This window comes from Gorilla gorilla, chromosome 20, assembly GCF_029281585.2.
Source record: "Gorilla gorilla gorilla isolate KB3781 chromosome 20, NHGRI_mGorGor1-v2.1_pri, whole genome shotgun sequence".
Classification (NCBI taxonomy): Eukaryota; Metazoa; Chordata; class Mammalia; order Primates; family Hominidae; genus Gorilla; species Gorilla gorilla.
The window spans coordinates 64,214,507-64,285,768 of NC_073244.2; the positions used below are offsets into that span (position 1 = coordinate 64,214,507).

General features: G+C 44.4%; 2 protein-coding genes and 1 long non-coding RNA gene across 10 annotated transcripts in view; 2 read left to right on the top strand and 1 right to left on the bottom strand.

The window, feature by feature from the left end:
• Positions 1–218: 218 nt before the first annotated feature.
• Positions 219–21,720, bottom strand: LOC129528669 (uncharacterized). 2 transcript variants are annotated; one of them, XR_008673943.2, is made up of 3 exons: positions 21,250–21,720; positions 4,048–4,243; positions 219–518 (listed from the first exon to the last, which is right to left on the bottom strand). It is a non-coding gene; the product is annotated as an uncharacterized lncRNA (long non-coding RNA). The 2 variants fall into 2 exon arrangements; XR_008673942.2 differs by lacking the exon at positions 21,250–21,720 and adding an exon at positions 17,256–17,956.
• On the top strand, positions 16,844–41,576 carry ZNF766 (zinc finger protein 766). Of its 3 annotated transcripts, none has more exons than XM_019016226.4 (4): positions 16,844–16,953; positions 29,453–29,579; positions 30,625–30,753; positions 38,922–41,576. In XM_019016226.4, the coding sequence occupies exons 1-4, from the start codon at positions 16,936–16,938 to the stop codon at positions 40,052–40,054; spliced, it is 1,407 nt and encodes a 468-aa protein (XP_018871771.3). In that variant the 5' UTR covers positions 16,844–16,935; the 3' UTR covers positions 40,055–41,576. The 3 variants fall into 3 exon arrangements, with proteins under 3 accessions (XP_018871771.3, XP_055226314.1, XP_055226316.1); XM_055370339.1 differs by lacking the exon at positions 16,844–16,953 and adding an exon at positions 21,734–22,017; XM_055370341.1 differs by lacking the exon at positions 16,844–16,953 and adding an exon at positions 24,804–24,881.
• Positions 41,577–50,731: 9,155 nt separating this feature from the next.
• ZNF480 (zinc finger protein 480) overlaps positions 50,732–71,262 on the top strand; it is a 28,765-nt gene continuing 8,234 nt past the window's right edge. The window contains exons 1-6 of one of the 5 annotated variants that reach the window (XM_055370389.2): positions 50,748–50,801; positions 53,328–53,425; positions 53,836–53,896; positions 53,983–54,073; positions 67,731–67,857; positions 69,395–69,523. In XM_055370389.2, the coding sequence (XP_055226364.1) occupies positions 54,002–54,073; positions 67,731–67,857; positions 69,395–69,523 (328 nt within the window). In that variant the 5' untranslated portion in view covers positions 50,748–50,801; positions 53,328–53,425; positions 53,836–53,896; positions 53,983–54,001. The other 4 variants (XM_031004325.3, XM_019016224.4, XM_063701592.1 and 1 more) reach the window with 4 other exon arrangements.

Genomic DNA, 71,262 nt, shown 5'->3' on the forward strand with positions numbered 1-71,262 from the left:
TTTATGAAGACGCAGGCACAGATTAACAGCCACAGCAAGAAACATAAGAGAATAATACCAATGCTATATATGCTGATTCTTTGATTTTTGTCCTGAATACAGAAGAAAACTATCCTATCTTGTTTTGTTTGTAATGTTTCTGCTGCTATGTTTGGCAATCACACGCGTAGGGTAAAACCATATTTATCAGCATATTCAAGGTCCAGTAGAGGAAAATAGAAAGCTCCATATACTCAGGATAGTTTATTTTAAATTCTATACATCTGGAGTTCCTGGGGCTCATCATGATGGCTTGAAACACTGCAGGCACAGGTGGTGCCAACGGTCACACCCTACCAACTCTGTGAGGATAACAAATCAGAATCCAAAATCATGAAGGAAATTATTCAGTATAAAATCTGACATTGACTTGGTGCTGCATACAGAGGTGTGTCTTGGGGATACCCTTAAACAGAATGCGTAAGACGTGGCTATAATCAGGTGCTTCCAACTCAAATCTGTGGTCCTCAGCCTGCATCCTGTTAAGTAAAAGAAGACATAATGGTAAAGAAGACAGAAACTCTTCAGGATTCCAACAAAATTCTACGACAAGTAGATCATTCCTATTGCCAACTCCCTGGAGGCCATTCTGCGAGTTCCCCGTGACTGATATTCATCTTTAGAGCCAGAAGATCCTGCAGAGAACATGAAGTGTAGGTGAGGTGATATTATCCATTAATAATATCAATGGAAAAACCCGTATTCTACTGAGAAACATTTAAAGTTTTGTTTTGCAAAGAGGCTTTCTAGGGTTGAATGTATAACATTTAAAGAGCACTTACGATATGGGAATCACTGCTGTAATGTGATATGTATACCTTCTTTGATTTTTATAACTGTATGATGGATTCACTGGCATACTTTTCCTTGTAGAGACAAAAGGAACTTAAGATACAGAGAGGTGCAGTGATTTGTGGAAATTCACAAGCTGCTTAGGGGCTGAGAGGAGACTTGCACCTGACTAGAGTGTCTGCGAAGGTGATTGCTAAGGCCTGTGCTATGCTAACAGACCATTCAGCTGTGTTTTCAAAAAATCTGGACCTAGTTAGTTTTGTTTGTTTACCATGCCATTTTATTTTCCATCTCTTGTATTTTATTTTATAATTTTGTTCAAAACAAGTTTCCATTCCTGTGTAAAGAATTACTGCATAAGTCAATATCCAATGTCAGTAACCTTTGATATCCCAATACACTCTGTTGGTGCACTATTTAGAGTATAATCCTGAAGGAAACTTCCCCTGGTACAAGTTGGATTTACTGAATGCAAGAATGGCTCAATATTACTTTGGTAGCAGAAAAACTCATTAACTCATCCAATAGGAGGAGAAAATACTATGGCATTTATCAATGAAATTATTGAAGTATATTACTCTGTTTCTAGACTGTTAAACATGAAATACTAACAGGTAATAAAACAATATAGATAGAAACTCAATTATTGGTAATTTTTGATCAGTCAGAAATCAATATGTTAACGTACAAGTTATGTGAAACTATTAGCAGGGTAGTGTAATTTGTAAAATACATTAAAACAGAAGAAATATCTGCAAAATGGAATCTGGAGAACACAAAATCTTGAGCATTATGGATGTTGAAATCATAGTAAAGTGAACTTTTACAACTCAATAGCAAAAAATAACTCCTAAAACAAGAAAGTAATAGATCAATTTTAAAATGGGTTAAAGGCTTGAATAGCATTACTCCAAAGAAGACATTCAAATGCCCAACAGGTGTATAAAAACATGCTCCATGTCACTGATTCTGCAGAAAATACAAGTCAAAACCAGAGTGAAGCATCACTTCACACCTCTTACAATTACTATTAGCAAAAACCCAAAACAGCAAGTGTGGCAAAGAGGCAGAGAAATTGTAACTCTTATACACTGTGGCTGAAAATGCAAAATGGTGCCGCCTATGTGGAAAATGATACAGATGTTCCTCAGAAAAATTAAAATGAAGCCAGATGTGGTGCACGCCTGCAGACCTGCAGTTACTCAGGGAAACTCTGTCTCTAAAATAAAATAAAATAATAAAATAAAATAGTGACAATTACCATATGATCCAGCCTTCCCACTTCTGAGTATATAGCAAAATAACTGAAATCAGGGCCTCAGAGATATCAGAACTTCCATGGTCATTGCAGCACTGCTCACAATAGCTTGGATGTGGAAACGACCTAACTATCCATTGAATGATGAATGCACGAAAAAAATGGGATGTGTGAATATACAGTGGAACATTATTCAGCCTTTAGAAAGAAGGAAATTCTGCAAGAGATGACGACATGGATAAATCTTAAGGACGTTATGCTAAGCAAGTAAGGCAGTCAGTGAAGGACAAATACTAAATGATTCACTTGTGTGTGTAATCTGAAATAGCCTCATAGAATGAGAGAGTAGGATAGGCCAGGCACAGTGGCTCATGCCTGTAATCCCAGCACTTTGGGAGGTCAGGGTCGGTGGATCACCTGAGGTCAGGAGTTCGAAACCAGCCTGGCCAACGTGATGGAACCCTGTCTCTAATAAAAAAAAGTGCAAAAATTAGCCACGCATGGTGGCATACACCTGTAATCCTAGCTACTCGGGAGGCTGAGGCAGGAGAATAGCTTGAACCCGGGAGGCAGAGGTTGCAGTGAGCCAAAATCACACACTCCATCTGGGGCAAAAAGAGCAAAACTCTATCTCAAAAAAAAAAAAATTAGAGAGTTATGCAGAATATTTTTGACCAGGAAAAATAACACAAGATACAGTTGATCGTGACTACTGCTGTTTGCAACTCTTAATAGTAAAGTTACCCTTCCCTTAAATGCTACTTCCCTAACCTCAAGAGGGAAAGCAGCCTCACCATAATCCTAAGAGCACAGAGGTTTTCCGTGGAGGACAATCACTGTCTCCATTAAGCGCATCATTTATACAGAGTTAGATTTCTTAAAAAACAATTTTATTCTGGAAATGATTTCAGATATATGGTTTCTGCACAGGATAAGGTAATTTTTCTAGCTCTATCCTACTCTTCATTATAATCATGGAGGCAGTAAAAGCATATTATTAAAAATACTGTAAATGTACTGTGTGATTCTTATGAGGTGTGTGAACAACATATATATTTATTTACTACAGTCCTTGAGCACCATAAATCTTATTTAATTATTACTGGAATTATTCACCAACTCTCATCCTAAGTGAAGATTTTATTAAGTTACCTTCGTTTTGTTTGGTTTCTGAGGCGGAGTCTAGTTTTGTCACCCAGGCTGGACTGCAGAGGTGTGATCTCGGCTCACTGTAACCTCCGTCTCCCAGGTTCGAGTGATCCTATCTCAGCCTCCCAAGTAGCTGGGATTACAGGCGCCAGCCATCACACCCAGCTAATTTTTGTATTTTTAGTAGAGATGGGGTTTCGCCATGTTGGTCAGGCTGGTCTCAAACTCCTGAACTCAAGTGATCTGCCCGCCTCAGCCTCCCAAAGTGTTGGGATTACAGGTGTGAGCCACCGTGCTCGTCTGGATTTTATTATGATAGCTTTGTATCCATCAGGGATTGGTATAAGGTTTAGGCCTCTCATCTCTCTTTATTGACTCAGCCCATAAGAGAGGAATTATTCCTCCTCCCTGTCTGGCTTTACTACTGACTTTGTTTCTACAAAAGAGAAATCCCTTTCCAGACATGACCGCTTGGACTTCTTTTCTTGCAGATTCTGCCTGCCAGACTGAAACACAAAAATACTCACCTGATTCCTTCCCACTGCCAGGACAGCCCAGTTTGTGTGACGGTCATAACAGCACTGTGTGGGAAGGAGGCAGCCAGACCCTGAGATAAAGGTTTGTGAGTCTGTGACCTCATCTTCCCTCAGAAGTGCAACTATAATTTTACCTGTAGCAGCAATGACAGCCGACTTAGGGAGTTGATAACTTTTTGAAAAACTTTGCAGTTGCTAATTACCAGAGGCAATTACAACTTTCTCATAAATGTCTCCAAAGAGACCACTGAAGTATCCAAAAGAGGCTCTTACTTTTTCACAATCCCTGAAGACTGCAAGGAGCAGAAAATATTGAGGTTTGATCTGTGAGGCACTTGTAGAGAAGCATGTTTGTCTCACTGGATTTCCTAATTCTATGAGATACTCTTCTTCCTAAAATCAAGCTCATCCTTAATTTGCAGATCCATTATGTAAGTATTCAGCAGGTAACTGGAATCAGATAAAGGATCTAGAATGGATTAATAAAAAATGAGATAAATGTGAGAGAAAAGCATGGAGTAATTTGCATTAGAAATCGCTGGACTCATTTGTATAATTAAATGTAAATTAATTTAGAAATGATAATATGGACACGTTCTAGGAAATATACTTTACTATTGTGACCTCAGCAGTGACAGAAAAAGTCTGGACGTAAAAATATTCTAAAGAGAAAGATGTGAAAAAAAAAAAAGTCTCTCACAAATAAAACACAAGGATCACATGATTTAACAGCCAAATTCTACCATTCTTTTTTTTTTTTTGAGTTGAAGTCTTCCTCTGTTGCCCAAGCTGGAGTGCAATGGCACAATCTCGGCTCACTGCCACCTCCACCTCCCTGGTTCAAGCAATTCCCCTGCCTTAGCCTCTCAAGTAGCTAGGGTTACAGGTGCATGCCACCACACCTGGCTAATTTTTTTATATTTTTAGTACAGATGGGGTTTCACCATGTTGGCCAGACTGGTCTCGAACTCCTGACCTCAGGTGATCCGCCCACCTTGGCCTCCCAAAGTGCTGGGATTGCAGGCCTGAGCCACCATGCCCAGCCATTCTTTTAATTATTAGATAAACCTAGGCTATCTTCTCAATTGAACAGCAGTAGATAGGAAATTTCTCTACATTTACCATTCCTGAATTTTTAGTAAAAAGCAGTAACCAGTTATGCCATTAATTTGGAAGTTTAAAATAGAAGAGCCGAAAATGAAACTTTGGTTTCCCAACACACAAATCCACAATTTGACCTAGGTCCACTCTCCATTCTCCTAGGAGACATTTGAGGTAAACTGAGAAGTTACAGGAAACATAGTCCACATAAGACCACACTCACTTCAGATGCCCACTGCAATTTCAGGGCTTCCCCAAATCACCCTAAAGTTGGACAATTCACTGGAAGAACTCGTGGAACTCCCTGAAAGCTGCCATGCTCACGGTTACAGTTTATTACATGAAAAAGATCCAGGGTAGCATCAGCCAAGGGAAGAAGCAGATAGGGCAGAGTCCAGGATAAGCACCACATTTGGAGCTTCCATTTGTCTTCTCCCTGCAGAGTCATGGGTGAATTCCTTTCCAGGCACCAATACACGACAACACCTATGGGATATTGCCAACCAGGGAAGCTCATTCAAGCCCTGGTGCCCAGAGTTTTACTGAGGTGTGATCACATACTCTCCATGGCTGACCATTAGTTTCCAGCCCCTCCCAGTGTCCAGCCTTATATATAGATTTACAGTTCCTCCAGAGTTCAGAATTGATATGGTATATCCAAAGCCCTAATAAAAAATCATAATGTATGGCCAGGCGCGGTGGCTCACGCCTGTAACCCCAACACTTTGGGAGGCCGAGGCAGGTGGATCACGAGGTCAAGAGATCGAGACCATCCTGGCCAACATGGTGAAACCCCATCTCTCCTAAAAATACAAAAATTAGCTGGGCATGGTGGCGCATGCCTGTAGTCCCAGCTACTCAGGAGGCTGAAGCAAGAGAATCGCTTGAACCTGGAAGGCGGAGGTTGCAGTGAGCCGAAATTGCACCACTGCACTCTATCTCAAAAAAACAAACAAACAAACAAACACAAACTTAGTGTTCAGGAAACAAGTCTGAAAGTAAACAGAGATATTCCTGCTAGACACGGCATTTTAAGAGCATGGACACCACTCCCTAAGCACTTGGGGGTTAAAGGATGCAGTGTGTTTAAAGGGCACTGCTGGGTTTCAGTGTAGCATGAGACAGAGTGTGCAATGAAGTTAAGGGAACTGCACACGTTCTGCTCTGAGGGACTAAGGGGTGCAGTGGTTATGGGGATAAAAGGGATAATGGAGAGGGGACGCTAGGCAGAAATGAGGGATGGGCGGGGTGGGGGGGTGTAAAACAACCAAGAAGGTTTATGTCCATCAGGGTTAAAGACACAAGGAGAGAAAGCGTATATGTGGGATAAGATTTAAATATTTTTTTCAAAGAAAGACACAAGACACTGACACTTGGAAAGAAGAAAGGCAGAATTCTGTTAGTTACAGCTTCAAAGGACAGAAAAATGTCAAAAGAGCCATGCAGGGCATTGCAACAAGGGCTAAGTAACAGCACGCTGGAGCAGTAGGGGGGCTTATGATGGCAGTCGGAGCTGGAGGCTGAGCTGGTGTTACATGATGCCTTGTGAGTTGGCGATGTTGAATTATTTCATGGGCTCTGGGCCAAACAGCTGTCCCTGGTAAGCTGGTACATAGCTCAATGGGGATTAGGGTACATCGTGGCTTTAGGGTGTGGACACAATCAGCTGCTCAATAAGGGGAACTAGCCAACCCTAGCCAGTAACTCAAATCTGTGTCAAGACAGGATTACAAATAAAAGGAAAAAAATCTGCTTTAAAATCTAATAATGGGATATGGATGTCCTCAGAGTAGTTAATATTCCAAGACAGAGACAGAGGCCAGGAGGGGGAGCTCCAGCCTAGCAGGGGAGATAATTAACACGGTGATATGATGAATAAGATGCTAAGGGCTGGGCGCGGTGGCTCACACCTGTAATCCCTGCATTTTGGGAGGCGGAGGCAAGCAGATCACCTGAGGTCAGGAGTTCAAGACCAGCCTGACCAACATGGAGAAACCCTGTCTCTACTAAAAATACAAAATTAGCCGGGCGTGGTGGCGCATGCCTGTAATCCCAGCTACTCGGGAGTCTGAGGCAGGAAAATTGCATGAACCCGGGAGGCGGAGGTTGCAGTGAGCTGAGATCGTGCCACTGCACTCCAGCCTGGGCAACAAGAGTAAAATTCCGTCTCAAAATAATAATAATAATAATGATAATAATAATAAGGTGGTAAGGAGAGTGGAGTTGAGGAAAATGAAAAATGCAGTGTACGGATGGGGGACACAGGGAGCTGATGACCCACAATGTTTATTTTATTTATTTATTTATTTATTTTTTGAGATGGAGTCTTGCTCTGTTGCCCAGGCTGGAGTGCAGTGGCACGATCTTGGCTCACTACAACCTCCGCCTCCCTGGTTCAAGTGATTCTCCTGCCTCAGCCTCCTGAGTAGATGGGATTACAGGCACCCACTGCCATGCCTGGCTAATTTTTGTATTTTTAGTAGAAATGGGGTTTCACCATGTTGGCCAGTCTGGTCTCGAACTCCTGACCTCAGGTGATCCATCCACCTTGGCCTCCCAAAATGCTGGGATTACAGGCATGAGCCACCACGCCCGGCCGCCACACAATGTTTAAGGTCTTGGATTTCAAGGGTGAAACCATAGAAGATATGAGAATTAAGCTGAGATTACAAGAAGGGGAGAAAAAGAAAAAAGAAAACTGAAAAAAAAAATTCAAGAGGAAGAGTGTAAACATCATAAACTAGGAGGAGTGTTGGGCTGAGGTCCCTGGAATTGTGCAGAGCATAGCATGGACAGAGAAAGGAATCCAAAGTGGGTGTAGAATGGAGGTGGAATGAGAAAATGCAGAAGTTGCCGGGCGCGGTGGCTCACGCCTGTAATCCCAGCACTTTGGGAGGCCGAGGCAGGTGGATCATGTGGTCAGAAGTTTGAGACCAGCCTGGCCAATATGGTGAAACCCCATCTCCACTAAAACTACAAAAATTAGCAGGGCATGGGGTGGGCGCCTGTACTCCCAGCTACTCCAGAGGCTGAGGCAGGAGAATCGCTTGAACCCGGGAGGTGGAGGTTGCAGTGAGCAGAGATTGTGCCACTGCACTCCAGACTGGGCGATAGAGCGAGACTCGGTCTAAAAAAAAAAAAAAAAGAAAAAAGAAAGAAAAAAGAAAATGTAGAAGGTTTGGGTGGATGGGGGTGGGGCAGGTGTCAGTAAAGGGGTTATAGAAGCATGGGACAGAGACAAGATTAGGGGATGAATAAGCCCTAAACGGCAGTGGGATGATGGTCAAGGTACGGATAGTGGTGGATGGGATTACATCTTCAAAGTCTTTATTTCTGTAAAGGTCGTGTGCTGAGGTACTGGGGGTTAAGATTTCAACATGAATTGGGTGGGGGAACACAATTCAACCTATAGCAGAAAGTGCATGTTGATGCCATAAAAGGCATATTCTCAAAACGTAGATGAGATATTTCAAGATAATGAGAAAGGGGCTTAGAGGAGAAGAGAAGAAAATCCTTTCCCAGGCCAATGTGGAGTACCAGGTGAGGTGCTGTGTCCTCTCTTCCTCAAGAAATGCCATGTCTTTAGAATTTGAAGCTCTTTACTGATTTATGCTTCTGAGATACTGAGCCTAGAACAGAATATGTTAGTTGTGTGTATGATATTGAGCCTAGAACATTATATGTTAGTTGTGTGTGTGTGCGTGTGTGTGTGTGTGTATAGTAGAGTCTCCCTCTGTCACCCAGGCTGGAGTGCAGTGGCATGATCTTGGCTCATTGCAATCTCTGCCTCCCGGGTTCAAGGGATTCTCCTGCCTCAGCTTCCTGAGTAGCTGGTATTGCAGGCGCACCACCATGCCTGGCTAATTTTGGTTGTATTTTTAGTAGAGATGGGGTTTCACCATGTTGACCAGGCTGGTCTCGAACTCCTGACCTCAGGTGATCCACCTGCCTCAGCCTCCCAAAGTGCTGGGATAACAGGCATGAGCCACCGTGCCTGGCCTAGTACTATTTTTACATAGTATATACTATGTGTTATACGTAAATATCTTGAAGTTCATTAAGATAAGCATGCACATCGCATTCTTGATATTATATAATACATGTTATATTAATTCATTATGACGGTTCATTTTATGTGTCTGCTTGACTAGGCCAAGGAATGTGCAGATGGAACATCATTTCTGAGGGCGTCTGTGAGGATGTTTCCAGATGAGATAAGCATTCAAATCGATGTTCTCAGCTGAGAGGACTGCCCTCCCTAGTGTCCCCAGGCATCATCCAATCAGTTGAAGGCCTGGATAGAACAAAAGGTAGAGGAAAGAAGAATTTACCTCTTTTTCCTCCTGCCTTCCTGCTTGAGTTGGGACATTGATCTTTTCCTCCTTTGGTCTAGGACTGGCACCACGGACTTTCTGGTTCCCAGGCCTTTGGGCTCAAACTGGAATTACAGCACTGGCTTTTGTGGGTCTCCACCTTGCAGATGGCAGATTGTGAGACTTCTCCATAATCTCATGAGCCAATTCCTCATAATAATATTTTTCATATATCTATGTACATACATACACACACACACACAACTACTGTATCTGTTTCTCTGGAGAACCCTATGGGTGCAATTATGCACACATTTTTTTGTCTCCTATGCATATTCTTTATTTTTCTTTAAGAGATGAGGTCTTACTTTGTCACCCCAGGCTGAAGCACAAAAGTGTGATCATAGCCCACTGCAGCCTCCACCTCCTGGGCTCAAGTGATTCTCCTGCCTCAACCTCCTGAGTAGCTGGGGCTACAGGTGCATGCCACTGTGCCTTACTGATTTAAATTTTTTTTTTTCTTGTAGAGAGGGGTCTCCCTGTGTTGCCCAGGCTGGTCTTGAACTCCTGGGCTCAAGTGATCCACCCCCTTCAGCCTCCCAAAGTGCTGGGATTACAGGCTTGAGCCACAGCACCCAGCCTCTTATGAATAGTCTTTTTTTTTTTAACTTTTATTTTAGGTTCGGGGGTAAATATGGAGGTTTGTTACACAGGTAAACTTGTATAATGGGGGTTTGTTGTACAGATTATTTCATCACTTAGGTACTAAGCATAGTACCTGATCGGTATTTTTTTCTGGTCCTCTCCCTCCTCCCATCCTCCATCCTCAAGTAAGCTCCGGTGTCTGTTGTTCATTCCACTCCATCTGTCCGTGTGTTCTCATCATTTAGCTCCCACTTATAAGTGAGAATATGTGGTATTTGATTTTCTCTGCCTGCATTAGTTTGCTAAAGATAATGGCCTCCAGCTCCATCCATGTCCCTGCAAAGGACATGATCCCATTCTTTTTTATGGCTGCATAGTATTCCATGATGTATATGTACCACATTTTCTTTATCCAGTACCATTGATGGGCATTTAGGTTGATTCCATGTCTGTTATTGTGAGTAGTGCTGCAATGAGTATATAGGTGTGTGTGTCTTTATGGGAGAATGATTTATATTTCTTTGGGTAGATACTCAGTTACGGGGTTGCTAGGTCAAATGGTAGTTCTGTTTTTAGCTCTTTGAGGAATTGCCACACTGTTTGCACAATGGCTGGACTAATTTACACTCTCACTAAGTGTATAAGTGCTCCCTTTTCTCCACAACCTCATCAGCATCTGTTATTTTTTTGACTTTTTAGTAAGAGCCATCTGACTGGTGTGATGATTGTGGCTTTGATTTGCATTTCTCTAATGATCAGTGATATTGAGCTTTTTTTCATATGACCATTGGCTGTATGTATGTCTGCTTTTACATGTATGTCATCTTTTACAGCTAATTAATGAGTGCAGGAATGTTGCAAGGTGCAAAGTCAACATAAAAATTAGTTGCATTTGTACATACTAACAATACACTGTCTGCAAAGGAAATAAACAATCTCATTACAGTAGCACCAAAAATACTTGAAAATGAATTTAAACACGTGGGTGAAATATCTGCACCCTTAAAACTATAAGACATTGATGGAAGGAATTGGAGAAGACATAAGTAAATGAAAATACATCCCATGTTAATGGATTTGCAGATTCAGTATTTCTAAAAGGTCTATAGTATAATGAGTGATCTACAGATTCAGTTCAATTCCTATAAAAATATCGATCGTATTTATCACACTAATGAATAACCAATCCTAAGATTCATATGGCAACAGAAAAAGAACTTTCTACTGAGAAATCACAAGACCTACAAATTCAGATGGGAGAAATCATTTCTTATAAAGGGTTACAGCCTACAAGGTGGCCATTCTGACAGACTGGGAAGTGTAAATTCCAGTAGAGCTCCCAGTGGAAAAGAAATTTATGCTGAACGAGTTGGCCAAGTATACATATTCAACAGGTAACAGGATGAGCTATGACTATTCATGCAGGGGGCCCCAACGCATGCATTTTGAACAAACATGCATGCTACCTGTGTCTCATGCTAACCTTGAGATGGAGGTTGAACACTTAAATGCATTGCAATTAGGCCCTACAAGTCAAAAGGTGAAGGTGCTCTGTGTGCAGCCTCTGTAAAACCCGCCAGAAGCAGTCCATGGTTGGTGGTCTCTTATCAGGAGAATGTTACCAAAATCAGTCTCTTGTCCAATCAAAGCTATAGTTACGGCTTGTGGAACACAGGGCTTTGGGTCAGTATCCGGTGGTGGATATGCTGCAATTGTTTTAATATTGCCTGTTTTGAGGCCAATGCACTTTATTTTTGCTGCTAGAGAAAAAGAACAACCGTATGGCAGTTAGAACATAGTTTATTCTTTAAGTGTAGGGGTGTGTGACTTAACCCTTGCCTGGTGTGGCTTTAGGTCTTGTTCATAATTTGGTATCTCATTGCCCCAAAGAATCCATTCTGTTGGTCTTGTGATCTCGATTTATTTATTTATTTTATTTATTTATTTTTGAGATGGAGTCTTGCTCTGTTGCCCAGGCTGGAGTGTAGTGGCTTGATCTCGGCTCACTGCAACCTCTGCCTCCCGGGTTCAAGCGATTCTCCTACTTCAGCCTCCTAAGTAGCTGGGACTACAGGCGTGCGCCACCATGCCTGACTAATTTTTGTATTTTTAGTAGAGACGGGGGTTTCACTATGTTGGCCAGGCTGGTCTCAAATTCCTGACCTTGTGATCCACCCGCCTCGGCCCCCCAAAGTGCTGGGATTACAGGTGTGAGCCACTGCGCCTAGCCATGATTTCTATTTTAACGTTAATGTTGGTTAGTTGTTGTGTTTATGCCACAAAAGGAGGGTATAACGAAATATCTAACCTCCCATCCTGTCTTGGCCTGAACTCAGTTTTTTTTGTTGTTGTTGTTGTTTTCTGTTTTTCTCGAGACGGAGTCTTGCTCTGTCACCAGGCTGGAATGCAGGGGTGCGATCTCGGCTCACTGCAACCTCTGCCTCCCGGGTTCAAGTGATTCTCCTACTTCAGCCTCCTGAGTTAGCTGGGATTATAGGCGTGCACCACCACGCCTGGCTAATTTTTTGTATTTTTAGTAGAGATAGGGTTTCACCGTGTTGGTCAGGCTGGTCTCGAACTCCTGACCTCGTGATCCAACTTCCCAAAGTGCTGGGATTACAGGCGTGAGCCACTGTGCCCAGCCTAGAACTCAGTTTTTAAGGTTCCTCTGGGGTCCCCTTGGCCACAGGTGGTTGGAGCGCTTAGGATTTTATTTTTAGCTCTCAGAACCCAAATAGCCAAAGCAATCTTGATCAAGAAGAACAAGGCTGGACAACAATCCCACCAAGGCTCAGGAAAGCAGCCAGGGCAGATGGACTCTAAGTGAGTTTCACTTGCACTGAAGGCTTAAGGAAGGACCTAGAGAGCAAGCTACCCTGGGTTTCATACCCTGGGGTCACATGAACAACGGGCTAAAGCATTGAAGGACATCCAGTGTCTAGCAAAGACTGAAACAGAACCCAGGCTGTTCCAGCCAGCCCCTCCCTATCTCAGGAAGCTCCATTTCCAGAACACTCTACAGTTATTCTTGAGAACTATAGCAAGAAAGGGAGGAGAACCGGGTCAGTCCATGATCACTTGAAGAACTATCCATTGGTTACTTCTGTGATTATGTTATGTTACATGGTAAAAGGGATTTTGCGACTGCAATGAAGGTTACTGCCCAGCTATTTATTTATTTATTTATTTATTGATTGATTGATTGATTGATTGATTGAGACGGAGTCTTGCTCTGTTGCCAGGCTGGAGTGTTATGGCGCCATCTCGGCTCACTGCAACCTCTGACTCCCTGGTTCAAGCAATTCTCCTGCCTCAGCCTCCTGAGTAGCTGGGATTACAGGCACATCCCACTATGCCTGGCTAATTTTTGTATTTTTAGTAGATCTGGAGTTTCACCATGTTGGCCAGGATGGTCTCAATCTCCTGACCTCGTGATCTGCCTGCCTCGGCCTCCCAAAGTGCTGGGATTACAGGGGTGAGCCACCACGCCTGGCTAATTTTTGTATTTTTTGTAGAGATGGGGTTTCACCATGGTGGTCTCGAACTCCTGACCTCAGGTGATCCACCTGCCTTGGCCTCCCAAAGTACGGGATTACAGGCGTGAGCCACAGCGCCCTGCCTAATTTTTTGAATTAGCTGAAATTTTCTTTTGGCCAATATTAAGGTCACTGCTGAATATTCTGTGCATGCATTATAGGGATAAATATGAAATAAAAATGAGAGCCTGCATTCCTCCTTTGAAAATATGGGAAGGCATTTCTCTTCCTCCTCTTTTTGTCAGAATATTTACCTTAGAAAACTTGTAAGTGTGAGTACTTTCTCCTGAAGTGTTTATTTTTAGAAACTAAATAAACCTTTTGTCAGCATAATGACCTAGGGATATCTTTCTCAAGGACTTGGGAGACATCTCTTTCAAATGTCAACATCACTAGAGATAGCACCTGTATCTCTCTGTTTCTGTGGGATAGTAGGAGCCTATCTACAGTGGGTACCTGGCTCCATTTTGTAAAACTACCACCTGTTGTAAACATATAAGTTAGGGTTTTCCCCCCCGCTTCTGAATAAAGCTAATTGGCTAACATAGATGGTCTCCCCAATTACCATGTAAGGTCAGGATGAACAATGTATAAGCAATAGTGCAATCAAGTTTTTGAGGCTAATCAGTGCTTATCTCAAAAACCAGTCTATAATGGGTTGTATAGAAATTATTCTTTTTCCTATCTCCTAACGGATTGCCTCTATTGTGTATGATACTCCTGTTAAATGTTTATTCATCAATAAAACTGTTGGCCAGGTGCAGTGGTTCACTCCTGTAATCCCAGCACTTTGGGAGGCAGAGGTAGGAGAATCACTTGAGGTCAGGAGTTTGAGACCAGCCTGGTCAACATGGTGAAACCCTATTTCTGCTAAAAATACAAAAACTTAGTTGAGTGTGGTGGCACACGCCTGTAATCCCAGCTACTCAGAAGGCTGAGGCAGGAGAATCACTTGAACCTGGGAGGCGGAGGTTGCAGTGAGCCGAGATTGTGCCACTGCACTCCAGCCTGGGTGACAGAGCGAGACCCTGTCAAAAAAACAAAAAACAAAAATGTCCATGCTGATCCGTTGAAAATTTTAGAAGCAACAAACTCCCCATCTACATAATGGATTTATAACTTTAAGCTATAATCAGCTTATCCTCTACTTTTTAGTTTCATGGAAAGCTCTGCAATCAACTCATTTCTTTGCTTCAGATCATAAAAGTCAATGCTAAAAGTTGTTTCGTGGCAACATAGCTATTTAGCAATATTGCGTAATATAGACATCTATCTTGTACAGATCCCAAAATCTATCCCAGATACTGCATCTTCAAAAAATAATGCTGACCTAGGCCACTGTGGAGTGTGCCTGGAGTCCCAGCTACTTAAGTGGCTGAGGCAAGAGGATTTCTTGAGCCCAGGAATGCATATGCAGCCTGTAAAACACAGTTAGACCCTGTCTCTAAAAAATAATAATAATAATCAAAGTAAAATATGCTGATATGGGCCGGGTGCGGTGGCTCGCACCTGTAATCCCAGTGCTTTGGGAGGCCAACGCGGGTGGATCACGAAGTCAGGAGTTCGAGACCAGCCTGGCCAACATGGTGAAACCCTGTCTCTACTAAAAATACACAAAATTAGCTGGGCATGGTGGCAGGCTCCTGTAATCTCAGCTACTTGGGAGGCTGAGGCAGGAGAATCACTTGTACCCAGGAGGCAGAGGTTGCAGTGAGTGGAGGCCATGCCACAGCACACCAGCTTGGGCAACAGAGCGAGACTCCAACTGAAAAAAATTAAAAAAAAAATGCTGATATGTCATCTCGTATCCATCTTTGTGACATATCACTATATCCTTCTCATTTTAACCTGCTAATATTTTAAATATGTTCATTTTCATATCTAAACATGATCATACTTCAAGATGGATGAAGGGATCCAAACATAGGGATATAAGGCCGGGTGCGGTGGCTCACACCTATAATCCCAGCACTCTGCAGGCCAAGGCAGGCAGATGATCACCTGAGGTCAGGAGTTCGAGATCCGCCTGGCCAACATGGCGAAACCCCATCTCTACTAAAAATACAAAAATTAGCCAGGCGTGGTGGCACGCGCCTGTAATCCCAGCTACTCGAGAGGCTGAGGCAGGAGAATTGCTTGAACCCAGGAGGTGGAGGTTGCAGTGAGCTGAGATCATGCCACTGCACTCCAGCTTGGATGACAGAGTTAGACTCTGTCTTAAGAAAAAAAAAGTTGGGGGGGGTGAGATATGAGAGAAAAACATACTTATTAGTACCTGTTAATTCAAAAATATTGCCATAAAATTATTGCTGGCAGACGTAAGGCTATTTAAAATTTGATAATCTAGTTTTACTTCTATCAGGGTTCTATAAAAGAATAATCTGCCTACCAAATACACTTAGAATTACTGCAGAGTTATTCTTTAGATCAATAAATACAATTGTCTTCTGAAGACTATTTTAAGGGCTTTGTTATCTACAGGTGCCAGTACATTGAAGAAGAGAAAACAAACAAGATTTAAGAGATTATAATTGTTAAAATAAAAAGTATGTTTACTTATTACTTTCAGAATGCACCTAAAGTGAATCTGAAATTACAGTATTTTTAGAAAATATTGACCTAAGCATATTTCAAAGTTGTTTAAAATAACTCAAGTGTGGAATAGAACAAGTGAAAGGAAGAAGTAATTTACATGTATTTTTGAAAAGCTGTTGCTTATTTATTTATTTAGACGGAGTTTTGCTTTTGTCGCCCAGGCTGGAGTGCAATGGCGATCTCGGCTCACTGCAACCTCCACCTCCTGGGTTCAAGCAATTCTCCTGCCTCAGCCTCCCAAGTAGCTGGGATTATAGGCGTGTGCCATCACGCCCGGCTAATTTTTGTATTTTTAGTAGAGACGGGGTTTCTCCATTTTGGTCAGGCTGGTGTCGAACTCCTGACCTCCAGTGATACGACCGCCTCGGCCTCCCAAAGTGCTGGGATTACCGGCGTGAGCAACCGTGCCCGGCCTCTATTGCTTTTTTAAAAGCGATAGCTGGTGACCTGACTTCTCACCGGCCTTAGCACTCCACGCCCCAGATGTGGCCCAGGAAACTCTTTGGAACTCTCTACTCCAGAGTGAATGGGGAATAGAAATGGAGAGGATTTATATGCTATTCTGTGGGGCGTCAGCGTGAAATTACACAGTCTGCACAGGTTGAGTTTGCATATTGTATTTTAGTTTGCATTCCTTTCACAGACAATTTAAGGGCTTTTCAATTAAATTTCTAAATTTTAATTGAATTCCTTAATTTTAATTGTGGGAACTTTCCTGGATCCAAACAACAGACGTTGACCCTCCTAGTGAGATCCCAAGTCACAAACCGTGGAGCGGCTCCAGCCTGACTGGCAAGTGTGGCTTGCAAAACGCGGAAAACCGAGACACGCCCAGAGATAGGAGGAGGGAAGCGCAGGCCCCGTCCCATCAGCATTCAGGCCCCGCCCACCACGTCGCTGGCCACGCCCCGGCCCGGCCTCTCCGTTCGCGCGCAGCCGCCTGCAGACCCGGAAGTGGATGGCGTGGAGATATGGCGCAACTGCGGCGCGTGAGTTTTCCTTTGTTTAGATTAAGTGTTCGCTTAGCGGTGCCCTCACGCTTCTGTACCCGGGATGTGGGGGGCGGCACAGACCTTGAAATCTCCGCACCGCTCTCTCCACCCCGAGTAAATTCATGCGTCCCGTCAGAATACTGGGGGTCGCTTCCCTGTGTGTTAAAATCGCCCTAGGGCTGGTTCTGTCCCCGGTCGTTCTGCCGTAGGGCCGTGTAGGCAGCTGCTTTCGCGCCGTTTTCCGGCTTAAAACCCTTCAGTGACCCCTCCGCCAGCCCCGCGCCACGTAAAGTCCCCACCTGCGAGGCGGATCCACGCCCTCCGGGTCCCAAGCCTCGTCCTTGTCGGCCCCTGGGGCGCAGCGCCGCAGCCGCCATTCGGGAAGGGCCCCGTCCTCTGCCTGGCCTGGGGATTCTGCAGACCCCACCCCTGATCTGCTTGCCGCCCTAGTCCTCCTTGGGCCGTGCCCTTCTGTCCCCAGGCCTTTTCGCAGTCACGGCTTCTCCGGATCCTGTGTTGGGGGAGGTGGCCGGGACCTATCTCAGGGCACCCAGTGTTCTTCCGTCCCAAATTCCTCCCATTGGAAACTGTGCTCTTGAGGAGGTGGGTATTTTATTCCAGTCCCCTCCCTGTGAATATGAAGTGAAAGAGAGATGGAGAGCGAGGTAGAGGAAACGGAAAAATTTAGAGAGAAAATAATGAGGAAGATCCATAACAAGACGGCAACACAGAGGGAGGGTGAGAGATTTGCAAAGTGAAAGAAGCACCCCAGGAAGTAGCAGGGAGAGAAAAGCAACTGGAGAAATGTAGAGAAAAGTTCTATTTCTAGACAGATGAAGGACAGCAAGGTAGGGAGAGGGGCAGCAAAGCGGGAGGCTCCTCAGACAAAGTTGGGGAGAGGAGGAGGGATTTGGAGCCAGGGCAGACCGAGCAGCGTGGTGCTGGCACAGCAAGAGGGGGCAGCCGGTGACAAGGAGAGCAAAGGGAGAACCACCCCAGAGATCTGGGGTTGCCAGACAGTAGGGACAAGGGGGAGTAACAGAGAAGAGGGAATTTAACAGGAGGAGCACAGATGGGAGAAGAAAGAGGCAGAAATATGTGGAGATTGGAGACAATCAAAAGATTGGAGAGAAAGAGCAACAAGAGGAAAAAAATTGCAAGATGGAGCAGATCAAGTGGAAAAGAAGGAATAGAGGGAAGAAGGGGAGAAACTGCGGGAGAGGAGAGGGGCTCAAAATCTCGGCTCACTGCAACCTTAGCCTCCTGAGTTCAAGCGATTCTCCTGCCTCAGCCACCCGAGTAGCTGCGATTACAGGCGCCCGCCAGCACGCCTGGCTAATTTTGTATTTTTAGTAGAGACAGGGTTTCACCGTGTTGGCCTGACTGGTCGTGAACTCCTGAGACCTCAGGTGATCTGCCCACCTCGGCCTCCCATAGTGCTGGGATAACAGGCTTGAGCCACCTTGCCCGGCCTCCTCACATTTTATTAATTTGCTGGAATGGTTCCCAGAACTCAGAGAAAATTTTACTTAGGTTTACTATCAGTTATAAAGGTTATTACAAAGGATACAGATGGAAGAGCCATCCTAGCAAATCAAAACAGAGGAGTGTGTTTTGGAAACCGTTAATTTTATCCATATCTGAGGTGAGGGGCAGTCTTGTGGGACTGAGTCCTTAACTGGGATCTGATTCTATCTCCAGGTAGATACTATCAAAATTGAGTTAAATTGTGGGTCATCCAGCTGGGAGTGTGCCAGAGAACTGGTCAGTATGCGGAAAAACACGTGCACATTTCCATCTCAACCAGTAAAGGGAAGAGATCTCCAACCGGCCCACCCACCTGTCTCAGGGCCTGTGATCTCTACTCAGTAGTAACTGGGAATGGTCTGTCCCTCCCCCTGGCTGTTGCTGACCCTGCGATAGTGCACCAGGTGCCAGCCCTACTCACAGTCTCAGGACAGTGTGACATCCTTCCTCTGGCATCACCAATATTTACTTCAAGGGATTACTTTTGTTAGTGCACCCACATGGAGGTATTGTCCATTAAAACACACACAGACACACTGGCTGGGTGCGGTGGCTCACGCCTGTAATCCCAGCACTTTGGGAGGCCAAGGCGGGTGGATCATTTATGGCCAGGAGTTCCAGACCAGCCTGGCCAGCACGGTGAAACCCCATGTCTACTAAAAATACAAAAATTAGCTGGGTGTGGTGACACGTACCTGTATTCCCAGTTACTCCGGAGGCTGAGGCAGGAGAATCACTTGAACCCAGGAGGTGGAGGTTGCAGTGAGCTGAGATGGAGGTTGTAGTGAGCTGAGATGACGCCACCACACTCCAGCCTGGGTAACAAGAGTGAGACTCTGTCTCAAAAAAAAAAAAAAAAAAAAAAAGCACAGATGAAGCCTTTATTTTCTTGCCACTCCTCCATGATTAAAACAAAAAATATTCTATGAATTACATCTCTCCCTGTAGTGAGTACCCCTCTTAAACGCTCCATTTGAGAACACAGTACACTAACATCTTGTTTATATTTCTGTCTTCAGTCTTGCCTCCAGTTCTTGATTTACCCCCTTCCAATTAAGCTTTCACCTCCACCATTCCTTTGATCCTTTTTTCCCAGAGGTACCAGTGATCTCTGTGTTTCGAAGTCCAATTTTGAATTTCCTATCCTCATCTTTTCGTCTTAGCAACATGTTGCACAGCTGATCATTCCTTGTTCTTTTTTCTTAGCTTTGAAGACATCTCTAAGTTTAATTACTTTGTTTCAGATTTTTGTGTTACCAGTTTCCTCTGCTGGTGTCTCCTGAAGCTGTCTTCTCTGAATGTGGGAGTGTCCCATGATTTAGGTCTTTTTCATTTTTGTTTTTGTTTTTAAGACACGGTCTCAGTCTGTCACTCAGACTGGAGTGCAGTGGTGCAATCATAGCTCCCTGCAGCCTTGAACTCCTGGGCTCAGGAGGTCCTCCTGCCTCAGCCTCCCAAGTAGCTGGGACTCTAGGTGCATACCACCACACCTCAGTAATTTTTTTATTTTTTAGTACAGACTAGGTTTCCCTATGTTGAATAGGCTTGGATCTCAAAACTCTTCTCATCTCTTTTCACACACACTACCCTTCTTTATCATCTCATCTCATGGCTTTGAACCCCATCTACCTGTCTCCATGTGCCCTGCAGACCTCTGCCCTGAGGTCTAGAAACCTGTGTTCAGTTGTCCCCTCACTTCTCTGCTGGGACATCTAACAGGCATCTCCACCTTTGTATGTGCCACTTTCTGAACTCCCCCAAATGCATTCCCCTGCAGTCCTGCACATCTCAGATGAGGGTGACCCTGTACTTCCTGGGGCTTAGCTGAACTTGTCATATGTTCAAAATATGTAAGATGTTACATTGTAAATACATTAATATATATTTTTTTCGAGACGGAGTCTTGCTGTGTCACCAGGCTGGAGTGCAGTGGTGCGATCTTGGCTCACCATAACCTCCGCCTCCCGGGTTCAAGCAATTCTCCTGTCTCAGCCTCCCAAGTAGCTGGGACTACAGGCGTACACCACCACGCCCAACTAATTGTTTGCATTTTTAGTAGAGATGGGGTTTCATCATGCTGGCCAGGATGGTCTCGATCTCTTGACCTTGTGATCTGCCCGCCTTGGCCTCCCAAAGTGCTGGGATTACAGGCATGAGCCACCATGCCCAGCCTGTAAGTACATTAATTTATAACATAAATAATTACATATTTACTAAAACAGATGAGGAAATTTGTTGTTTCTGAAATTCTTTGGAGGTATGGGAGAGAAATGTTGGTGGCCTCATCCCTGTGTGATCTGCGTCCCAGGACCTCTCTGAGCTCATCTCCTCCCTGTGTCCCCCTCGTTCCCTCTGCTGCAGCCACACAGACCTCTTTCCTGGGGCCAGGGTTGCTCCTGCCTCAGGGCTTCCACCTGGGCTGTCCCTCTGCCTGGACATCTCTAGCCTGTCAGCTGCAGGTGCAAACACCTTTTCTTCCCCAGGTCTTTGTTCTGATATTGCCTTCTTCATGGAGGGTTCTGTGTTCCTCTCTACCCTACATTTAACACTCTAGCTACACCCTTACCCCTACTGTGGTCCACATTGCCTGCTCTGGATGTTTCTTTCTGCTCTTTTGCTGCCCACTACGTAAATCCTGGTAACAAGACCCAAGGGTAGAGCAGAGCCAGAAGGTGGGGGTGTGCTGGGCTTGCCCCGTCTGAGTGGAGCTCACCCCTGGTTTCACATTGGAGTGCAGATACACGTCTTGTGCCCCCAGCCTCTTACCTGAGATTCCTATTCACATACTCAGGTTGGGCCCAGCCTTAATATTTGAAGTTGATTCTACAGTAGTTTCTCCTTATCTGCCAGTGTACTTTTTGGGGTTCCAGTTACTCATGGTCAACCACAGTCCAAGGTATTACGTGGAAAGTTCCAGAAATGAAGAATTCACAAGTTTTCAATTTCTCACCCTTCTGAGTAGGATGATACAATCTCTCACTGTCCCACTCTGTTTTGTCCAGGACTTGAATCATCTCTTTGTCCTGTATGTCCCCCTGTATAGTCATCCCTCGGTATCACATAGGATTTGCTTCCAAGATCCCCCCAAGACTACCCAAATCAGATGATCTTCAAGACCCTTATATAAAATTGCATAATACAGTCACATGCCACATAAGGACATTTCGGTCAACAGCAGCCCACACCTATGATGGTGGTTCCATAAGATTACACTGGAGCTGAAAAATTCCTGTTGCCTAGCTACCTCAGAGCAGTCATGACATCATAGTGCAGTGCATTCCTTGTATTTGTGGTGATGCTGGCGGAAACGAACCTAGTGCGTTACCAAACAGCTTTAACCTGGATGTGGAGGAGGATGACATTGAGAATCTCTTAGAGGTGGTTCATGAGGAGTGGGTTAATGAGGAGTCATTGGAACTGATACAGGAACATGTAGCTGAAGAAGAGGCAAGAGAATAGGGAACTGGCTGGGCACGGTGGCTCACATCTATAATCCCTGCACTTTGGGAGGCCGAGGCAGGTGGATCACTTGAGGTCAGTAGTGTCAGGAGTGGTGGCACATGCCTGTGGTCCCAGCTACTTGGGAAGCTAAGGTAGGAGAATCACTTGAACCCAGGAGGTGGAGGTTGCAGTGAGCCAAGATCACGCCACTGCACTCCAGCCTGAGCGACAGAGTGAGACTCCATCTCAAAAAAAAAAAAAGAATGAGCCAATAGGAAACTGAAGGAGAAAAAGAAAGTACTCTCAAGGCAATTCACAGTTAAAGATATAGCAGAAGCTTTTGCAGACCTTGACAAGCTCCTTAAAAGGTTTGAAAACATAGGCACCAACACCTAAAGATTTTCATTAATAGAAAGGAGCGTCCATGATGCATTATCTGCTCATAAGAACATTTAGGAAGACAAAAGAAACAAAGCAAGCAAACCACCATGGACGTATTTCTGAAAGGAGTGACGCCTCTAGAAGAGCCTCAGGCAGGTCCTTCAGGAGGCGTCTGGGAGAAACCATTGTTACCATAGGAGGACTTTCTGGTGGGAGAAGATGTGGCACTGGAAGACAGTGACACTGATGGTCCTGACCCTGTGCAGGCCTAGGCTGATGTGTGTGTTTGTGTCTTAGTTGTTGACAAAAATGTTTAAAAAGGTTAAAAAAAAATTAAAAACAAGAAAAAGTTTAGAGAATTAAGGTAAAAAGATAAAATATTTTTGTATAGCTCTACAACATGTTTGTGTTTTAAGCTGTTATTGCAAAAGAATCAAAAAGTTAAATTTAAAAGTTTATACAGTAAAACAGTTGCAATAAGTAAGCTTAGTTTATTACGGAAGAAAAAAGTATTTTTTGTGAAGTTAGTGCAGCCTAAATGTGCAGTGTTTATAAAGCCTGTAGTAGTCTACAGTCATGTCCTAGACCTTCACATTCATTCATCACTCACTCACTCACCCACAGCAATTTCCAGTCCTCCAAGCTCCATTCATGGTAAGTGCCCTAGACAAGTGTACCATTTTTAAAACTCTTATACCATATGACTACTGTATTTTTTTTTCTTTTTTCTTTTTTTGGAGACAGAATCTCACTCTGTCACCCAGGCTGGAGTGCAGTGCAGTGGTGTAATCCTGGCTCACTGCAACCTCCGCCTCCTGGGTTCAAGTGATTCTCCTGCCTCAGCCTCCTGAGTAGCTGGGATTACAGGCACCCACTATCATGCCTGGCTAATTTTTGTGTTTTTAGTAGAGATGGGGTTTCCCCATGTTAGCCAGGCTGGTCTCGAACTCCCGACCTCAGATGATCCACCTGCCTTGGTCTCCCAAAGTGTTGGGATTAGAGGCATGAGCCGCCGTGCCTGGCCTTACTGTACCTTTTCTATATTTAGATATGTTTTGACTTACGAGTACTTACCATTGTTACAGTTGACTATAGTATTCAGGACATAGCATGCCCTACAGGTTTTTAGCAGTAGGCTGTATTATATATACGAGATGTGTAGTAGGCTATGCTATCTTGGTTTGTGTAAGTTCCCTCTGTAATGAAATGGTCTGAAAATGCGTTTCTCAGAACATGTCCCTGTTATTAAGCAATGCGTGACTGTATTTGCATATAACCTATGCACATCCTCTGCATCCTCCCATATACTGTAAACATCTGATTACTTGTAATACCTAATTAAATATAAATGCTATGTAAATACTTGTTATACTGGGTTGTTTTCTTGTATTATTTTTATTATATTGCTGTTTTAGATTGGTATATTGCTTTCTTTTGTCTTTTTTAAATTATTTAAGTCTGTAATTGGTTGAATCCGTGGATACAGACCCCACGCACTGTATACTCTGCCCATCAATCTGTTAATAGTCTTCTTTTTTGTTTTGTTTTGAATAGTAGTCTTTTTGATCAGATCCAATTTTGTGGTATCTCATTGGTTTTGTTTAAGTGATCCTTATTTTACTTAACATGCCCCCCAAGCACATGAGCATTGATGTTGGCAATTTGGATATGTCAGTGAGAATCTGTCACAGGCATCCTTTAAGTGGAGTAAATAGGGTTCAGTACTGTTCCAAGTTTCATTCACTCAGGGTTTTGCAACGTATCCCCTTGGATAAAGGGATTTTACTGTATTCTGTATCCAGCATTGAGCACCTGAAGCCGTGTCCTCATTTCTGAGGGCTGAGTTCAGCCTCTGATTCACAAAGAGGTGAGGGGGGTCTGTGCTCTGCATGGGGTTTGGTCAGAGCCAGGTCTGCGCCCTGAAGGGGAGCTTAGTCCAGCCCAGCTCCCCACTGCTGCAGCGTGTGTGTGGGCTTCTCCAGGAGGGGAGTGGGTTCTGAAGAAAGGGACCAAAAACTCACTTGTTCTTCCTGTAGGAGTTTATTGTCCCGGCATCAACTCTGATGCAGTGGGCAGCAGAGGACCGTATTTCCACAGGGTGAGGTCTTCCCTGCGTGTGTGGTTGTGGCACAGGAAGAAAGTATGTTGATTCTAAACCCTAAACAGCATATTTTTGACGTTCAGGATTGACTTCTAAAGAGTCATGTTGGCCGGGTGCGGTGGCTCACGCCTGTAATCCCAGCACTTTGGGAGGCCGAGACGGGCGGATCACGAGGTCAGGAGATCGAGACCATCCTGGCTAACATGGTGAAACCCTGTCTCTACTAAAAATACAAAAAATTACCTGGGCGTGTTGGCGGGCGCCTGTAGTCCCAGCTACTCAGGAGGCTGAGGCAGGAGAATGGCGTGAACCCGGGAGGCGGAGGTTGCAGTGAGCTGAGATCGGGCCATGGCACTCCAGCCTGGGTGACAGAGTGAGACTCCGTCTCAAAAAAAAAAAAAAAAAAAAAGTCATGTTATGTGAAGGAGAAGCCCAGAAGAGAAATGCAGAGGAGTCAGGGATTCCACTTACTCAGGTAAAGTGATATTCTCAGTAGATTGTTCTGTTTCTTATTTCTTCCTGAAATGCCAGGTGCTAAAGTTGAGAATCTTCTCTGAGTCTGAAGCATCCTGCCTGACAGGTTTGCTCTCACTCACCCAATGCCTTCCTTCAGTCCCTCTCATCTCGCTTAGATTCCATCTCTTGTGACCCAGTGACATGAACTTGGAAAGAGGCTGCACTGGGCGTGGTCCTGGGAAGGGCTCACACCCAGACATGGATGGAGACGGGGTGAGGGCCCCGTGGTGTCAGTGCTGTTGGGCAGCAGGGATTGTTCAGGGGCCACATTTGGATGCACTGTCAGCTCTCTGTGGACTAGGATTAGAGAAGCTGCCCACAGAAATCACGTATTAATGTGCACGAGTACCTGGTAAATTCTGCAATAAAAATTCAGGAAATCTTTTTCTTTTTTTTTGGAGACAAGAGTCTCGCTCTGTCGTCCAGGCTGGCATACAGTGGTGTAGTCTTGGCTCACTGCAACCTCTACCTCCCAGGCTCAAGCAATCCTCCCACCTCAGCCTCTTGAGTAGCTGGGACCACAAACGTGTACCACCACGCCCGGCAATTTTTTGAATTTTTGGTAGAGATGGGGTTTCACCATCTCCACCCACCTCAGCCTCCCAAAGTGTTGGGATTACAGGCGTGAGCCATCATGCCGGGCCTTTTCTGACTTTTAGTAATAGCCATTCTGACTAATGAGATGGTATCTCATTGTGGTTTTGATTTGCATTTCTCTAATGATCAGTGATACTGAGCTTTTTTTCCATATGCTTGTTGGCTACATGTATGTCTACTTTTGAGAGGTGTCTGTTCATGTCCCTTGCCCACTTTTTTCGTTTGTTTGAGATGGAATTTCGCTGTTGTCGCCCAGGCTGGAGTGCAATGGTGTGATCTCAGTTCACTGCAACCTCTGCCTCCCGGGTTCAAGCGATTCTCCTGCCTCAGCCTCCCGAGTAGCTGGGACTACAGGCCCCTGCCAGCACACTCAGCTAATTGTTGTATTTTCAGTAGAGACGGAGCTTCACCGCGGTGGCCAGGCTGGTCTCGGAACTTCTGACGTCAGGTGATCCAACTGCCTCAGCCTCCCAAAGTGCTGGGATTATAGGCATGAGCCACCGCACCTGGCCCTGTGCCCACTTTTTAATGGGGTTGTTTTTCTCTTGTAAATTTGTTTAAGTTCCTTGTGGATGCTGGATATTAGACCTTTGTTAGATGCATAGTTTGCAAAAATTTTCTCCCACTCTGTAGGTTGTCTGCTCACTCTGTTGATAGTTTCTTTTGCTGTGCAGAAGCTCTTAAAGTTAATTGGATATCACTTGTCAATTGTTGTTTTTGTTATGATTGCTTTTGGTGTCTTTGTCATGAAATCTTTGCCCATTCCTGTGTCCAGGATGGTATTGCCTAAGTTGTCTTCCAAGGTTTTTATAGTTTTGGGTTTTACACTGAAGTCTTTAATCCATCTTGAGTTGATTTTTGTATATGGTATAAGGAAGGGGTCCAGCTTCAGTCTTCTGCATGTGGCTAGCTAGTTATCCAGCACCGTTTATGAAATAGGGAGTCTTTTCCCCATTGCTTGTTTTTGTCAGCTTTGTCAAAGATTAGTTGGTTGTAGATGCACAGCCTTATTTCTGGGCTGACTATTCTGTTCCATTGGTCTTTGTGCCTGTTTTTGTACCAGTACCATGTTGTTTTGGTTACTGTAGCCTTGTGGTATAGTTTGAAGTTGGATAACTTGATGCCTCCAGCTTTGTTCTTTTTGCTTAGGATTGCCTTGGCTATTTAGGCTCTTTTTTGATTGCATATGAATTTTAAAATAGTTTTTTCTAGTTCTGCAAAGAATGTCATTAGGATTAGCCTTCAATCTAAATTCTTTGGGCAGTATGGTCATTTTAATTATATTGATTCTTCTTATCCTTGAGCATGGGATGTTTTTCTGTTTGTGTGTTTTCTGATTTCTTTGAGCAGTGGTTTGTAATTCTCACTAGAGAATAAATTTTAATGGACAAAGTAATGGGTTAGTGCAGTAGTATAAGCCTATAATTTGAGCTTCTTGGGAGGCTGAGATGGTAGGATCTCTTGAGTTTGAGACCACCCTGGGCAACATAGTGAGACCTCACATAAATTTTAAAACATATTATATTTATATATTTGAAAATAGGTATTTGTGACTGGAGTTCAAGTTTCTATGCTTTTTTTCATGATTTACCTTTTCTTTTTTCTTTTTTTTTTTTTTTTTTTGAGATGGAGTCTCACTCTTTTGCCTAGGCTGGAGTGCAGTGGTGTGATCTCGGCTCAGTGCAACCTGCGTCTCCTGGGTTCAAACAATTCTCCTACCTCAGCCTCCCGAGTAGCTTGGATTACAGGTGCCCGCCACCACGCCTAGTTAATTTTTGCATTTTTAGCAGAGACGGGGTTTCACCACGTTGGCCAGGCTGGTCTCAAGCTCCTGACCTCAGGTGATCTGCCCGCCTCAGCCTCCCAAAGTGTTGGGATTACAGGCGTGAGCCACCGCTCCCAGCTGGTCTACTTTTTTTAAATAGCTTAATATACAATAATGTTTATAAACTAAACTGAGTACTATTTATACATTTTTATTGTTGCAAACATGCTGAAATACACATTAGCAAAAATAATAATGACTGCCAGGCAGTATGTGCACCGTTAGCCCCAGTTTCTTGGGAGGCTGAGGAGGGAGGATCATTTGAGATCAGGAGTTCAAGGCTGTGCTGTGCTATGATTACTCACTGTACCCCAACCTGGACAACATAGCAAGACCCAGTCTCTAAGAATTTTTTTTAAAAAAGATGACAAATATCATCTAAAAAATAGGTCATTGAGAGACAACTCCTTATTTCATCTGATGTGTAAATTGTATATGTGTGTTACTTTATAAGCTAAGTGTGTGTAAGTGTGTACATGTGATGTGTTTGCATGCGTGCATGGATAAGCAAGCCTATAGTTAAGGTACAACATCATTATATAAGAATTTTTTTATTTTTATTTTTATTTTTCATTTTTTTGAAACTGAGTCTTGCTCTATCGCCCAGGCTGGAGTGCAGTGGCATGATTTCGGCTCACTGCAGCCTCCGCCTCCTGGGTTCAAGCGATTCTTCTGCCTCAGCCTCCCGAGTAGCTGGGACTACAGGCATGCACCGCCACACCCAGCTAATTATTATATTTTTAGTAGAGACAGGTTTCACCATGTCGGCCAGGATGGTCTTGGTCTCCTGACCCCGTGATCCACCTGCCTCGGCCTCCCAAAGTGCTGGGATTACAGGCGTGAGCCAACACTTTTGGCCGTGCGTGTTGGCTCACGCCTGTAATCCCAGCACTTTGGGAGGCCTAGGCGGGTGGATCACCTGAGGTCGGGAGTTTGAGACCAGCCTGACCAATGGAGAAAGGCCATTTGTACTAAAAATACAAAATTAGCTGGGCGTGGTGGCACATACCTGTAATCTCAGCTACTCGGGAGGCTGAGGCAGGAGAATCCCTTGAACCTGGGAGGCAGAGGTTGTGGTGAACCGAGATCGCACCATTGCACTTGAGCCTGGGCAACAAGAGCAAAACTCCGTCTCAAAAAAAAATTATATTTTGAACAGTTGAAATTACATCTGAAATACTTTCCATGACCTTATAAGTGTTCTACACTATTGGGCTGGGTGCGGTGGCTCACGCCTGTAATCCCAGCATTTTGGGAGGCCGAGGTAGGTGGCTCGCATGAGGTCAGGAGTTCAAGACCAGCCTAAGCAACATGGTGAAACCTTGTCTCTACTGAAAATACAAAAATTAGCCAGGTATGGTGGCGCGTGCCTGTAATGCTAGCTGCTCGGGAGGCTGAGGCAGGAGAATTACTTGAACCTAGGAGGCGGAGGTTGCAGTGAGCCGAGATTGCGCCACTGCACTCCAGCCTGGGTGACAGACTGAGACTCTGTCAATAAAAAAAAATGTGTTCTACACTATCACGTTAATGAGTTAATGGCAGTAAGAATAGTAATGTATTATGAGGAGGATACGTGTGTATGCATATAGAATGACCTTTTACGCAGATTCAGATTTTTGTCCATGAACTTAACTTTACTCAGTTAGGTAATTGTCAGTTTACTTTTGATGCTGATCTGTTACTTAACTGCTTGATTCTTTAGGTTTGATTCTAATGCCCAGACACAAAATTAACCCACAATTCTATAGAAGTGTTAGGTATTATGTTCGACACACCAAGTGATATTCATTGTCTACCTGAGCTAGAATACAAGTAGTTGGCGTCTTCAGAGACACTTGTATGCTAGCTCAGGTAGATATTGAATGAAAAATCTACACTAGTTTAAAGAATATCATAACTTTTTATGGAAAAGTATAATAAAACTCAATCACAGACACATAACTAGCTCAAAAATACCTTAATGTGGATATGTCAGAATGTTCACGTCAGCACTTCAGTTGAGTCAGTCTTCTGACGGTTGTAACTGACGGTTACAACCGTCTTCTCATTTCGTGTGAACATAATTACTCTCTCCATACCCTGTTGGTCAAATGCATCTTTTATTTTAGGGACACTTGACATTCAGGGACGTGGCCATAGAATTCTCTCAGGAGGAGTGGAAATGCCTGGACCCTGTGCAGAAGGCTTTATACAGGGATGTGATGTTGGAGAACTACAGGAACCTGGTCTCCCTGGGTAAGGATAATGCCCCTCCAGAAGTTGGGGTCTGCCCTTAGTATCTCTGCATTTTCCCTTGTGTGCCTCTTGGGAGCCCCTGCATTGCTTGACTGAGATTGAAACCCTGTTGACTTGGCTGGGCACGGTGGCTCATGCCTGTAATCCCAGCACTTTGGGAGGCTGAGGTGGGTGGATTGCTTGAGGTCAGGAGTTCGAGACCAACCTGACCAAAATGATAAAACCCCATCTGTACTAAAAATACAAAAATTAGCCAGGTGTCACGGTGCATGCCTGTAATCTCAGCTGCACGGGAGGCTGAGGCAAGAAGAATTGCTTGCACCCAGGAGGCAGAGGTTGCAGTGAGCTGAGATCATGCCACTGCACTCCAACCTGGTAACAGAGCAAGACTCTGTTTCAAAAAAAAAGAAACCCTGTTGACTCAGAAATGAAAAGCTCCTGTATGCTTTCTGGACTTGAAATGCCCCCTTTCTTCAGACATTCTATATCCTTCATGATACACCTTTGGGTGGTACCTAGGCTTAAGTGTGCATAAAACCTCATGACAAACTTTTAAAATATCCAGTTCCCTGTTTTCTACCCCTGTGCTTTTGATTCTATAGTTCTTGGAAGAGAGTTCGATGTCCAATTATTACACAGTTCCCTAAGCATTCAGAAGCAGACAGTCTGTGGGTGAATTTGTGAAATGTTTTTCTTGAATTCTTGATTAGTTTTTTTATTTATTTATAGTAGAATGACTTATAATCCTTTGAGTATATACCCAGTAATGGGATTGCTGGGTCAAATGGTATTTCTGGTTCTAGATCCTTGAGGAATCGCCGCACTGTCTTCCACATGGTTGAACTAGTTTACACTCCCACCAACAGTGTAAAAGTGTTCCTGTTTCTCCACATTGTCTCCAGCATCTGTTGCTTGCTCACTTTTTCATGATCGCCATTCTAACTGGCATAAAGGATTAATTTTTAATATCATCTCTCCTGCCTAAAGAGAGGGCTTGGATTTTGGAGACATCACAGCACATCTTGATTCTTTCTTTTATAAACAGGAATCTGTCTTCCTGACCTGAGTATTATCTCCATGATGAAGCAAAGGACAGAGCCCTGGACTGTGGAGAATGAAATGAAAGTAGCAAAAAATCCAGATAGATGGGAAGATATCAAAGATATCAACACAGGTAAGAGCTCAGATGGACGGAGTGAAAGCCACACTTTTTTTTTTTTTTTTTTTTGAGACAGTCTCTCTCCCCCACACTGGAGTGCAGTGGCCATCATAGCTCACTGCAGCCTTGAACTCCTGGGCTTCAACAGTCCTCCTGCTTTGGCCTCCCAAAGTGATGTGATTATAGGCATGTGCCCCTTGCCTAGCAGAGCCACACTATTAAATCGTCTTTATAAGTGGGAGAATTGTGTGGAGAAATAAGAATTTAAATCCTGTGAGTTCTTAAGAGAAATCTTTCTTTACCCCCACCTGTCACCATGTCCTTTATGTATGTATGTATTTATTTATTCATTTATTTATTTTGAGATGGAGTCTTGCTCTGTCTCCAGGCTGGAGTGCAATGGCGTGATCTCAGCTCACTGCAACCTCCGCCTCCCGGGTACAAGTGAGTTCCCTGCCTCTACCTCCCAAGTAGCTGGGATTACAGGCGTGCGCCACCACGCCCAGCTAATTTTTGTATTTTTAGTACAGACGAGGTTTCACCTTGTTAGCCAGGATGGTCTCAATCTCTTGACCTCGTGATCCGCCCGCCTCGGCCTCCGAAAGTGCTGGGATTATGGTGTCAGCCACTACGCCCAGCCCACGCTGTCGTTTAGATGTGTAATAGTTTTGTTTTTGCCCTGCAGTGTTACTGCAGTCCAAACAGAGGCAAAAGCAAAGGCTTTTATCATGATGGACAATACCCTGTCATGTGGCTTCTGTCAACTCTTTAGTCCTTGATTCTGAGGGTCACAGAGAGCGCTGTTTCAAAGGAGTCCCTTTCCCCTGTGGTCTCTTCCTGTATGGGATTTTATCTGATGCTCAGTTCTCTGTCCTTATACATCAGAGCTGAGGTCTGCATAGACCTGCCTCCTTGACCTATTCATGATCTGCCCATTTCCTGTACTGGGAAGACCTGATGGGGAGATGGGAAAACACAGGCTGCTGTCTTTTGCATCTGGGTCCTGGAAACTGCATGGAGCTGTTTCAAGCCCTCTTTGCCTGTTCAGGTCTGTTTGAGGTGGGAAAAAGTCAGTGATTTTCCTACTTTCACATGCCACTTGGCACAGAATGCTTCATTTCTGGTCACCAAAATGTGTGGAGATTTCTCCCCACCAACAACCAGTTTTGGGGTTTCCTGCAATTCATTGGTGACACTATCTACCTGAGTTAGAGTCGCGTCCCACAGGCTAAGGGTTGAGTTCCCAAGCCTGTCCCCCACCAATTGCCAGTAGCGGGTTGTCACCTTTCCATCTGACCAACCAGCCACAAGTCAGGGTTCCCTCGACCCCCTTCTTCTGTTTGGTTACTTTGCTAGGGTGGCTTACAGAACTCAGTGAAGCACTTGGTTATGTTCATTGGTTCATGAGGAAGGATGTTTCCAAGGATACAGATGGACAGCCAGATGAGGAGATTCACAAGGCGAGGCACGTGGGAAGATTCACTGGGTGTGCCGCCCTCCAGGCCCACCACGCGTGTTCAGCATGTGGAAGCTCTCAGGAACTTTTATGGAGGCTTCATTACTTAGGCATGATTGGTATTAACTCAGTCTCCAGCCCCTGTACCCTTCCTGGAGGATGGTGGTTGGTGCTGACAATCCTATGCTTCTAACCATGGCCTGGTCTTTCTGGGCTTTCTATACCTGCAGATATAGAAACCATGGATATGAAGGCCAATAGTAAGGGACTTGAGCATCACACATTTTGGTATCTCAGGGTTTTTTAGCACAAAACTCGCAAACCATGTTTTTCCTCTGCTCTCACACCACCACGACAATTATCAACACAGAAGAAGACTTCTCTCACCAAAGGTGTGGGGGTTTTTCCCCATACACCAAGCAGCAGACAGCAGCTGGGTGTCCTCCAACTCACTTCCAACACTGTATCTGGAGATAGGGCCAGGTCCCACAGGTTTAGGGCTCAGTCTCCAAGACTTGCCCCCCTTCCCACCAGTTGCAAGTCTGGGTCTCCAAACTTCTGACCAACTGGCTTCCAGTTGAGGTTTCCACAGTCCCATCTTTGGGCCCAATTAGTTTGCTGGAGCAGCTCACAGAAGTCACAGAAACACTCAGGTTTACCGGTTTATTATGAAGGATATTGCAAGGGTACAGATGAAGAGACGTGTGGGACAGGTATGGGGGAAGGACTGTGGAGCTTCCAAGCCCTCCCTGGGCGTGCCACTCTCCAGGAAGCCGCCATGTGTTCAGACATCCTGAAGCTCTTGGAACCCAGTCCTCTTGGGTTTTCATGGAAGCTTTGTGACATCAGCATTCCTTCCCCCAGGGTATACAGCAGGAACCTCTCTGGGGAGGTCTTAAGACCCGCAATCAGAAAGGTAGGGGGAAAGTTAGAGTCCTGCCTTAGGGCAGGTGAAAGAAGAGGAGGAGAAGGTTGGAGAGGTTATTTTTCTTTTTTTTTTTTATTTTTTTATTTTTTTATTGATCATTCTTGGGTGTTTCTCGCAGAGGGGGATTTGGCAGGGTCATAGGACAATAGTGGAGGGAAGGTCAGCAGATAAACAAGTGAACAAAGGTCTCTGGTTTTCCTAGGCAGAGGACCCTATGGCCTTCCGCAGTGTTTGTGTCCCTGGGTACTTAAGATTAGGGAGTGGTGATGACTCTTAACGAGCATGCTGCCTTCAAGCATCTGTTTAACAAAGCACATCTCGCACCGCCCTTAATCCATTTAACCCTGAGTGGACACAGCACATGTTTCAGAGAGCACAGGGTTGGGGGTAAGGTCACAGATCAACAGGATCCCAAGGCAGAAGAATTTTTCTTGGTACAGAACAAAATGAAAAGTCTCCCATGTCTACTTCTCTCCACACGGACCCGGCAACCATCCGATTTCTCAATCTTTTCCCCACCCTTCCCGCCTTTCTATTCCACAAAACCGCCATTGTCATCATGGCCCGTCTCCAGTGAGCCGCTGGGCACACCTCCCAGACGGGGTCGTGGCCGGGCAGAGGGGCTCCTCACTTCCCAGTAGGGGCGGCCGGGCAGAGGCGCCCCTCACCTCCCGGACGGGGTGGCTGGCCGGGCGGGGGGCTGACCCCCCCACCCCCATCCCGGACGGGGCGGCTGGCCGGGCGGGGGGCTGACCCCCCCACCCCCCTCCCGGACGGGGCGGCTGGCCGGGCGGGGGGCTGACCCCCCCACCTCCCTCCCAGACGGGGTGGCTGCTGGGCGGAGACGTTCCTCACTTCCCAGACGGGGTGGTTGCCGGACGGAGGGGCTCCTCACTTCTCAGACAGGGCGGCTGCCGGGCGGAGGGGCTCCTCACTTCTCAGATGGGGCGGTTGCCAGGCAGAGGGTCTCCTCACTTCTCAGACGGGGCGGCCGGGCAGAGACGCTCCTCACCTCCCAGACGGGGTTGCGGCCCAGCAGAGACGCTCCTCACATCCCAGACAGGGCGGCAGGGCAGAGGTGCTCCCCACATCTCAGACGATGGGCGGCCGGGCAGAGATGCGCCTCACTTCCTAGATGGGATGGCGGCCGGGCAGAGGCTGTAATCTCGGCTCTTTGGGAGGCCAAGGCAGGTGGCTGGGAGGTGGTTGTAGCGAGCCGAGATCACGCCACTGCACTCCAGCCTGGGCACCATTGAGCACTGAGTGAACGAGACTCCGTCTGCAATCCCGGCACCTCGGGAGGCCAAGGCTGGCGGATCACTCGCGGTTAGGAGCTGGAGACCAGCCCGGCCAACACAGCGAAACCCCGTCTCCACCAAAAAAATACGAAAACCAGTCAGGCATGGCGGCGCGCGCCTGCAATCGCAGGCACTCGGCAGGCTGAGGCAGGAGAATCAGGCAGGGAGGTTGCAGTGAGCCGAGATGGCAGCAGTACAGTCCAGCTTCGGCTCGGCATCAGAGGGAGACCGTGGAAAGGGGAGAGGGAGAGGGAGAGGGAGAGGGAGAGCTGGAGAGGTTATTTTTCTTAAGGTCTGCAGAGAAGGTCTAACCCAACGTTATACCCAAAGACTGTAGCAAGGGCTATGGGAGTTATGAGCCAGGAACTGTGGACAAAAACCAAGGTATATGTGTATCATAACACCACACAGAGGAGCCTGGAACGTGTCCTCCCTGGATACCAAGGGAGGGATTCTGAATAGAAATAATGGATGTGCACCCAGTCAGTAATCAATGAAAGAGAGCTAATAAGCACAAGTGGGTACCACTGCATTTAAATGATGTAAGACCAGAGAGTCAAGAAAGACCTGGATCCCGGAAGAGCTCAATTAAAAAAAAAAAAAAGAAAGAATCCAAGTGGGCTTTTTCCCCCCCTAATTATAAAGGAAAAGCCTTCATTCTTTCAATATTGAGTATGATGTTACCTTTCGGCTTTTTATATATGGACTCTATTATGTTAAGTAAGTTCCTCGTATTCCTAGTGTGTTGAGTGTTTTTTTTTTTTTTTTTTCTTTTGGGGGGGTGTCTCATGCTGTTGTGATCTTGACCTTGGCTCACTGCAGCCTCCACCTCCCAGGCTCAAACAATCCTCTCACCTCAACCACATGCCTGGCTGATTTTTATTTTTTGTAGAGGTGGAGTTTCACTGTGTTAGCCAGGCTGGTCTGGAATTCCTGAGCTCAAGGGATCCTCCCGCCTTGGCCTTCCAAAGTGTTAGGATTACAGGCATGAGCCACCGTGCCTGGCGAGTGTTTTTATCATAATTGCTGAGGTTTTTCAAATGTTTTTCTGCATCAGCTGAGATTATTGCATGGATTTCTTTTTCTTTATTCTGTTATTGTGGGGTATTACATAGACTAATGTTCCAAAGTTGCATCCTTCTTGCATTCCTGAAATAAATCTTGCTTGGTCATGAGGTGTGATCCATTTTAATATGCTGCTGAATTTATTTTGCTATCATTTTGTTGAGGATTTTTGCATTAGATTAATCAGGAATATTGCTCTGCAGTTTTGTTTTGTTTTGTTTTAAGATGGAGTCTCACTGTGGCCCAAGGTGGAGTGCAGTGGCGTGATCTCAGCCCACTGCAGCCTCTGCCTACTGGCCTCAAGTGCTTCTCCTCCCTCAGCCTCCCAAGTAGCTGGGACTACAGGCACCTGCCACCATGCCCGGATAACTTTTATATTTTAATAGAGACAGTGTTTCACTATGTTGGCCAAGCTGGTCTCGAACTCCTGACCTCAGGTGATCTGCCTGCCTCAGCCTCCCAAAGTGCTGGGATTACAGGTGTGAGCCACCGTGCCCAGCCTGCTCTGCAGTTTTCTTTTTTTTTTTGAGACGGAGTCTCGCCCTGTCGCCTGGCTGGAATGCAGTGGTGTGATCTCGGCTCACTGCAACCTCTGCCTCCCGGGTTCAAGCGATTCTCCTGCCCCAGCCTCCCAAGTAGCTGAGATTACAGGCGCGTGCCACTACGCCTAGCTAATTTTTGTATTTTTAGTAGAGACGGGGTTTCACTGTGTTGGTCAGGCTGGTCTTGAACTCTTGACCTCGTGATCTGCCCGCCTTGGCCTCCCAAAGTGCTGGGATTACAGGCATGAGCCACTGCGCCCAGCCTGCTCTGCTGTTTTCTTTAGGGCCTTTGCCTCTGCTTTCAAGGTAACACCGGCCTCATTGAATGAGTGTAGAAGTGGTTCACCTCCTCAACCTTACGGCAGATTTTGAGGATTGGTGTTAAATCTTTTTTCAGTATTTGATAGAATTTTACACTGAGGTCATCTGGTCCATTGCTGTTTTAGTTGGTAGGTATTTAATAACTGATTCAGTCTTCTTATTTGTTACTGGTGTGTTTAGATTTTCTACTTCATTGTTAAGTCTTGGTAAGTGGTGTCTATCTACAAATTTATCCATTTTTTTCTTGGTTAACATATTTTTTGTTATATAATTGTTGAGTCTCATTTAATTTCCATTTTTATTTGTGTAGACTTGTTTGTAATGTCCTCTTTTACCTTTCTAATTGTAGTTATTTCGGTCATATGCTTCATGTTTCTTTTTTCTAGTTTAGGTAAGGCTTTGTCAGTCTTACCCAAAGAGTGAACTCTTACTTTCCTGACTTTCTCTAGTGCTTCTCTGCTGTTTTCTTTGTTTTCTAACCTTTATTTTTTCTTTCTGCTATGTTAGTGTTCATTTTTTTCTTTTTCTTTTTTTTTTTGAGATGGAGTCCTGCTCTGTCGCCCAGGCTGGTTGGAGTACAGTGGTGTGATCTCGGCTCACTGCAACCTCCGCCTCCCGGGTTCAAGCAATTCTCCTGCCTCAGCCTCCCAAGTAGCTGGGACTGTGAGCACACGCCACCATGTCCAGCTAATTTTTTGAATTTTAGTAGAGACGGGGCTTCACCTTGTTGCCCAGGCTGGTCGCGAACTCCTGAGCTCAGGCAATCCACCCGCCTCGGCCTCCCAAAGTGCTGGGATTACAGGCGTAAGCCACCGTGCCTGGTCGTGTTCATTTTTTTCTTTATTGAGATATAAAGTTAGGTTGTTTATACGTTATTTCATTGTAGTTTAGTTATTTAGTTTTTAAGAGATAGGGTCTCACTGTGTCACTTAGGCTGGAGTGCAGCAGCATGATCATAGATCCTGGAATTCAGTGATGATCTCACTTTAGCCTCCTGCATAGTTGGGACTACAAGCACACGACACTGTGCCTCACTAATTAAAACAATAATTTATTTTATTTTATTTATTTATTTTGTTTAGAGATAGGGGGTCTCACTTTGTTGTCTAAGCTGGTCTGCAACTCCTGGCTTCAAGAGATCCTCCCACCTCAGCCTCCCAAAGTGCTGGGATTACAGGTGTAAGCCACCACACCCAGCCGTTTTTTTTTTCATGTATGCATACATCATTACAATATCCCTTCCAGCACTATTTTTATTGCATTTCATGAGTTTTGCTGTGTTATATTTACATTTTCCTTTATATCAAGATATTTTCTAATTTTCCTTTTATTTTATTTTTATTTATTTACTTTTATTTATTTATTTTGAGATAGAGCCTCGCTCTGTCACCCAGGCTGGAGTGCAGTGGCACGATCTCGGCTCACTGCAACCTCTGCCTCCCGGGTTCAAGTGATTCTTCTTCTGCCTCAGCCTCCTGAGTAGCTGGGATTACAGGCGCACGCCACCACACCCGGCTAATTTTTTTTATTTTTTTATTTTTAGTAGAGATAGGGTTTTACCATGTTGATCAGGCTGGTCTTGAGCTCCTCACCTCATGATCCACCCACCTTGACCTCCCAAAGTGCTGGGATTACAGGCGTGAGCCACTGCATGTGGTTTTTTTTTTTTTTTTTGAAACGGATTCTCATTCTGTCACTCAGGCTAGAGTGCAATGGCACAGTCTCAGCTCACTGCAACCTCTGCCTGCCGGGTTCAAGCAGTTCTCCGGCCTCAGCCTCCTGAGTAGCTGGGATTACAGGCACACACCACCATACCCGGCTAATTTTTGTATTTTTGGGTGGAGACGGGGTTTCACCATTTTGGCCAGGCTGGTCTCGAACTCCTGACCTCAAGTGATCTGCCCACCTCGCCCTCCCAAAATGCTGGGATTACAGCCACCACACCTGGCCTATGCAGCTGCTCATAAGTGTCTTATTTTCCCTAAGAGGCTCATCCTGCTTTTTCTTAGAAGCTTTCAATTTCTGTTGTATTTCTCTACTCATAATCCCTCTCAAACTCACCTGTAATCCTCCTGAGTCCTGCAGATTCCCCATTGCTCCATTGCATCACCCTACCTTTTGGGTTTTCTCCACTGCCAGTGTGATACTATGCTGATATTTCTTCCAGTGTCTGAATCAGATGAGGCAGATTCCAGTTCCTCCATCAGGGTCTATACATGCCAGAGTCCGGGCGCGGTGGCTCACACCTATAATCCCAGCACTTTGGGAAGCCACGGCGGGTGGATCACGAGGTCAGGAGATCGAGACCATCCTGGCTAACACAGTGAAACCCCGTCTCTACTAAAAATACAAAAAAATTAGCTGGGCGTGGTGGCGGACGCCTGTAGTCCCAGCTACTTGGGAGGCTGAGGCAGGAGAATGGCGGGAACCTGGGAGGCGGAGCTTGCAGTGATCCGAGATCGTGCCACTGCACTCCAGCCTGGGTGGCAAAGCCAGACTCCAACTCAAAAAAAAAATGCAAAAAACATGCCAGGACCATGGGTTCAAATTATACTCTTTACTTGCTTTCCTAGGGAGGAGCTGTGCAGTGAGAAGCAAAGCAGGAAACAAGCCTATTACAAATCAACTTGGATTAACCTTTCAGTTACCTCTGCCAGAACTGGAGATATTTCAAGGTGAAGGGAAGATTTATGAATGTAATCAAGTTCAAAAGTTCATCAGCCACAGTTCTTCAGTTTCGCCACTTCAAAGAATTTACTCTGGGGTCAAAACCCACATATTTAATAAACATAGGAATGATTTTGTTGATTTTCCATTGCTGTCACAAGAACAGAAAGCACACATTAGGAGAAAACCTTATGAATGTAATGAGCAGGGCAAAGTCTTCAGAGTGTCTTCAAGCCTTCCTAATCATCAAGTAATACACACTGCAGATAAACCTAACAGATGTCATGAATGTGGTAAAACCGTCAGGGACAAGTCAGGCCTCGCAGAACATTGGAGAATTCGTACAGGAGAGAAACCTTACAAATGTAAAGAATGTGGCAAGCTCTTCAATCGAATTGCATACCTTGCACGACACGAGAAAGTGCATACTGGAGAGAGTCCTTACAAATGTAATGAGTGTGGCAAGGTCTTCAGTCGAATTACGTACCTTGTACGACATCAGAAAATTCATACTAGAGAGAAACCTCATAAATGTAACAAATGTGGCAAGGTTTATAGTAGCAGTTCATACCTAGCACAGCATTGGAGAATTCATACAGGAGAGAAACTTTACAAATGTAATAAATGTGGCAAAGAATTTAGTGGGCATTCAAGCCTCACCACCCATCTGTTAATCCACACTGGAGAGAAGCCTTACAAATGTAAAGAATGTGACAAAGCTTTTAGGCACAAGTTCTCCCTAACAGTTCATCAGAGAAATCATAATGGAGAGAAACCTTATAAATGTCATGAATGTGGCAAAGTCTTCACTCAAGTTTCACATCTTGCACGACATCAGAAAATTCACACTGGAGAGAAACCTTACAAATGTAATGAGTGTGGCAAAGTCTTCACTCAGAATTCACACCTTGCAAATCATCAGAGAATCCATACTGGAGAGAAACCTTACAAATGCCATGTGTGTGGTAAGGTCTTTAGGCACAGTTCATGGTTTGTACAGCATCAGAGAAGTGTTCATGAGAGAGTCCTTACAAACTGAGTTTAGCAAACTCTATCATAAGTTCTAGCAGTAATCAACATCCGAGAGTCTATACTAGAAAGAAATCATTTAAATGTACTATATGTGGCACAGGCTGTATCGAGACCTACCAAATCACTAGACATCGAAACATTCATCTTTGGTGAAACCACACAAATGGATTGTGTGTGCCAAGGCCAACAAGTCAAAATATGTTGAACCTAATGATAGGATGTGTATAAAGGGTGCAAGGACACGTGGAAATGATCTGTAATATTCGGGTTATTAAAAATGTAATTGGCCGGGCGCGGTGGCTCACGCCTGTAATCCTAGCACTTTGGGAGGTTGAGGCAGGTGGATCACAAGGTCAGGAGTTTGAGACCAGCCTGGCCAATATGGTGAAACACCATATCTACTATAAATACAAAAAAATTAGCCAGGCGTGGTGGCACATGCCTGTAATCCCAGCTACTCGGGAGGCTGAGGCAGGAGAATTGCTTGAATCCAGGAGGCAGAGGTTGTTGCAGTGAGCTGAGATCGCGCCACTGCACTCCAACCTGGGTGACAGAGCGAGACTCCGTCTCAAAAAAAAAAAAATTATTTGGGTTTGAAAGGCCAGGGGCAGTGGTTCATGCCTATAATCTCAGCACAATAGAAAGCCAAGACAGGAGGGTCACTTGACGCCTGGAGATCAAGATCAGTATGGGCAACGTAGCAAGGCCCATCCCTACAAAATAAAAACAATAAGCCAGGCCCTTGGCATGTGTCTGTAGTTCCAGCTACTCAAGAGGCCGAGGCAAGAGGATTGCTCAAGCCCAGGAGTTTGAGAGTTTGAGCAGTGAGCTCTGATCTTGCCATTTGTACTCCAGCTTGGGTGACAGAGCGAGACCCTGTCTCAAAAGAAAAAAAAAGGCTAGTTTTTATGACTTTAACCTGAACTTTGAAATCTCTTCGTGTGCCTTCCCTACAGGCCTTTCACTGTGGTCTCTGGGAAAGAATCAGTAAGATGACAGGGCTGACTTCATTAGATGAGGAGCGTTTCTATCCAGTTTCCTGGAGGAATAAGGACACTGCCTTTTCAGATTAAAGATTGTCTGATTTAGAGACCATGGAGGTGGACAGAGAATAACAAAACCGTGATGGCAGTCATCATGCTTATTGCAGTTAGCACACTCTTTTCCTGACAGGCACAGTGCTGCTGTGCTCTACAAATGACCATGAAATAGAGCACGCCATGACTTTAGGACACAGGGATTTTTATGGGAAGAGAGGTCATTAGGGACTGATTACGTAGTAGAGACGATGCAGGGGAAATGGTGGCCACCTTCTCCATTGAATAGCAATAGCTGCTGTTTAGCAAAGACTGATTAAAAAGTACTCTGATTTTTCAAATGGAAGAGAGAACAGTTAAATCAGAGTAGAGAGTTTAATCAAAACTACCAATGGAACATGTCCTTGAGTAGGATTCACATTTAACTGCTGGCATAATTTGCAACTGTTTGATTTTCTCATGTTTGGAACAATAAAGTTGAAATTTTCCAAAGTGTGAATGATTCACCTTCTTTCTACCAATATTGTTTTATCTCGTCTCAGGAGGATACTTTATAGCAGACAATAATAAGGCACCATTAGGATTTTTAAATTATTTTTATTTATTTTTAAAATTATACTTAAAGTTCTAGTGTTCATGTGCACAACATGCAGGTTTGTTACATACGTATACATGTGCCATATTCGTTTGCTGCACCCATCAATTCGTCATTTATGTTAGATATTTCTCCTAATGTTATCCCTCTGCCAGCCCCCACCCCCCGACAGGCCCCGGTGTGTGATGTTCCCCGCCCTGTGTCCAGGTGTTCTCATTGTTCAATTCCCACCTATGAGTGAGAACATGGGGTGTTTGGCCTTCTGTCACTGTGATAGTTTGCTGAGAATGATGGTTTCCAGCTTCATCAATGTCCCTGCAAAGGACATGAACTCATCCTTTTTATGGCTGCATAGTATTCTTTTTTTTTTTTTTTTGAGATGAAGTTTTCCTCTGTCACTCAGGCTGAAGTGCAATGGCACGATCTCGGCTCACTAAATCCTCTGCCTCCCGGGTTCAAGTGATTCTCCTGTCTACACCTTCCAAGTAGCTGGATTACAGGCATGCACCACCATACCCGGCTAATTTTTTTGTATTTTTAGTAGAGATGGGGTTTCACCATGTTGGCCAGGCCGGTCTCGAAGTCCTGACCTCAGGTGATCCAGCCGCCTCTGGTTCCCGAAGTGCTAAGATTACAGGCATGAGCCACGGCGCGTGGCCAGGATTTTTAAGGTTGAAGCATCCACAACAATTTTGTGTGTGAAATGAAATGACATGCACTTTTGGGTATATACACTTGGGTAAGTATGATTTTGGGTAATAATACTTAGTACTTAAGTTATTCTCTCTACTCTTTGTTTTTGTTTTTTGTTTGTTTTGTTTTGTTTTGTTTTGAGATGGAGTTTCACTCTTGTTTCCCAGGCTGGAGTGCAATGGTGTGATCTCAGCTCACCGCAACCTCCGCCTTCCAGGTTCAAGTGATTCTCCTGCCTCAGCCTCCCGAGTAGCTGGGATTACATGCATGTGCCACCATGCCCAGCTAATTTTGTATTTTTAGTAGAGACAGGGTTTCTCCATATTGGTGAGGCTGGTCTCGAACTCCTGACCTCAGGTGATCTGCCCACCTCGGCCTCCCAAAGTGCTGGGATTATAGGCATGAGCCACCACACTTGGCCTACCTCTCTACTCTGCCCTAAGATGCTTTTGTGGGTAAAGTGAAAATCACATAACAGTGCAGCTTCATCATCATATGCCCTCAATGTTCATCACTGTTGATAAACATGCACTGTATTATGTTTCTGTGTGCCTTTTTCTTGTGTGCCAAGTAAGACCCATGGCAGGCACCTTCATTTTCAGGAAGCGAAAATACAGATACAGTAATATGGAAAATAGGACAAAGTGTGGACTTCAGGATGAAAATATTGTAACAATCTTGCTGTTGACCTCGTAGCGCTCAGTGACATAATTTGAAAAAATATTAATGTTCAGAAATGTTCTCTTGAGGATGAACACACAGATTGGGAATTTCGTTTTGCTTTGGTAGATTAACTAGAAACTTCACATTTTCACCCTTATAACCTTTTTGGTAATTTGAACTTTTGATCATTCTTCTGGAACTGCTTTGACATCCACCTGAAGTTTGGTTTGGATATTGAGAATGATGATGCCATTCACTAATGTGATCTCAAAATGTTTACTCCATAATGAGGCTTTCTGGGGAGAGCAGGGTAGACTTCCCCAGTTGGTCCAAATATGACTAGGGAATCGGCATAGGTGACTGGCTTGGGGTATGATGATTGTTAAGGGATAGGGCTTGGGCAGGGGTGCCCACTTGTGGTTTGAACTTTCAGCTGGTGCCAAAGGAGTGGGCACTGAGGATTTTTCAGTTGACCAGATGGGCAGAATAGGAAGAGGGAGTGCAGAGGTGTAAAAGGCGTTGGTGTTCAGACATCACAAAATGCAGTCAACTCTAGGACAACACTGAATGCTTCCTCTGGAAGCTCCTGCCATCTTGGTTAGGAAAGACTCTGATTTTCTTCATGATAATATCTTACGTTCCTTTTATAGTTACAGATACAGGTCTCATTGCACAATATGATTGTTGAAAACACTTGTGAAATTTTTTTAGTAAAATTGCCTAAGATACTTTTTATAGTAGACAATGAAAATTATTGTGTGGGTTTATAATATAATGTATTATATAATATGATTTATTAAAATATATTTGTTATAAATATGATATTACTAGAAGAGCATTTTTCCAAAAGCTATGGAAATGTCATTTTCCCATTACAGCATCAAGCAATATATTCCATGGTTCATTTTCAACTCTAATAAAATTATATTTTGTGTTTATATATGTATATATAGACACACATATATTTTTTTTTACTTTTTTCTTTTTCTATACATTGCATCCAGATGCTATGCTTGTTTTTTTTTTTTTTTTGAGACAGAGTCTTGCTCTGTCACCCAGGCTGGAGTGCAGCGGTGCGATCTTGGCTCATTGCAGCCTCCGCCTCCCAGGCTCAAGTGATTCTCCTGCCTCGGCCTCCCGAATAGCTGGGATTACAGACATGCCCCATCACCACACCTGGCTAATTTTTGTATTTGTAATAGAGATGGGGTTTCACCATGTTGGCCAGGCATGGTCTTGAACTCCTGACTTCAGGTGATCCGCCCGCTTCGGCCTCCCAAAGTGTTGGGATTACAGGCATGAGCCACCACGCCCGGCCAGATGCTGTGCTTAATACATTTTTTCCGAATGTCACTCTAGTGAAAATTTTAGGGGACACAAAAATGAGACTGTTGTTTGGAGACAATATGTTTTGACAAGAGTATGCACAAGACAATGGCAGGTATAAACGTTTTATTGTAAATATGAAAAAGGAAAAAATGCTTTCACTATATTAGAGGACTTGAAGTAACGTGAAGTGATTCCAACCCTTTATGTTTATTTTATTTATTTATTTTATTATTTATTTTTTTGAGATGGAGTTTCACTCTTGTTGCCTAAGCTGGAGTGCAATGGCGTGATCTCAGCTCACTGCAACCTTCACCTCCCGGGAGCATGCTGCTCTATCTTTTTTTTCAGATGTTTGAGCTATTCCAGGTTTTTTGGGATTTCTGTTGGTTTGTTTTGTTTTTTGCTTTTCTACATAATTGTTCGGATAATCTTGTCAGTATCTACAAAGTGCCTTGATAGTAAATATATTAACCCTGTGTATCAATTTGGGGTAATTTCACATTTTTTTCTATGTTGAGTCTATCAATAAATTGATATTGTATATGTCTCTATCTGGGTGTCTTTGATTTCTTTCATCAGCATTTTGTAGTTTTAAAATCCTGAGAATGTTAAATTAACATATTTTTTGACTTTTTTTTTTTTTTTTTTTTGAGACAGAGTCTTGTTCTGTTGCCTGGTCTGGAGTGCAGTGGCACAATCTCAGCTCACTGCAACCTCCGCCTCCCAGGTTCAAGCGATTCTCCTGCCTCAGCTTCCTGAGTAGCTGAGATTACAGGCGTATGCCACCATGCCCAGCTAATTTTTGTATTTTTAGTAGAGATGGGGTTTTACCATGTTGGCCAGGCTGGTCTCGAACTCCTGACCTCAAATGATATGCCCACTTCGGCCTCCCAAAGTGCTGGGATTACAGGCCTGAGTCACCACACGTGGCCTTCATTGACCTTTTTATTGAGCAATCATATGTGGTATTGTATTTTTAATTTCACGTTCCACGTGTTAATTGCTATTGGATAGAAATATACGAGATTTTTGTATGTTGATGTTGTACCTTGAGACCTTGAAATTTTACTTTGGAGACTTTTGTAGATTTTTTTTTGGAATATTCTACATAAAGCTATTTTGTTAGTTTCCTGTTGTTACCGGAGTGAATGCCTTAAAACAAGAAAAAATGTATTCTTGCCCAGGCGCGGTGGCTCACGCCTATAATCCCAGCACTTTGGGATGCTGAGGCAGGTGGATCACTTGAGTTCAGGAGTTTGAGACCGGCCTGGCCAGCATGGTGAAACCCCGTCTCTACCAAAAATACAAAAATTAACCAGGCTTGGTGGTGGGCGCCTGTGATCCCAGGTACTTGGGAGGCTGAGGCAGGAGAATTGAGGTGGAGGTTGCAGTGAGCTGAGATCGCGCCATTGCATTTCAGCCTGGGCAACAAGAGCGAAACTCTGTCTCAAAAAAAAAAAAAAAAAGAAAAGTACATAATGGGTCATATACAAGGGTGAGCCCTCTTTGTTGTTGTCGTTGTCTTGTTTGCTTGTGTGCTTTTTTTTCTTTTTTTTCTTAGACAGGGTCTCAATCTGTTGCCCAGGCTGGAGTGCAGTGGTGTGATCTCTCTGCTCATTGCAACCTCTGCCTCCTGGGTCCAAGTGATTCTCCTGCCTCAGCCTCCCGAGTAGCTGGGATTACAGCCACCACCCCCAACACCCAGCTAGTTTTTGTATTTTTAGTAGAGATAGGGTTTCACCATGTTGGCCAGGCTGGTCTCCCAACTCCTGACTTCAGGCAATCCACTCACCTTGGCCTCCCAAAGTGCTGGGATTACAGGCATGAGCTACCGTGCCCGGCCGACAAAAATAATTTTAAATTAATGGCTAGTTCATCCATATCTATATGTACTCCCTATATACAGAATCTGAATTCAAATTCAATTATAGCCTTTTTTTCCCAGGTCACAGAAAACAGTCTCTTCTTTGAATTAATACAAGTTTATTTCTATCAGCTCACTTCTCTGATAGAGAAAACGTCTCCTCTTACTTGTCTTCATCAGGGCTTAGTTGGTACAAGAGAAAATACCACGATAATTTAATTTTTTAAATGTTACATAGACATGACATTTTAATTACTGCTTGTATTTTGTAGTAAGACCAAATAATTCATAATTCTATATGCTGTTTTCCCCATGATTATTAGGAAACTAGGAAAGAGAAAAACATTTTTCTAAATATCCTTTTTTTTTTTGGAGACAGAGTCTCACTCTGTTGCCCAGGCTGGAGTGCAATGGCATGATCTCTGCTCACTTCAACCTCCGCCTCTGGGTTGAAGCAGTTCTCCTCTCTTAGTCTCCCAAGTAGCTGGGATTACAGTTGTGCACCAGCACGCCCGTCTAATTTTTGTATTGTTAGTAGAGACAGGGTTTCCCCATTTTGGCCAGGCTGGTTTCGAACTACTAACCTCAGGTGTTCTGCCTGCCTCAGCCTCACAAAGTGCTGGGATTACAGGCGTGAGCCACCATGCCTGGCCTAAATATACTTCTAAGTTTTTGTTCCATTTTACAGGTACACAGACCCTAACAATGGAAATTGGCAAGCACACTTTGCAACAATTCATAATCTCTCTCTCTCTTTTTGAAAGGTCGTCTCTTTATGTTGCCCAGTCTGGGCTCGAACTTCTGGACTAAAGCAATTCTCCTGCCTCATAGTCCTGAGTAGCTGGGATCACAGGCCCGTGTCACTGTGCCCAGCTAGTGTTGTCTCTTGTACGTGACAGGAACAGATAGATGCCAGACAACCAAAATGAATACTTAGGGCCCCTCAATACCATTCAAAGACAGAAGTATGGGCAAAGTTTATGCTGACATTATTATCAGTTTAAACTTTTTCATGTTCCATTTGACAATTATAACGTGTGTTTATTATGTTTTCCATTTTTCATGTTAGAATATGTGGTGACAATGTTGAAAGTGACTCCACTCCTAAATTCCTAGAAAATAGCAAAGGGTGGCCGGGTGCCATGGCCCATGCCTGTGATCCCAGCATTTTGGGAGGCTGAGGAAGGAGACTTGCTTGAGCCCAGGAGTTCAAGGCCACCCTGAGCAACAGAGGGAGACCTTGTCTCTACAAACAGTTGTTTTGTTTTTTAAAATTATCAGAGCATGCTGGCATACACCTGTGATCCTAGCTACTCTGGAGGCTGACATAGGAGGATCACCTGCACGTGGGGAAGTCAAGGCTGCAGTGAGCCCTGCACTCCAGTCTAGCTGACAGAGCAAGACCCTGTCTCAAAAAAAAAAAAAAAAAAAGAAAATAAGAAAATAAATAACATAGAATAAAAATAAAAATTATTTGTGCTGGTGATCCCGGTTACTCAGGAGGCTAAGGTGGAGGATTTCTTGAGACTGGTCCAGGCTGCAGCGAACCCCAATTGCACCACTGCACTCCAGCCTGGGCAACAGAGCAAGACCCTGTGATAAAAAAAAAAAAAAAAAAAGAAAAGAAAAAGCCAGGTTCAGTGGCTCACGCCTGTGATCCAGCACTTTTGGAGGCCGAGACGGGCGGATCACAAGGTCAGGAGATTGAGACCATCCTGGCTAACACGGTGAAACCCCGTCTCTACTAAAAATACAAAAAATTAGCCGGGCGTGGCGGACGCCTGTAGTCCTAGCTACTCGGGAGGCTGGGGCAGGAGAATGGCGTGAACCCGGGAGGCGAAGCTTGCAGTGAGCCGAGATCGTGCCACTGCACTCCAGCCTGGGCGACAGAGTGAGACTCCGTCTCAAAAAAAAAAAAAAGAAGATTGCAAAGGTTAAACACCTACCACAACACCCTCCCACCCGCCCCTTCCTCCCTCTCTCACCTTTGTTTTCCTGGGAACAGCTTACTGGAGAGAACCAGAACTTCATTAAGTCTAATGATCCCTGCCTTGTTTACAAAAGTAAAAGCCAGACGGAGACCTCCCAAATTCCCATCCTTTGACTTACCAAGGATTACTGAATTGTTTGTCCCCACTGCCAGGTGCTCATGCACTGCCCCATACCTGGTCCTTTCTAGCCTTGCTCCCTGTTCGACATAAAAGAAAAAGTCTTTTCTTTGTGGCTCTTGGTCATGTGGCGATCTTGTGGTTGGAGCATCGTTCCTATTGTAATAATCGTTTTGAATACGATCTCTCCCAGCTAAAGTATGAATTTGTGTTTTGAGAGACGTAAATATTTTCATGATGCCATCTGTGTTGGAATCTGTTCATTCTTTTGTATTTGTGTGTGGCACAGGCTGTAAAGTATACTCAACAGTTGAAAATAGTTCTTATGTTAGTAAAATATTTTGAATCCTCAATGATTTGCATCTGTGTTGTAATGATATTACAGGGTAAGCATATGTTCAAATCTCTGACTGAGGAAATATTCATCTTTACTTATTAGAGAAAAACTATATCCATGTTGGTCCCTTGAAAATTTTATGCTAATTTTATATCCTAACAGGATCATATTTGTTTTGTTTTGTTTTGTTTTGTTTTTGTTTTTTTAGACGGATAGATGGAGTCTCACACTGTCACTCAGGCTGGAGTGCAGTCACCTGATCTTGGCTTACTGCAACCTCCACCTCCTGGGTTCCAGCGATTCTCCTGCCTCAGTCTCCGGAGTAGCTGAGATTACAGGCATGCACAACCGTGCCCAGCTAATTTTTGCATGTTTAGTAGAGACAGGGCTTCACCATGTTGGCCAGGCTGGTCTCAAACTCCTGACCTCAAGTGACCAACCGACTCAACCTCCCAAAGTGCTAGGATTATATGCCCTAAGGGCTAGGATTATATATCCTACACCCTTGACTGGCCAACAGGATGATATTTCAATTAATTAACACTTCAAGATGAATGCAACCTTCCAATAATAGGGATGTGAGAGAAAAGCATACTTATTAGTACATGTTAATTCACAAATATTGCCATAAAATTATTGCCAGTAGGCATGAGGCTATTTACATTTTGATAATTTAGTTTTACTTTCTTCTAGGTTCACATGAAAAAGAATAACTTGCCCACCAAATAATCTTAGTATTATTGCAAAATTTTTCTTTGGTGAAAATCAATCCAGTAGTCTTCTGAAGACTCTACAGGCTTTGTTATTCCCACATGAGAGAACATTAAGAAAAGAAAACACCTAAAAAAAGATCACAATTGTTAAAAGTACGTTTTCTAGTTACTTTCAGAATGCATGTAAAGTGAATTTGATATTACAGTATACTCAGAAATTACTGATGTAAGCATATTACAATGTCAACTAAGTTTATGTGAAAGGGATTTGAGGTTCATTCATCTCAAATTGGAATAGAATAACATAGAATAACAAATGTAAACAAGAACTACGTAATTTACATCTATTTTTAAAACAATGCTTTTTTTTTTTTTTTTTTGTCTCTCGCTCTGTCACCCAGGCTGGAGTGCTGCAGTGGCACGATCTCGGCTCACTGCAACCTCCGCCTCCGGGGTTCAAGCGATTCTCCTGCCTCCACCTCGAGCTAGGATTACACGCGAGCGCCACCACGCCCCGCTAATTTTTGTATTTTTAGTAGAGACGGGGTTTCACCATGATGGCCAGGCTGGTCTCGAACTCCTGACCTCAAATGATCCACCTGCCTTGGCCTCCCAAAGTGCTGGGATTACAGGTGTGAGCCACCTCGCCCGGTTAATGCTTTTTTAAAAGCAACAATTGGTGACCTAAATTCTCACTGGCCTTAGCCCTCCATGCCCCTGGTGCTGTCACTAGAAAACTCTCTGGAACTGAGCACAGGGTTACCTCTGTCCCTCCCGAAAGAACAGGGAATAGAAAAGGAGAGGATTTCTATTCTGCTTTGTGGGCCGTCAGCATGAAATTGCACATTCTACCCAGACAGGGCTTTGCAGTTCATGTATTAACTTGCGTCGGTTTCACAGACAATCCCAGGGCTTTTTAATTAAATTGCTAAATTTAGTTTTTTATGTATTTATTTGAGAGACTGAGTCTCTGTCGCCCAAGCTGGAGTGCAGTGGCCGTCATAACTCAGTGTAAACTCGAACTCCTGGGCTCAAGCGATCCTCCCGCCTCAGTCTTCGGGGTAGCTGGGACTACAGGTGCCCGACCGAACGGTCGGCTTAAGATTAACTTTAATAGCAGGAATTTTCCTGGATCTAATCATTAGCTGACTTTGCTCTGTCCCGGCAAGAGTACAGTTCGGAGACAGCTGAGTTGCTCCAGCCTCCTTGACAGGTCTCGCCGGCAAAACCCGGAAAACAGAGGCACTGGAAGCGCGGCGGAGGGAAGCGCAAGCCCCACTCCGCCCCGCCCCCGCCCCCCGCCCCCGCCCCCGCCCCCGCCCCCGCCCCCGCCCTGCTCGGACCCCTCCGCTGCGCGCGCAGTTTCCCACAAACCCGGAAGCGGATCGCGTGGAGTGAAGGTCACGCCGCGGCGCGTGAGTTTCCCTTTGTGTAAATTAATCTGCGCTTCCCAACTCCCCCGCGCTTCTGTACCCGGGATCTGAGGGGCCACACAGACCTTGAAATCCTCGCACCGCTCCCTCTACCCCGACCAAATTCAGGCGTCTCCGTGAGAGTCAGGCGGTCGCTTCCCTGTGTGTTTAAATCGCTCGGCGGCGGGTCCTGTCCCCCGTCTTTCTGTCACAGGGCCATGTAGTCACCTCCTGTCGCGGAGTTTTCCTGCTTCAAATCCTTCAGTGATGCTTACATCCGCCCCGCACAGCGTAAAGTCCTCCTCCGCTAGGCGGATTCCGGTCTATCCGGTCCCCCAAGCCTCGCCTTTGTTGGCCCTGGAGCACAGCGCTCCAATCTCAATCCAGGAGAAGCCGCGTCTTCTGCCGAGTGCTGGGATTCTGCAGACGCCACCCATCTCTTGATCCAGACCCTACCTTTACCCTCCTTGATACGGGGCCCCGCTACTCCCCAGGCCTTCTCTTCCCAGACACCGCTTCTCCTAACTCTGCGTGTGGGGAGGTGACTTACTCTGTCTCTTGACATCCAGTGTTCTTGCGGGCCAAATAACACCCCACTGAAAAGGTGTTCTGCTTGTGGACATCGGATCCCAATTCCTTCCATGTGAATGTGTGCAGAAAGAGAGATGGAGAGCGAGGGAGAAGAAAGAGAAACATTTTGAAGGAGAAAAAGAAGATTGAGGGAGAGCCATAAGCAGATGGCAAAGTAGAGAGTGGCTGGAGGATTTGCAGAGACAGCGAATGAAGCCGAGAAAGTAGCAGGGGGAAAAAAGCAACTGGAGAAATGCAGAGAAAAGTTCCCATCTCCGGAGAGATGAAGGACAGCAAGATAGTGAGAGGGGCAGCAAAGTGGGAAGTTCCTCAGTTTGAGAGTGGGGGAGAGGAGGAGGGATTTGGAGCCAGGGCAGACAGAGCAGCATGGTGCTGGGACAGCAAGAGGAGCCAGCTGGTGACAACGAGAGCAGAGGGAGAACCACAGCAGGTGGAGGCCTGGGATCTCAGGGTGCCAGAGAGTGGGGACAAGGGGGTGTAACAGAAAAGAAGGGATTTAACAGGGAGAGCAGAGGGGGAGTAGAGACAGGGAAAGAGGCAAGACCGGGCACAGTGGCTCACGCCTGTAATCCCAGCACTTTGGGAGGCCAAGGTGGGTGGATCACGTGAGGTCAGGAGTTTGAGACCAGCGTGGGCAACATGGTGAAACCCCATCTCTACTAAAAATACAAAAATTAGCCGGGCGTCAGCGCGTGCATGTAATCCCAGCTACTCAGGAGGCTGAGGCAGGAGAATTGCTTGAACCCGGGAGGCGGAGGTTGCAGTGAGCTGAGATTGCGCCATTGCACTCCAGGCTGGGCGACAAGAGCAAAACTCTGTCTCAGGGGAAACAAACAAACAAAAAAAAGAGACAAATAGGTGGAGATTGGGATGATCAAAGATTGAGCAGAAAGTTTGGAAAAGGGGTGAAACAAGTTGCCAGAATGGAGCAGAACAGGTGGAAGAGAAGGAATAAAAGGAAGAAGGGGAGAAACATCAGGAGAAGAGAGGGGCTCAAAATGAGCAGAATCTTAGGGGAAAAATAAAGGGGGAAAAAAAGCTAGAGAAAGAAGGTGAGAATGAGAGATACGTACAGAATGAGGGAGGGAAACACAGTACTGAGAAAAGAGGGAACCCTGGGTGCAGATGAACAGTGAGTTGATTGGATATTATGATTAAGTTGTGACATTGATTTATCTATTTATAATTTGATAATATGAGATATACTTTAAAAATACAGATGAAGATGAGATATGCAAAACTCCTGTCTGTAAGGCTGCTGCATTTTGTAATTCTTGGCATCAGACTTTAGCTTCCACTCACATTTGCTATTCAGGCACAGGTCAGTGACTTGAGTCATTCAGGTGTGGGTCACCCACTTTCCTTTTCCTGGGACGGGGTGGTGTGTGGGCGAGTGTAAAAGATAGCAGGAAAACCAAAGTGTTTTTCCTACTCTTGCAATCAACACAATAGTGAACACTCAACACAGAAAGCTTCATATCTGATGAACAAAATGTGTGGGGATTTCTTCCCACCAACAAGCAATTCGTCAGACACCGCCTGGGTGATCCGTAATTTCAGTCAAGTTGACACTGTCTACTTGAAGTTAGCATCAGATCCCACAGGTTGGGGGCTCAGTTCCACAAGGCTGCCCCTACTTCACGTGCTGGTTGTAAGTTCCTGGTTGGGACCTGAACTTCAACCAAACATCTAAAAACTGAAGATTCCCTTGACCCTTTCCTCAGATTTTATTAATTTGTTAGCCTGGTTCACAGAACTCAAGGAAGCATTTTGCTTAGTTTTACCCATTTGCTATGAAGAATATTGCAAAAGATACAGATGACTAGCCCGATGGAAGAACCCTCCTAGCAAATTAATCAAAAGAAGGGGCTTTGGGATACCCTGATTTTTTTTTTCTTTTGTTTTGTTTTGAGACGGAGTTTCACTCTTGTTGCCCAGGCTGGAGTGCAATGGCGTGATCTCAGCTCACTGCAACATCCATCTCCCAGTTTCAAGCATTTCTCCTGCCTCAGCCTCCCAAGTAGCTGGGATTATAGGTGTGTGCCACCACGCCCAGCTAATTTTTGTATTTTTAGTAGAGACGAGGTTTCACAATGTTGGCCAGGGTGGAATAAATGGAGTTCAGTACTGTTTGAAGTTCCAGGCATCCAATGGGGGTGTTGGGACATATACCCCATGGATAAGGGGATTCCAGTGTGTTCTGTCTCTGGCGCTGAGCACCAGGGCTCCGTGTCCTCCATTTCTGAGGGATTACATGAGCCTGGGATCCATAGAGAGGGGAGGAGGGGCTGTGCTCTGCATGGGGTTTGGTCAGGGCTGGGTCTGGCCCTGAAGGGGAGCTTAGACCAGGCCAGCTCCCCACTGCTGCAGCATGCATGTGGGCATCTCTAGGAGGGGAGGAGGTTCTGAAGATGAGTAAAAAACTCACTTGTTGTTCTTCCTGTAGGAGTTTCTTGTCTCTGCATCAACTCTGGTGCAGTGGGCAGCAGAGGACATCTTTCCGCAGGGTGAGGTCTAACCTGTGTGTGTGATTGTGGCATGGGAAGAGGGTGTGTTGATTCTAAGCCCTAAACAGCATATTTTTGACATTTAGGATTGACTTCTAAAGAGTCATGCTGTGTGATGAAAAAGCCCAGAAGAGAAGGAAGAGGAAAGCAAAGGAGTCAGGGATGGCTCTTCCTCAGGTGAGATGATATTCTCGGTGGATTGTTCTGTCTCCTTTCTTTCAGAAACGCTGGGCCTTGGAGTTGGGAGTCTTCTCTGAGTCTGAAGTGTCCTGCCTGACAGGTTTGCTCGCGCTTACCTATGCCTTCCCTCAGTGCCAAGACCAGCTTGGTCGTGGGGACCCTAACCTAGTGGCACTAGAGGAATTAAAGACACAGACACAAGAATAGAGTGTAAAGTGGGATCAGGGGCCAACAGCCTTCAGAGCTGAGAGCTGCGAACAGGGTTTGACCCACATATTTATTGACAGCAAGCCATTGATAAGCATTGTTTTTATAGATTATAGATTAACTAAAAGCATTCCTTACGGGAAACAAAACATTCTTAGCAAGGAGTAGAGAAACAGTCTCTGGCTAATTATCTGCAGCAAAAACGTGTTAAGGCACAGGCCACTCATGCTATTGTTTGTGGTTTGAGCAGTTTTCCACTCCGGGCAGGCCAGGTGTTCCTTGTCCTGCTCCAGTAAACCAACAGCTTCTAGTAGTGTGTGTTATAGCCATCACGAGCACGTTTCATTGGCTGCCAAAATCCTGCTTATGGCCAATTTCTTTAAAGCCTGTTGCCAGCATGTCCCCCTTTCTGTTTTTGCAAAGCGACATAGGCAAAGGCTGCTTTGTCACGGTGGGCTACTTCTCACAGGATTTGGGATTCGGATCTGCATGCTACACAAAGACAAACAACACAGATTAAAAGCACAATCATCATTGAAATCAGGGAGCCTCCAATTGTCTTGATCCGTTTTAATGGGTTAATAGCTGCTAATCTGTCTGCAGCTCCTTCAAGCTCTTTAGTTCCTGGCATTAGCATCAGATGTGCCTGAGAGGCTTGGAATACTTGTTCCTTCAGTTTTGTAATATCTAAAGATAAATTTCCAGTATGACCCTTTAAATGTCTCTTAACTCTTTCCTACTCATGCTCTGTTTCATTATACAGATGAGGAGTAATGCAAAAATCAGAAGTATTCCAATCACATTGTATCTGCATTCTATATTCTAGACTAACTACTTGATCTCCTAGCCACATTACAGTTTATCGGAGATCATTGATTTGATTAGCTAGTTTTCAGTCTGTGTTAGTTTGGGAATTCCACTGCAAAGTAGAATTTTTCTGCCAATTATTTACGTAGTCTGCTCTTTGTACTGTGGAATGCAAAGTAACTCCAGCTACCGTGGCAGTAGCTGTGACAGCAATCAATCCCATAATGATTAAAATTAAAGTGGCAATGAAATGCCGAGAGTACCTCAAATTCTTTTGAAGAATTTCAGTAATGTATGCACAGAAGGAGAGGCTTCCCAAGGACAGGAAAGCTTTACAGGTATCCATACGCCTTCTCAGGCTCTTACCACTAAAATAGAATGATCAGTATTACACAAGGAGGAATTCACACAAGAAAACAATGTACATTCTTGACAAGTCACATGATGATTAGGGAGATCAAGTTTTAAATCACTTACTCCAAACAGAAAAGGAGGCCTTATTGTCATTCTCGACATGGCTGCAACTGGGGGGTCCTTGGGTTCCTCCCAAAATCTCTTCCTCAGCATCTGGCTCATGACAAGCTTTCAGGTGTCTTAATGGTATCCAAATCAGCTGCTGGTTTTGGCCTGGAGATACACAAGCATAACTTCTACCCCAAGTTATTATTTTACCTATTTCCCAACTTTTTGTTATGGGATCTCTCCACCAAACCAGTTCTGCTTCTGTCTTTGCAGCTGATTTCTGTAAATGCTGTTCAGCTGCTGATAGCATCTGGCCTTTAGGCAGGCTCAAAAAATTTAAAGTCAATAATGCTAGATTCAATTGCATAATTGCAGTTCCATAATCACTGTTCCCCCCTTTGTGTTTTTGTAATTGCTGTTTTAGGGAGAGATTCATTCTTTCCACAATGGCTTGTCCTTGTGAATTATATGGGATGCCAGTAATGTGTTTAATACTCTATATAGAGAAAAATGTAGCTAGAGCTTGGCTAGTACAGCCTTGGGCATTATCTGTTTTAATAAAAGCTGGAATGCCCATCACTGCGAAGCACTGCAGAAAATGCCATTTAACACAGGCAGAAGAGTCCCTCGTTCGACAGGTAGCCTAAACAAAGTGAGAAAAGGTATCTACACATACATGCACATAAGCCAGTTTACCAAAAGAAGGAACATAAATGACATCCATTTGCCAAACAGAATTAGGTTCCAATCCTCGAGGTTTAACTCCTCCTGTAAAAGATGAGGAATGCACCAATTGGCAAGTTGGGCATTGCTGGATAATAGCTTTAGCTTCTTTCCAGGTAATGCTATATCTACGTTGTAGACCAGAGGCATTAACATGGGTTAAATTGTGAAAGTGTCTAGCATTAGATATTGCAGTAGCAACTAGGCGATCAGCCATTTGATTCCCTGCAGTTAAAGGTCCTGGAAAGGGTGTATGAGCTCTAATATGAGTAATGTAAAAGGGTGCATTCTGTTCCTAACTGTGGTTTGTAACTGGGTAAATAAAGTCATTAGCTGTTCATCTGTATGAAATCATAACTGAGCATTTTTAATTGTGTGGAATGGACTACATATGAAGAATTAGAAATTACATTGACAGGCATCTTAAAAGGAGTCAGTACCTTAATTACAGCTACAAGCTCCGATTTTTGAGCTGAAGTATAGGGCATGTGGAAGACTTTAGTTTTTGATCTACAGTAAGAAGCTTTACTGTTACTAGACCCATCTGTAAAAACATTTTCAGCACTTTTAATTGGTTTAAATTTAGTTATTCTAGGGAGCATCTAGTTAGTTTTAAAAATTGAAATAATTTTGTTTTTGGAAAGTGATTATTAAGCACTCCCACGGAATCAGCTAACTGGGTTTGCTAAGGTGATTTATAAAGGATTGTTGTATTTGTGCCTTTGTAAGAGGGACAATAATTTTTTCAGGGTCATATCCATGCAATTTAACAATTCAAATTCTCCCATTCCCTATCAGAGTAGCAATTTGATCCAAATAATGAGTTAGAATCCATGAATTCATATGTGGAAGAAAAAGCCATTCTACCAAGTCTGCTTTTGGACAGTAACACCAGTAGGTGAATGCTGAGTTGGAAAAATCAATACATCTAAAGCCTTTTCTGGATCTATTCTATTTATTTGAGGTTTTATGTACTTGTTTTTCAATGAGTTGTAACTCTGCCTCAGCCTCCTTTGTTAATTGCTGAGGGCTAATGAGACTAGGATCTCCTTTAAGGATAGAAAATAGATTACTCATGTCATAGGTAGGAATGCCTAGAGCAGGTTGTATCCAATTAATGTCCCTTAGTAATTTTTGAAAGCCATTCAGTGTTTTCAATTGATCCTTATGGTTACTTTCTGTGGCACTACTGTAGTGTCATTTACTAAGGTCCCTAAGTAGGAGTAAGGAGTAGTGGTCTGAATTTTTGTCAGGAGCTATAATTAAACTGGCATGAGAAATCGAATTTTTTAAGTGATCATAATATTGGAGTAGTATTTCCTGAGTGGGGGCAGCACAAAGAATATCGTCCATATAATGAATAATATAACACTGTGAAAATTTTTTATGAGTAGGTTCAATTGCTTGTCCTACATAAGTCTGACAAATTGTTGGACAGTTTAACATGCCTTGTGACAACACTTTCCAATGAAAATGCTTAGCAGGCTGCAGGTTGTTTACCTCAGGAATTATAAATGCAAACCGTTCACAGCCTTGCTCAGCTAAGGAGATAGTAAAGAAACAGTCTTTTAAATCTATGACTATTAAAGGCAAATTTTTTGGAATCAGCAGGAAAAGGCAGTCCTGGCTGCAATGTCCCCATAGGTTGTATAACTGAATTAATGGCTCTCAGATCTGTCAACATGCTCCATTTATGTGATTTTTTTCTTAATAACAAAGACTGGAGAATTCCAGGGGGAAAATGTTGGAGCTGTGTGTCCTTTTTCTAATTGTTCAGTAACTAAGTCCTCTAAAGCCTCCAGTTTCTCTTTACTTAGCGGCCATTGTTTTATCCAAGTTGGTTTATTTGTTAACCATTTTAACGGTATAGGTTCTGGAGGCTTAACAATGGCTGCCATGAAAAATTATGTCCTAAACCCTGGTGAGAATTTTGTCCTTCTGCTTGAAGTGGTTTCTTTAACCCTTTTAAGTTTTTTTCTAATCCCATGCCAGGCACATACCCCATCTCTTTCATCATATGCTGACTTTGAGGGCTATATAATTGTTCTGGAATGAACACTTGTGCTCCCCATTGCTGTAATAAATCTCTTCCCCATAAATTTATAGGTACAGAAGTTACAATTGGTTGGCTGGGTGTGGTGGCTCAAGCCTGTAATTCCAGCACTTTGGGAGGCCAAGGTGGGTTGATCACAAGGTCAGGAGTTTGAGACCATCCTGGCCAACATGGTGAAACCCCGTCTCTACTAAAAATACAAAAAAATTAGCCAGGCATGGTGGTGGGCACCTGTGGTCCCAGCTACTCTGGAGGCTGAGGCAGGAGAATGGCGTGAACCTGGGAGGCGGAGCTTGCAGTGAGCCGAGATCGCGCCACTGCACTCCAGCCTAGGGGATGGAGCCAGACTCCGTCTCAAAAAAAAACACCAAAAAACAGAAGTTACAATTGGTTGAATAGTCCCAGATTGTTCATTGGGTCCTTCACAATGCAATATATAACTGCTTTGATATACTTTAGGGGCTATACCAACTCCAACTATGTTAAATCGAGTGGGTTGAATTGGCCACATGGACAGCCAGTGCTGTAGAGAAATGATTGAAATGTCCTCTCCTGTATCTACCAATCCTTTAAATTTTTTTCCTTAATAGTTATTTCACAGGTAGGATGTTTATTAGTAATTTGATTCACCCAGTAAGCTGCTTTGCCTTGTTTATTCGAGCTTCCAAATCCTCTTGTTCATTTAGTTCATAGCACAGGAGCTTCCAAATCCTCTTGTTCATAGCACAGGAGCTGTGCTATGGGCTCTCCTGTCTCTGCTTTCCAGGGAACAGAAGTAGATATAACAATTTAAATTTCCCCACTGTAATCTGAATCAATGACTCCTGCATGTACTTGCACTCGTTTTAAATTTAAACTAGACCTACCTAGAAGTAATCCTACTGTCCCCACTGGCAAGGGGTGCCACAGACTCCTGTTGGCACTTTTTGCGGGGGTTCCCCAGGCAGAAAGCTCATAAGTTTTGTGCAGCATAAATCTCCTACCAGCTGTGGCAGGAGACAGGTATTGTATGGGGGTGAGGGAGTGGCCTGAGCTGGAAATGCCCCGGTTTGGAATGAGGCCTGGGACGGGCCCCTCATGGTGTTTCCTGAAATCGGGTTCCCATCTTCATCAAACTCAGAGTGACACTGATTAGCCCAATGTTTTTGTTTTTTACATTTTGGACATATTTCAGGGTCAGCAGATTTCTTTTTTCCCCCAACTGGCAGCCTGACTTGCTGGTTTTTTCTACATTCTTTTTCAGTATGACCATGTTTCCCCCAGTTAAAACAAGCTCCAGGAAGTGGAGTATTTCCTTTACCCACTTTCAGTCCCAGGCAATGGCCTGGGCTAGCAGAGTAGTCTTATGCAGATTACCTCCAATACCATCACAAGCTTTAATATAGTCAACCAAATGTGCTTTTCCCCTAATAGGTCACAGAGTGGCTTGGCGCTCAGGATTGGCATTGTCGAAAACTAATAACTGCAACACTACATCCTGAGCAGCTGAATCTGCAATCACCTTTTTAAGAGACTCCTGTAATCTAGCTATAAAATCTGCATACAGTTCTTTCAGTCCCTGCTTGACAGCACTTGAAGGGTATTGTTCCCTGCCTGAAGTGATTTTTTTCCCAAGCTCTAACGCACACTCCTCTAAGCTGCTCTATGGCATCATCCCACATAACCACTTGTGCATCTAAACCACCCCAGCCACCAACTCCCAAAAGTTGGTCTGCAGTTATATTAATTTGAGGTTGGGCCTGGGCGTTGTGAGCAGCCTGGATGGAAGCTTCATCTGCGCACCAAGTTTTAAATTGTAAGAACTGAGCAGGAGTTAGACAAGCTCAAGTAAGTGCATTGTAGTCAGTAGGAATCATTTGACTGGAGACAGCAACATTCTTTAACAGTCCCATTACAAAAGGAGAACCTGGTCCATATTGATTAATAGCTTGTTTAAATTCTTTAAGTATTTTGAAAGGAAAAGGCTCAAATGTAGCCATCATATTCCCCTGTTGATCAGGTGGGTGTATTCTAACAGGGAACTGCCAAGCATCCATATCACACTCTCATCTAGCTTGCTGGATTCCTGCCTGAATAGAACCGAGAGCAGTTGCTTGAGGCGCTGCTCGAACAGTCACTAGGGCAACTACTTTTTGTCCAGTGTCCTCTGGAAAAGAAAGATCTGGAGGGTGAGGCCACTCTTTTTCTTCAAAATGATGAGGGGGTGTAGACGGGTAGGGACAAACATCTCCCTCCTTTGCTGCTTTAGCTGGCAAGGAAACCTTCTCTGTCACTTCTTCTGTACTTCATTACACTCCCCTTCTTCCTCTGATTCTTCTTCCTTATTATCTGTGTGGAAAGGCTCCAAGGTGGAATGAACCAGAGCCCACACTGACCAGACAGTTACAGTAATATCCTCAGCGCCATCCTTATATGCCTTCTTCAGTGTGCTGCCTACCTTTTCCCAGACCTCTACATTCATAGTTTCTCAGTCCGGATACCAGGGGCAATATTTCTCTACCACACTAAAAACCTGCATGAGTCAGCTAGTGCTAACCTTTACTCTTCCTTTTCTGAGGAGCTGCTGAAGGAGACTCAAATAAGCCTCATGTCTGCTCGACCCTTGTCCCATTGTTACCCTGATGCTTCTGAGCTCCCCTTCTTACTCACCGCAGGGATTGCTTAAGAGTACTTGGGTGTTCTGCAGTGTAGTTCCACGTTCTCCAGCCGTCACTCTGGTGACCCTTCCACCCAGGTTTGAGCCCCATGTTGGGCGCCACTTGCTCAGACCAGCTCGGTCGTGGGGACCCTAACCTAGTGGCGCTAGAGGAATTAAATACACAGACACAAGAATAGACTGTAAAGTGTGATCAGGGGGCCAACAGCCTTCAGAGCTGAGAGCTGTGAACAGAGTTTGACCCACATTTTATTGACAGCAAGCCAGTGATAAGCATTGTTTCTATAGATTATAGATTAACTAAAAGCATTCCTTAGAGGAAACAAAACATTCTTAGCAAGGATTAGAGAAACAGGCTCTGGCTGATTATCTGCAGCAAAAATGTGTTGTTAAGGCACAGGCCACTCATCCTATTGTTTGTGGTTTGAGCAGTTTTCTTCTCTGGGCAGGCCAGGTGTTCCTTGCCCTTCTCCAGTAAACCAACAACTTCTAGCAGTGTGCGTCATAGCCATCATGAGCACATTTCATTGCTGCAGAAATCCTATTTATGGCCAGCTTCTTTAAAGCCTGTTTATGACAGGCTTAGGGCCTGTTGCCAGCACCGCAGTCCTTCTAATCTCACTTAGATTCCATCTCCCGTTACCCAGTGACATGAACTGGGGATGAGGCTTCACTGGGCATGGTTCTGGGAAGGGCTCACTCCCTAGCATGGATGGAGATGGGGTGTGGGCCCCATGGTGTTAGAGCTGTTGGGCAGTAGGGATTGTTCAGGGGCCACATCTGACTTCACTGTCACCTCTCTGTAGACCAGAAGCTGCACATAGAAGTCATGTATTATTATGCACAAGCACCTAGTAAATTCTAGGAAAGGAGTGAAGGAAGGAAAACGTTTTCTGCTTGATTTTTTTTTTCTTTTTTTTTCTTGAGACCGAGTCTTGCTCTGTCATCCAGGCCAGAGTACAGTAGCGCAATCTCGGCTCACTACAACTTCTGTCTCCCTGGTTCAAGCAATTCTTGTGCCTCAGTGTCCCGAGTAGGTGGGATGTCAGGTGCCCACCACCACGCCCAGCTAATTTTTGTGTTTTTATTAGAGATGGGGTTTCAACATGTTGTCTAGGCTGGTCCTGAACTCCTGAGCTCAGGTGATCCACCCACCTCAGCTTCCCAAAGTGCTGGGATTATAGGCGTGAGCCACTGTGCCCAGCCTTCCTGCCTGATTTTTACTACAGTTGAAGCTAAACGCCTTTCCCAGTTTTTTATGTCTAGCTTGGTTCAGGGAGGATGTTCTCTCATCATTCTCAGCGTGTGCCTCTCACAGAGACCAATTTTCCTTTGGGGAGTCTCCTGCACCAGCTGTGTTAAGCAAAAAATGTGATAATTTTGCTCAGAGATTGGAGCAGATTTTTTTTTGTCAGAGAGGAGGAAATCATATTCTTGTCCACGAATTATTATTATCATTTTTTCAACATCAAATTATGTATAAATTTGTCTTATAGGAAAACTCCAAATGTACAGGTTAGGCCATCAAATACAAAACATTCCCTGTCCTAAATGTCTATGTGACATGTAAATAATTGTTATGGGAGGGAGCCTTCCACCCTCTCTCAGTCTCACTGGGACCCACTCCTGTCACCTCTGTCAGGAGTGAGAGCAAGTCCTGTAGAATTATATGTATACAGCATTGTGGTGTTTTAAGTAAAATTCTCAGTGATTGTTTTATGATACTTTATTCTGTAAGTTGTGAAAATTTACTCCTTTACAACTTCATGTGAACGTTCTCTGAATTAACAATCAGTCACCTCTCTGTTTTTAGTGTCTGGCTTGGTTCAGGGAAGATGCGCTCTGGTCAGCCCAGCTGGAGACTCTGGAGGTCCCTCACCTTGTCTGGGATGTGTCCTCTCTGGGCTTTGCTTGTTACCTCCTCACTGAAGGGGGTGACCAGGTTCTGCTGAGGAGTGTCCCTTTCTGCACCTGCTCTTCAGCCTGTGTGGGGCAATAGGAAGCTGGGGTCTGCACTGTCACCTAGTGTCTGCCTGCATTACTGCTGGCTCTGGTTTATACTGGTGCCTTTGTTCTCAGTGGCTTCCTGACCTGGGGCCCTGTTACTTCAATGCTTATGTTCAGACAAGACAGAAACTTGTCCCTTAGGCAGTTCCCTGAAAAGTCAGAAGGTTGGATAGACATTCCCATTGTTTTCCTCTCTCAGGAGATATCTGGAGTTTGTGGTATCCTCTGGATGATGGCATGTCATGCCTGGGCAGGGGTTCTGGTGAGCATGTGTCACATTTTCACACTCGGCTCCCAGTAGGTTGACTTGGTACTGGTGCATCTCTGGGTGCAGCCTCCTGAGTGGCTTCTAGATTTCTCACAAAAGTCAGTTGGCCCATGTATTCTTGTTTAATTTGTGTCTACATGGATTCAAAATGGTCCGGGGCTTCCTATTCCTCTGTCTTGCTGACATTACTCTTTTAGTAGAGTTGCAGATTTCTTACACAGGTCCGGAATGTCTTCTAGTTAGGGGCCATTTCCTAAGGGAGATGTCAGATGTTTCTTTCCTGTATGTGTCATTTTATAAATAATGCTGCTAAAGAAGGAAATTTTTTTTCAATATATTCTTTTTTCTTTTTTTTAAATTTATTTTCTTCTTTTAATTCATTTTTCTTTCTTTCTTTTTGAGACAGAGTCTTGCTCTGTCACCCAGGCTGGGGTGCCGTGGCAGGATCTCAGCTCACTGCAACTTCTGTCTTCTGGGTTCAAGCAATTCTCATGCCTCAGCCTCACAAGTAGCTGAGATTACAGGCACCCACCACCATGCCCAGCTAATTTTTTGTATTTTTAGTAGAGATGGGGTTTCACCATGTTGGCCAGGCTGGTCTCGAACTCCTGACCTCAAGTGATCCGCCTGCGTTGGCCTCCCAAAATGCTGGGATTACAGGCATGATCCCAGCACTGCACCAGGCTAATATATTCTTATTAGTTAATATGTTAAAATGACATTCTTTGTCTTGGTTAAAATAATTTTGTTAATTATATACATTTTTAAATCCAGCTTTTTCCTGCCCCCAACCCCAACTAATTTTTTTTTTTAAACCTCTCTTTCTGGTCCCTGCCCAGGCATCCTGTGCAGTGGTGATTGGCTGCAGCACAGACCAGCCCCCTTTTCCCTCCCTTAAAGTCGAGGAAATGTCTGCCATGTTTACTGCTGATTATCATGTTTCATGAGATGTTCTTGCTTAATGATATGGTTGTTTTTGTTTTCAAATTTTATTTTTGTCCTTGTTTTTAATTATCTAGTAATTTCTTAAGATGTATACTGCTAGCCGGTCATGGTGGCTCATGCCTGTAATCCCAGCACTTTGGGAGGCCGAGGTGGGCGGATCACGAGGTCAGGAGATCGAGACGATCCTGGCTAACGTGGTGAAACCCTGTCTGTACTAAAAATACAAAAAAAAAAAATTAGCCGGGCATGGTGGCGGACACCTGTAGTCCCAGCTACTTCGGAGGCTGAGGCAGGAGAATGGCGTGAACCCAGGAGGCGGAGCTTGCAGTGAGCCAAGATCACGCCACTGGACTCCAGCCTGGGTGACAGAGCGAGATTCCGCCTCAAAAAAAAAAAAAAAAGATGTATACTGCTGAGATATTTTCTGTGACATATTTTGTTGAATTATTATATCATATTAATAAATTTTCTGTCATGTATTAATGTTTTATTAATGGAATATATTGATAAACCCCATTGGGCTTTTGTAAATACCAAATAGATACATTTTATGGACATAATTATTATATTTATGTAAGTCAGGGTTGATCACATGTGTGTAGAATCCCAGCTTCTTGGGAAGCTGAGGCAGGAGGATCCCTTGAATGCAGGAGTTTGAGACCACCCTAGGCAACATACTGAAACCCCATCTCAATTTTTTAAAATATTATGTATAATCATGTTTTTTATATCAATAAAGATGGGATCTTTCTATGTTGCCCAGGCTGTTCTCAAACCCCTGTCCTCAAGCAGACCTCCCACCTTGGCCTCCCAAAGTGCTGGGATTACAGGTGGAGCCACCGTGCCCAGCCTACATTTATATTTTTGAATCTGGGTATTTAATAGAGATTGGAGTTCAACTTTCTGTGTTTTTTCATGGTCTATCATTTTTTAATGGCTTAATATACAGCAATGTTTATAAACTCAATTGAGTACAATTTATACATTTTTGTTGCAAACATGCTGAAAGGTACATAGCAAAAATAACAATGACAGGTGGGTGCAGTGGTACAAACCTTTAGTTCCAGATACTTGGGAGGCTGAGGAGGGAGAAACATTTGAGCCCCAGGAGTTCAAGGCCATAGTACACTGTGAATAAGCCACCTCCATGCAACCTGGACGACATAGTGAGACCCTGTCTCTAAAAATTAAAAAAAAAAGTGATGACAAATGTCATCTAAAAAATAGGTTATTGACAGACAACTCCTATTTCAGTTGATGTGTATAAGTGTATATGTGTGCTAGTGTATGTGGGTCTAAGTGTACATATATATAAGTGTGGACCATGATGCGTGTTCATGACTGCACAGATGAGCAAGCCTATGGTTTTATTAAAGACACGTCATCATTTTTATGTATTTTTTTAACAGTTGAAATTACATCTGGAATATTTTCCATGACCTCGGAAATTGTCCTACACCATCATGTTAATGAGTTGATGGCTGTGAATAGTAACATGGGATACATGTGTGTACTCATATATAATTTTTTTTTTTTGACAGTCTCTTTTTGTCACCAGGCTGGAGTGCAGTGGCGCGATCTTGGCTCACTGCAATCTCTGCCTCCCAGGTTCAAGTGATTATCCTGCCTCAGCCTCCTGAGTAGCTGGGATTAAAGGCACGTGCCACCATGCCCAGCTAATTTTTGTATTTTTTAGTAGAGACTGGGTTTCACCACGTTGGTCAGGCTGGTCTTGATCCCCTGACCTTGTGATCCGCCCGCCTTGACCTCCCAAAGTGCTGGGATTACAGGCATGAGCCACCATGCCCAGCCATAATGACCTTTTATGAAGGTCCATGATTTTATCCCTAAACTTGTTTTAACTTTTTTCTTAGGTAATTAATTGTCAATTTACTTTTGATGCTGATCTGTTCATTGTTTGATTCTTTTGGTTTGGTTCTAATGCCCGGACACCTGGGATCTGGTGCTTACTTTGCTGTTTTTAGTCCTTACACCTGGGGCGAGTTTCTTAGGGTATCTGTGACACAGTTGTCTTCTCAGTAAGACAGGGACAGGTCTTTCTTTCATGGGCTTTTGTTGTTATAGCAGTTAGTACATGTAAAGCATTTAGAATAGTGCCTGTCACATGGAAAGTGTTCAAAAGCTTCAGTCATTGCTATTGTTATCATCACAGTTTTATAATTTTTTTCTTTTTGAGACAGAGTCTCACTCTGTAGCCCAGGCTGTAGTGCAGTGGTGTGATGTTGGCTCATCGCAACTGCTGCCTCCTGGGTTTAAGCAATTCTCTTGCCTCAGCCTCCTAAGTAACTGGGATTACAGGCACCCACCAGTACCCCCAGCTGATTTTTGTATTTTTAGTAAAGATGGGGTTTCACCATGTTGGCCAGGATGGTCTTGAACTCCTGACCTCAAGTGATCTGTCCTCCTTGGCCTCCCAGAATGGTGGGATTACAGGCGTGAGCCACTGCGCCCAGGCTATAATTCTTTCTCTCTTTTTTTTTTTTTTTTTTGTGAGATGAAGTCTCACTCTTGTCCCCCAGGATGGACTACAGTGGTGCAATCTCAGCTCACTGCAACCTCTGCCTTCCTGGTTCAAGTGATTCTTCTGCCTCAGCCTCCTGAGTAACTGGGATTAACAGGTGCATACCACCACGCCCAGCTAATTTTTGTATTTTAATTAGAGACGGGGTTTCACCATGTTGGCCAGACTGGTCTCTAACTCCTGACCTCAGGTCATCTGCCTGCCTCAGCCTCCCAAAGTCCTGGGATTACAGGCGTAAGCCACCATGCCTGGCCTATAATTCTTTTTTTTTTTTTTTTGAAGCCACTGTGGACATTGTCATCTCCAAAGACACCACTTGTCTTGTAGTGGTGGTGATATTGGTAGGTATTCAGATCAGGTAGATACTGAATATGACTTGGAGTGTCAAAAATAATAGCTAATGCTTCTATAGAGATAACCATGGGTTAATTTTTTATTTGCATTTCTTATATGTCCACAAAATGAGAAATCTATATTGATTTTTAAATAGAACTTCTTTTGGAAAAGTATAATAAAACACAATTCATAGGCCAGGGTGGTGGCTCACACCTGTAATCCCAACACTTAGGGAGGCTTTGATGTGTGGACCACTTGAGATCAAGAGTTCAAGACCAGCCTGGCCAGCGTGGTGTAATTCTATCTCTACTGAAAATACAAAAATTAGCCAGGTGTGATGGTGTGCACTTGTAGTCCCAGCTACTTGGGAGGCTGAGGCACAAGAATTGATTGAAACCAGGAGGCGGAGGTTGCAGTGAGCCGAGATCGCACCACTGCACTCCACCCTGGGCAACAGAGTAAGACTCTGTCTCAAAAAAAAGAAAAAAAAACACATTTACAGACACATAACTACATCACAAATACCTTAATGGGGATTCGTCAGAACATTCTCTTCAATCCAGTTAATCTTTACAACTCCCTTCTCATTTTGAGTGAAGATTAATACCCTTTACATATCCTGTTGGTGAAATGTGGTTTTCATTTTAGGGACACTTGACATTCAGGGATGTGGCCATAGAATTCTCTCAGGCGGAGTGGAAATGCCTGGACCCTGCACAGAGGGCTTTATACAAGGATGTGATGTTGGAGAACTACAGGAACCTGGTCTCCCTGGGTGAGGATCATGCCCCTGCAGAAGCCGGGATCTGCCCTTGGTTATTTCAGCATTTTCCCGTGTGTGCCTCCTGGGAGCCCCTGCATTGTTTCACTGACATTAAGCTGGAGAATCACTTGAACCTGGGAGGCAGAGGTTTTGGTGAGTGGAGATCACGTCATTGCCAGCCTGCCAATAGAGCGAAACTCCGTCCCCAAAAAAAAAACAACAAAAAAAAACAACCAAAAAAACCCTTATTGACTCAGGCTGGGACCAGTGGCTCACACCTGTAATCCCAGCACTTTGGGAGGCCAAGGCAGGAGGATCACTTGAGGTCAGGAGTTCAAGACCAGCCTGGCCAACATGGTGAAACCCCATCTCTACTAAAAATACAAAAATTAGCCGGGCATGGTGGTGGGAGCCTGTAATCCCAGCTACTTGGAAGGCTGAGTCAGGAGAATCTCCTGAACCCAGGAGGTGGAGGTTGCAGTGAGCTGAGAATGCACCATTGCACTCCAGCCTGGGTAACAAGAGTGAAACTCCATCTCATTAAAAAAAAAAAACTAAAAACCTTGTTGACTCAGAAATGAAAAGCTCCATAGTGTTTTCTGGAGTTGAAATGTCCTTTTTCTTCAGATGTTCTGTCCCCTTCATTATACATCATTGGGTGGTACCAGGGCGGAAGTATGCATAAAACCTTTTTTGTTTGTTTTTGAGATTGAGTCTTGCTCTGTCGCCCCGGCTGGAGGGCACGTGATCTTGGCTTACTGCAGCCTCTGCCTCCCAGGCTTAAGCAATTCGCCTTAGCCTCCCTAGTAACTGGGATTACAGGCACCTGCCACCACACCCGGCTAATTTTTCTATATTTCATGTTTACAGTGTTGGCCAGGCTGGTCTCAAACTCCTGGGCTCGAGCAATCCACCTGCCTCAGCCTCCCGAAGTGCTGGGATTACAGGCATGAGCCCCGCACCCAGCTGCATAAAACCTTACGGCAAACTTTTCAGATACCCACTTCCCTGTTTTCTACTCCTGTGCTTTGTTTTACGTTTTGTTTTTTTTGAGATGGAGTGTTTCACTCTTGGAGGCTGGAGTGCAATGGCGCGATCTCGGCTCACTGCAACCTCCGCCTGCTGGGGTCAAATGATTCTCCTGCCTTAACTGCTCGAGTAGCTGGGATTAGAGGCATGTACCACCATGCTTGGCTAATTTTTTTTTTGTATTTTTAGTAGAGACCGACTTTCTCTGTGTTGGTCAGGCTGATCTCGAACTCCCGACCTCAGGTGATCCACCCGTCTCGGCCTCCCAAAGTGCTGGGATTACAGGCATGAGCCACCACGCCCGGCCTCTACTCCTGTGCTTTATACTCAGTAGTTCTTGCAAAGGCGCTTGATGTCTGCATGTTATAATATTCCCTAAGCATTCGGAAGGAGGCAGTCTATGGATGAATTTGTGAAATATTATTCTTGATTCATTTGTGATATCCTGTCTCCTTCCTACACATAGGGCTTGGATTTTGGAGATGCCACAGCACATTTTGATTTTTTTTTTTACAAACAGGAATCTCTCTTCCTGACCTGAATATTAACTCCATGTTGGAGCAAAGGAGGGAGCCCTGGTCTGGTGAGAGTGAAGTGAAAATAGCAAAAAATTCAGATGGGAGGGAGTGCATCAAAGGTGTGAACACAGGTAAGAGCTCAGATGGGCATGGTGGAAGCCATGCTGTTGTTTGGGCTTTTGTTTTGTTTTGTTTTGTCTAGTTTTGGTTTTTTATGTTTGTATTTTTGTTTGTTTTGTTTTTGAGATGGAGTCTCACTCTGTCATGAAACAGAGCCTGAGAGACAGCGAGACTCAGTTTCAAATAAATAAATAAATAATTTTTTTGTTTATTTGACTGGAGATCTTTCTTTCTCTCTCTCTCTCTCTCTCTCTCTCTCTTTCTTTCTTCCTTTCTTCCTTTCATTTATTTATTTGAGATGGAATTTTGCTCTGTTGCCCGGGCTGGAGTGCAGTGGCGCTATCTCAGTTCACTGCAACCTCCGTCTCCCGGGTTCAAGGGATTCTGCTGCCTCAGCCTTCCAGGTATCTGTGATTATGGGCACCTGCACCATGCCCAGCTAATTTTTGTTTGTATTTTCAGTAATGACAGGGTTTCACTATGTTGGCCAGGCTGGTCTTGAACTCCTGACCTTAAATGATCTGTCTGCCTCAGCCTTCCAAAGTGCTGGAATTACAGGCGTGAGCTACCGTGCCCAGCTTCTTTTTGTTTTTCAGATACAGGGGTCTTGCTATGTTGCCTATGTTGATTTCGAACACCTAGGCTGAAGCAATCCTTCTGCCTCAGCCTCCATAAGTACTCTGATTACCGGCATGAGCCACGATGCCTAGTCTTATTTTTTTATTTTGAATTTTGATTTAATTGATTACCAGGAATATTTAACTAATTCCCCCAACAATTTCATTCTCTCCCCTCCCCCTTTCTGTTCTGTTTGTATGAATTTCAGTATTTTGGATACTCAAATGAAATCATACACTATTTGTCTTTTTATGACTGGCTTATCTCACTCAGCGTAGTGTCTTTCAGGTTCATCTATTTTGTAGCACATCAAGAAATTTGTATATTCTTTTATGGCTGAATAATATTTTTCTCCTTGTCTGTACCACAGTTTTTTTAACTGTTCATCCATTGGTGGACACCTGCATTGCCCCTACCTCTTTATTATTTTTGAAAAATGCTGCTATGAACATGGGTTTTTGTTGTCATCATTGTTTTTTGAGACAGTGTCTCACTCTCTTGCCCAGGCTGGAGTGCAGTGGCATGATCTTGACTCACTGCAACCTCTGCCTCCTGGGTTCAAGCAATTCTCCTGCCTCAGCCTCCCAAACAGCTGGGACTACAGGTGCACACCACCACGCCCAGCTAGTTTTTGTATTTTTAGTAGACGGGGTTTCTCCATATTGGCCAATCTTGTCTCGAACTCCTGACCTCATGATCCACCTGCCTTGGCCTCCCAAAGTGCTGGGATTATAGGCATGAGCTATTGTGCCTGGCCTTGAATGTGGGTTTTTAAATATCTCTTCAAGATTCTGTCTTTATTTTTGTTTTATTTTTCATTTGTTTGTTTGTTTGTTTGAGATGGAGTTTCGCTCTTGTTGCCCAGGCTGGGGTGCAATGGCGCAATCTTGGCTCACTGCAGCCTCCACCTCCTGGGTTCAAGCAATTCTCCTGACTCAGCCTCCTGAGCAGCTGGGATTACAGGTGTGCGCCACCATGCCCAGCTAATTTTTGTATTATTAGTAGAGGCAGGGTTTCACCATGTTGGCTAGGCTGGTCTCGAACTCCTCACCTCAGGTGATCCGCCTGCCTAGGCCTCCCAAAGTAACATTATGGGCATGAGCCACTGTGCCTGGCCTTTTATATTTTTAAT

Coding starts and splice junctions, on each gene's coding strand:
- ZNF766 (XM_055370341.1), top strand. CDS start 24,819: ATGTTATGTGAAGGAGAAGCCCAGAAGAGAAATGCAGAGGAGTCAGGG. Junction 24,882..29,452: donor CAGGGATTCCACTTACTCAG/GTAAAGTGATAT, acceptor CTTTTATTTTAG/GGACACTTGACATTCAGGGA. Junction 29,580..30,624: donor CAGGAACCTGGTCTCCCTGG/GTAAGGATAATG, acceptor TTTTATAAACAG/GAATCTGTCTTCCTGACCTG.